The 72,089-nt window shown below is 44.4% G+C and overlaps 2 protein-coding genes and 1 long non-coding RNA gene across 3 annotated transcripts; 2 read left to right on the top strand and 1 right to left on the bottom strand.

The window, feature by feature from the left end:
* Positions 1-45,385: 45,385 nt before the first annotated feature.
* Positions 45,386-50,895, bottom strand: LOC135376782 (uncharacterized). The gene is made up of 10 exons (XM_064609261.1): positions 50,813-50,895; positions 50,546-50,746; positions 50,293-50,472; positions 49,826-49,945; positions 49,546-49,644; positions 49,369-49,467; positions 48,684-48,749; positions 48,403-48,614; positions 47,613-47,772; positions 45,386-47,222 (listed from the first exon to the last, which is right to left on the bottom strand). Exons 2-10 carry the CDS (start codon positions 50,652-50,654, stop codon positions 47,083-47,085), a joined length of 1,185 nt encoding a protein of 394 aa, XP_064465331.1. The 5' UTR covers positions 50,655-50,746; positions 50,813-50,895; the 3' UTR covers positions 45,386-47,082.
* Positions 50,896-57,745: 6,850 nt separating this feature from the next.
* On the top strand, positions 57,746-58,610 carry LOC135376784 (uncharacterized). The gene is made up of 4 exons (XR_010417845.1): positions 57,746-57,773; positions 58,125-58,237; positions 58,305-58,390; positions 58,541-58,610. It is a non-coding gene; the product is annotated as an uncharacterized LOC135376784 (long non-coding RNA).
* An 8,944-nt stretch (positions 58,611-67,554) lies between these two features.
* Positions 67,555-69,747, top strand: LOC135376783 (uncharacterized protein K02A2.6-like; the record flags this gene model as incomplete). Its single annotated transcript, XM_064609262.1, has 4 exons — positions 67,555-68,026; positions 68,242-69,113; positions 69,160-69,393; positions 69,439-69,747. Coding segments are annotated over exons 1-4 (1,887 nt in total), but the record flags the coding sequence as incomplete, so codon positions are not given.
* Positions 69,748-72,089: the final 2,342 nt, after the last annotated feature.

The raw sequence follows: 72,089 nt of genomic DNA, 5'->3' as shown, positions 1-72,089 counted from the left end.
GTTGCACCACTGTGCTCCTGCAACTGTTTTGAGACACAGAAAGAAAATGAACTGAAATTGCGCAAAGCTTTTAGAACCACATACACCACGTGCAGGAAGTGCCTATGATAGCTGCTGTCACTGCATGCACACCGTTGCTCCCATTATAGGAAGGACAAAAATATTACTGTGTTTGTGACCGCAAGCAAAGAAGTCCCTGGTAGCAGTGGCAGGACGTTCACAGGTGCCTGTAAAAGTGGAGTGCACTATATTGTCTGCAGAGAGCAATGTCTTGAAAAGGCAAATGCAGTTTTATTTATCCTCAACTCAAATTTCAAAACTGCAGGTTTTCCTGCCCATTTTAGTCCATCGCCATCAGATTTAATTCAGACGTCATTCAATTTAACCTGTGCATCATTTGAAGAAATCCAAAGGCTATTGAATATAATCCGGGTGCCATCCGAATTGATCCATGGTGCTTTTAAGCACTATAACTGTGTACTCAACACAAGGGGTATCCCCGCAGAATATTCTACAGACATATAGTGGAAGGAAAAGTAAAAAGCTGCTGACAGGACTTAAGTTCTGTTGAGTCTTATGTTGAGGATTCGCACAGCACCGAGATATCGAGAGTTGGAGCGGAAGTATAGCAGACAATACCACTGGTCATGTAGTCTGCTCAGGAATATCTTGTGACTGATCTCCAGGATATTCCACGTAGTTAGCAGAGCACGAAAAAGCATGCTTCTCATAGCAGACAACACGAGTGGTCCTGTCGTATATGAAGGAATATCTTGTGACTCAGCCGCAGGATATACCCTGGAGTTTGAAGAGCACCGAAAGACATCACGCATATCTTGCAGCTTAGTCACAAGATATATCATGGCACACGACAGGACCTAAGGTGTCACTGTGAGTCATGCCTTTTCGTGCTGTTCTAACCATGCAGAATATCCTGCAGCCCAGTCAGAAGATATTCTTTAGCACAGGACACGGTGTCGTCTGCTATACTACTGCTCGAACTCCAATTATCTCAGCGTCGCGTGAATGTTTGACATAAGACACGGCGGAACTCCAGTCCCATCAGCCGTTCATTTTTGTTTTTTTAACTTTTCCTTGAACTAGAATACTCTACGAGGATGTCCTTCATGTGAGGACACTGTTGTAGTGCTTAAAACCACCACGGATTAATTCAGATGGCACCCGGATTAAATTGAATAGCACCTGGATTATTCAGGTGGCACCTGGATTAAAATGGGTGGGAAAACCTGTTGATCTCAAAGCCATCTAGTTCCCAATGACGCCCGTGTAATAAAAATGTGACACGCGAGATATATTAGGCGGCTGTGGGTCTGCTCTTTCTCTCTCGTTCTCTGCTATGCCAATTTTATAGGGCAACAGATGAAACTACGTAGGGCAGCAGAGGTGCACCAGTACTTAATTGACAGCACAACAGCAAAGGCATCCAACTACTTCCTTCCTGTGGAAAATGTGTACGGGGTTCATTTATGTATACCTCACTGTCCTGAGCAGGACCTGGAGCTGCACTAAGCAGCAAACTTGGGCTTGCAGATTTGGGGCTTGCAGGCGGCGGAGGGGTAACGGTGCCAGCAGTCACTTCTTGACTTTCTGTTCCTTCATGATCACTATCAAACTGTGTCTGTGACATGCAGTTGGAAGGCTGAAGGAGCAAAGAACAGCCAGGTTATGAATAGTTGCCCAACAATAGTTGAGATGGCAAAGGCTAGTACAGAACAATCCTGTTAATTGGAACTCGACGGCAACAGATGATTTGACCTCTCACAGGAGTACTGGTTTATGAGAAATGGAACGAGGAAGCTCAACACTATTGTACGGGCGTTCTTCACACGCAAAATGCAAAATGCAGGAAAATGCAGGTCGGCGCTTCCGTTTTAGTGCATAGTTCGGAGTCAGCTGCGGCTGGGAAATCGTTTGAATAAACAGTTGCACACTTGTGCTACCCTCCTCCCCCACTGAAATATACATGGCTTTGCCAGGATCCGAGCTTTTGTCAGAATTGTTTATCAGTTCCAAACAAGATATTTAGAAATGACATGATTGTACTGTCTCAGCAGCAATTCGTCAAAATCAGTGTATGGGGAAATTGCCACGGAAAATAGTCATCAGATAAGCCGCAAAGCGCCCATGAGAAAAAGTCCCACAGTAGCCGCGGCTAATATTTGTGAAATTCCGGTAACCATGTCTTCATTACGTCCAGGCTCACTATGCAAAGTTGATGCCGTAGTGATAACATGCAGCTATTTGTCACCTCCTGACATTAGATAGTGCTGCCGAAGCCTTATTGCTCTGAAATTCGATATTTCTGTGTCATTAGTATGCTCACACCCGAAGCACACACAAACCAACGAAACAAAATTTTCCTACATTTGCACTGAGTCATTTCTGCATGCAGAGTGCATACGTACTTCCTGGAGATGAGAGTTGCACCTTCCCTGTGACATGAACCAGACCTCTAAAAGTGAAACACAACACAAGAACATGTGAAAAAATTTGACTTTCACACATACTGTATGTTATCACCACATGGTGTTCTCAACCACGATACGCAGGGTGATTTCACGCCAAATCAGGCAGGGTGATCCGGTCAACCTCTCCATTTTTCTTTCAATCATATGTTAGAGTCTTGTCCATAGGAGACATATTATTGCTGAAAGTTGTTGACAATAATTGGTGGCCATTTCTTAATGAATTATCATTCAGATGTGGGCATTTCGACCATTGCGCATCCTACGAAGTTTGACGCCACATATCTTCATAAGTATTTTAACATATTCAGCTGATTTTTTTTTTTCACATGTTATCAGGGGTGGATAGCATTGCATCCTAAGTTCCGAAGATTCTATGGTTTGCCTTATAGGAGATAAAAAATCGCAAGTTTGCCTCATTTGTAAATTTTTTTTTTGTTTTGAGAACCTCATTAGTCGTCTCAGATTTGTGGCACCCGCAAGTAATCTACATCATAGGTTTCATAGCGTTAGTCTCGAAATGCCCTGCAACTAAAATAGTCATTCAAATCAGAAGTTTGGGCTCCTCTAGATAACTTACACTAAGTGGCTTCTTTGCCAGGTATTTCAGGAAGGCCCTGCAATACTTCGTACACACGTGGCACTACCGAATAACTTTTTTCGGTTAAGACCTTTTAGGCATTGGCCGGGAACTGAGCCGTGAGCTGCTCATTTGAAAATCCCTATTAATTAAATTAAAGCTCTAGTCGATTGGGTCGCACAATTCTAGTGTGCTATGATGAGAATACATGCACCGCTTTTTTAGAACACCATCCTTTACTCCTGTTTTTTTTTTTTTTTTCTCTGGAGTTTATAGGAGCAACACTGAACCCAATTTTGGGGGCTGTGGATGACAATGATGCTGGTTGTTGCTTTATTGCCCGCTGTGCTGTTTAGACTTGCCGTCCCGCTCCCCCTTGCGGAAGGCGTCCAGGGTGGCTCCCCGTCTCACACCCCCTCAGAACGGCTCTGGTGACATTTTTACAAATTGTTCAGCTGGGGGACCTCCGTGGAATACCCAGTATGTATGAGCAGTCGGATCGAGATGCGATAAGATGAAATCACAGAATGCTACAAAATAAAAGAAAACTACAAATCATGGAAGATATGGTTAATCAAAAGAAACCTATCTAAAGAGAATTACAAAACGTTGTGCCCGTGGTACTGTTGGAACTACTTGTAAACATGTGGTAGAGCACATTAATCAAAAAATTGTTTCCTGCAGTCAAGTGCTTGGCTACACTGTCTTCGGGCTGAGGCACTGTTGATGCAATTGCCAGCGAACATTTTAAAAGCGAATACTGACCAAGCTTGTTGTAGAGCACGTCCTCGAGACGACCATGGCGCATTTGAAGTTCCTTGTGCTTCTCCCGAAGTCCATTAAGATTCTGTCGAAGCACCGAAACTTTCTTTTCCTCTTCCAAGAGAAGCTTTTTTGGAACCATGTCATCTTCCGAACTGCATCTGTCCTCCTCTTGTGAAAGTATTTCTGCGAACTTCCTCTTCCTGGCAGTAAGAGTATTTCTGGTTGCAGTTTTGGCCGAAACGGTCTGTAGGAGACAGCAGTGGAGTAATACTGATCAATAGAATTGGGTGTGGTTGAAGTAGAATCCTATTGTGTCTTCAAAGCAGTTTGCACATGGTTAGAATTTTTTTCTTTTTTTAAGTAACGCCAATGCACTATGACAACAGAGCGAAACACTCCTTTCTCCGTGAAAGACAGTTGAGCTCATCCGCAGGTACTATTGTGCTTCTATGAGGACCTTTATAGTGGATGGTGTCAACTTCATTTGCAAAACAAGTACAAATGAGGAGAGCAACAATTTCCATATGCCCAAAACGCAAGCTGATTGAGCGTAAATTTTGAACAAAAGAAAGCAACCTAACAGCTAGCCTGCACAAAGACTACATGCCTTTCCCGTTTTGCCCCGTATCGGGTGCTCAGTATCTTCGAAAATGTTGTCAAAAGTTCAATGTTGCCAATGTTGTCAAAATCGAAAAAGCGATTTTTCGCTTACTGAGCCTCTGAACCAAGTCACTCTGTGTAACTGCAAAAAAGAGAAATAGAGAAAACTTTTCATTGGTTGTAGAAAAACAGGGGGTATCCTAATATCCCACAGTTCAGCATTCACATGTTCAAAACCGCAAACCGGCACTGTCCACTGATGGCACAGTCTACAACACGCAGGAGAATTGTAGTCAACAAATATGAACTAAGCTTTGTCTTGCTACAGCACTAAATAGGCCTCTAGTGACCGTAAACTAACCAACCTGGTTTCCTTTTGTGTTGCTACAGCGCGTCCGCCGTACAACCCGGGCCGAGCCTAACCCTAGCCAACGTGTACATACAAATTGCTATAACCATTCGGACTGTCTTGGAAAACACGTACGCGAAGATGACACACCGATCATTGATATCCTCGTTGAAACGTAAATCACTTACGTCCAAGCTCGACGACATCGGCGTCGTAGAATCCTTCGTCCACCGCTGCATACTTCCCTTTGCTGCGCCAGTAGACGCTCTTGTTCTTTGAAACATCGTTGACCGTCGAAGGAGCATAATCCTTACTTAAGGAAACAGCGACAATTGCTCTCGCGCCGTCCTTGTATATTACATAAGCAAATGTTGGCGCTGCCGAAGACAGAGTAAGGCGCGTTTTCCGTTTTCACAATGTCGTGTTCCAGACCGCATGCACCATGACATGCACAAAACGAGAGCTGACTAAAAACAGGGCTACGGTACGGATCGGATCCTCTCAACCACTGATCTCTATGTATAGAGGCTGGATAGCGGATGGGTGAGGGTATCGCGGCAAAGGGTACGCCAACCGGCCGCCAAATTGCGGTGCTCAAAAGAGCCATTACAGCCCAATGGAATGCATGTAAGCTGTGAGAAGTTTTCCTGTTTGTGAGCGCTTCCCTTGCTGCTTCGCTAAAATTTTGCCACGCATCGCTGCAGAAATCCCTCGTGATTGGATTCCTTACGTTTTTTGTGTGTGAAATCCTGTAACATACACGTTATTTCCTGTCTATTTTGTACTCGTGTGAGGTCGTGTCGTTCCAATTTTGTACTTTGAACGTCGATTATGTGATTAGCTGGTTTTGGGTGGTGTTGTATTTGTTGTGTTACGCTTCCTTTGTCGTCTGTCAGCGTGTGCAGAGTGTTGCTTCTCGTGTTTCTCTCATTTCGTTTCTGCTCGGGGGTGTGGAATGCCAGGGAATGCTTGGCACGTTTGTTTATGTAACCACCTTAATATGCTTGGGTATAAACATTATGCTTTGCACAGGAACTTTAGATATGACTAGTTATGACACAAAATGCCGAACGGCACTAAACCACTTCCAAAGGACTAGAATGATATTATGTGATATAAAGGCTATATGACGGTAAAAACATATCGACTAGGAATATGTGCACTGGGGAAGTAAATGCCGGTAAAGACAGTTCAAAATGAGTAGAGGTAGGGTGAATAAGCCATAAAAAGGCTAAGTAGCAAGGTCTTGTGGTGAAAGCTCCAACATCAAAGTAATCACAAGTCCAGTTGCAACAGCAAGTTTGAAGCAGTCAACCAGGTAACTGGGCAGAGTGCATTACTGGTTGTTGAATATGATCAACATTGAAATTTCTTTCGCAGATGAGGCCTGGCTGTCACCTTCTCTGTATATTCCTTGGCAAGGTGGTACAGTCCGATACTGCTGTAGCACTGGGAAACTTCTTTGATCAGACGGATCACATTGTTTTCATTTGGGCTACATTCAAACATATATTGTCGCAAACTTAAGCAGGGAGAATAAAGAGTAGACATTCGAGGTTGAAAAATCATTTATTGTCTCTAAGTAAAGTACACGTGCTGGAACGCACCAAAGAGACATGTGGCTGGTGTGTTTGTATGTCCCACTAATACGAGTTTGCACGTTAGGCAAAATTTTCATGCAGTACTTTCTTTATATGCTTTTGCTATCTTAGTACTGTCCTATCCAATATGGAGTGCCTTTTAACTGCATATGAATGCATAATTCAGGAGTGTTTTCATATATTGGACTAGTTGCAGCTTTAAGGTGTCCTTCATGCAGTACTGATTCCAATCATCAACCATCGCTTGAAACTCTTAACTAGGGAACATGATTCATAGAGGTTAGACTTTCATGCAAATACAGGGAACATGAGTTCGAGGCAACTCATTACTGTAACTAAGTTCCTTTTTTTTTGGTAACTTATAACTTAACTCTCTACTTTTGCGCCGTGGTAACTTTCAGAGGAACTCATTTCTTTTTCAGGTAACTTTGCCAAAGCAACTTAAGCTAAGTTCCAAGTTACTTTTAATTCCCTTTTCACTCACGTCCACTTGTTTTCTTGCTTTCTCTCCGGTTCTTCGATGGCATTTTATGTCATAAAACGTGATGTTCAGTCAATGACAGTATTCTGTTCAGGAAGTAAGAACCGCTGCTATTGAAATGAAGCTGAACCATTGTGTGCCCACAGGGAATAAGATGCAAAGCGTTCGCATTGTTGGACATAAACGAAAACTCAACGCAGGTAACTCAGGGTCGATCTCAACTGCTCACACGCGCTGCACCTGTGTAGTGCTATTTTGTGTCCGAAGTAACTTGAGAGTAACTCGTTGTTATTTTTAAGCAACTCCGTAACTGCGAGTTACGTTTCGGGCTGAATAACTTCGTTATTAACTTAGTTAGATTTTTCACACGGTAGCTTCGTAGGGAGTTCCCTTTGACTGGTAACTTCTCGATCTATGTTTTCAACTCTGCGTGCTTTCGTACACTGCATAAAGTAAGATACTTTTGCCCCAGTGAATTTGTTGCGTGTTTTAAATGCATGCAAATGAATTTCTAGAGGTGCATATTTTGAGCAAGTTTAATGAATTTTTCATACATGTGTGTTCAACCCGCTTTTAGTGCATATAAATCCGACCTCTACATATGACGTATGCATTATTACTTTCTTTTGGGCGTTCTAGGAAGTCGAACTTGTTGAGCACAGCGTCAAGCCTCAGTCGAACGGTTTGCCCTGTTTTGTCGAAGCACCTGTCTTTAAAATGTTTGCTGCATACCAGTGATGTCCTCGACGGCGTCCAGTCCTTTCGCCTGACATTCACCACACACTTATTTAAATGTTGTGGGTGGCTGTGAAGGAACCTGCATTGAACAATTTATGCCATCAGTTACGGCAGGGATGACAAGGCTGATCCAAGCAAGCAATTATCGATACGGTGGCCAACAAACTAAGCCGTAGATCCCACACCTGACAAACGCACTTCAACGCCTGATACGTGCCGAGACCGTACCCGTGAACTGCAGGAAGTCTGGACTATCACAATGACTCTATCCAGAGAACGTACTGCTTAAAGTTTAACGTTTAGATCTTGAGATACGAGTCACAAAGTGCCACGCATATGGTTCAACAGCAACGTTTTGTCGCCCCGCTCGTGGACTAATAAATCACATTTATTAGTAAAACTAACTCACTTACTTGTGAAATGTCGTCCTCGTTATCTTGCTAGTACGGGCAGTACACCCATAACCACAGCAGGCAGGCATGACACCACAAAAATGCTACGCAAAGGCGCATGCAGAATATGTAGCTGAGTCGTGGACGGCAATGTTTTGAACTTCGCAAGATGGCGGCCGGTGACCGTATGGTTGCACCCTCAATCCGCTATCCAGCCTATTACTATAGAGATCAGTGGTCTCAACGCAGCTTCAAATCGGACGGCTACCAGAGGCCCCCTAGGCGGTTTTTCGAGTTCCCATTTGCGGGCTCTACGCTCTGCACGGCCCCATTTAGATTGCCCTGATTAAATAGAACAGCCTATCCTCAAAATGGCTTCTACGTTAGAAACTCTCCAGAAGTGAAAAAAAAAAAATTACAAGCTCTGACTGTTTCTCAGTGCTTGGAGGGTTCGTGTTTGTTGTTAGCGCCATCTGCATGGTCTGCACCTCGCTCGGTCACCCAAGGCATGCATCGCTTGCATTTTGAGAGGAAGCATGTTTACGTTTGTTTAAGGCGCTCGTGATTGCATTTTTTGGCTTTTGTAGCGCGATTTTTGCAGTCAACAACGAACAGTATATACCATGAGTGTAGAGGACACCGGCAAGAAGCGGCGTAAAGTGTATCTTGATGTGAACCAGCCATTTGTTGTGCCCCGCTCTACGTTGTGGTACAACAGCTAAGAGACAGGAGAAAGCAGCGTGCATGCAGAGAAACCGCCGCCTGCTGACTTCCTTGAGGATGACTCACAGCTGACATCATCCGATCACTCAAACCAACAGCCGGCTGCTGACTTTGTGGAATACGGCATAGACGAAGGGCCCAGCGTAGCAGCCGAAGACTGCTACAGCAGTGATGACAGTGACATTGCAGTCGACACCCATGCCGACAACCGCGAATCTGTACTCCACGATGATGCTGTACCAGTGTTTGACTACGCTGAGTTACTAGCGCAGTGTGTTAGGGCCAGTTCTCACTTGGCGACGCCCGACGCGGTGTCGTGAGCGGGCAGCGGAAGTAGAGGCGCATTTCCGCCGCCGCGTCAGCGCGCACGATTTTCATGTTCCCACCACAGTGGCATTCCGTCGTCCAAAGCAGACGAAAAATCAGGAGGCGTGGCCTTTGTGTGTCACCTAATTGGTCGCCAGCTGTCGTTCTCGGCAGCTCTCGCCGACGTCGTGAAAGAAGGTCGGCATGGCAGTTTTTTTGGCTTGACGTCTCTCCTCTCCCGACTCCGGAAATGCGCGTCTATTTCCGCCGCCCGCTCACGACGCCGCGTCGGGCGTTGCCCAGTGAGAACTGGCCCTAAGAGACTTTGGAGACAAAACGTTGGCTGGGTCATCAACCCCGGTTGCGTCAGCGGTTGTTCTGATAATGTCGTTCATAGTTGCACACGCGCTGACATGGTCGGCAGCCAAGGACCTGCTCAAACTTGACAGCTTATTCGGGTGGAATGCATCCGGTCTACCGCAGTCAAAGTATCTGCTCAGAAAGCTATGGGCCCCCAAATGTGCAAGCATCATAAAAAAACTTTTACTATTGTGATATTTGCTTCTCCCTAATTAATGAAAAATGCAGGTAGGCTTGCATGTGAAATATGCCAAACATCAGAGGACACCGCCGACGTCAAAAGAAAAGGATCCTTCTTTTCTATCATGAATCTGAAGGAGCAATTTCGCCATATCATTGCAAAAACAAAGGATGTGCTTTTCCAGAACCTTACTGCACTGAAGAACCACTATGAAGACTGGGCAGTCATCCTTAACAGGTGTTACAACTGGTGGGGTTTGCCGAACACTCCGTGAGAAGGGGCTGCAAAAGTGGAGTGACCTCACATTGACCATTAATACAGATGGAAGCCCCCTGTTCAAATCTTCAAATGCATCTGTCTGGCCCATCCAGCTTTCTATCAATGAATTGCCTATAGCTGTCCGCAATGAAAACTGCATGCTTACTGGTCTGTGGTTTGCTCGAAAGCACTCAGATATGTTGCTGTTCTTGGGGAAATTCATTGAAGATGTTCAAGGCATTGGGGAACTTGTGTGGCGACATGACTCATTAGTTGTGTACTCAAGGGTGTATCCTGTTTGTGTTTGTGTGGATGCACTTGCCAGGGCTGCTGTTGGAAACCACACACAGTTCAATGGCCTCTTTGGTTGCCCTTGGTGCCTCACATCAGCAGAACTTGAAGACGGTAAGGACACCATATTAGTCGTAAAGTCTTACAAAGAAAAATTATTTATTGCCCTCGGTCAGCTACCACAATGGGCCTGTGTTTCAAGCCTGCATTTTCTTTAAACAGAGCTTGCTTGTCATGAGAGAGCACTTTGTTGTTCTTTACAAGCAATTCATGTGAGAGTTACTTTTATTAAATGCACTTCCCCAGAACGGCGCCTCTATCTTGACACAGAGGGAGCAGTGCAGAGGACATCAGAAGGCGTTCGGAGGGACATGAAGCTCGCCCTGAGACTGGGGACACCTGTTAATGGTTTGAAAGGTCCATCACCCCTTATGAAGCTGCCGCACCTTGACCTCGTGTGGTGCTATAGAGTAGAGTATATGCACTGTGTTCTACTTGGGGTGACAAGGCAATTCACGGACTACTGGCTGGATTCATCCAACCACCATGAGGGGTATTACATAGGTGAGCATGACTTGCCTTTACATGGACATGATTATTAGTGACTTTCTGAATTCATCCAATGTTATCCATGTGCGTATACAGAGTGTTTCTGGGCATATTCTTCACAATAATGTCCGCCTTGCCGGAGAGCTCATCTGAAAAAGGGAAATCTATTCTGCTTTCACGGATTTTATAAAAATTCTGTCCAGGAAGAAGACACAATGTGTACAAACTTCTTCCACAGGACGACCGAGTACACCGGAAATTGTGAACAAGCGCCTGTTGTCCATATGCCCACCACACCACTGCACTCGCTTGCCTCGCTCACTTCAAGAGAGGTGCTTCTGGAAGGCTCACGAGTGGAAAAACTGGCTACTATTTTATTGCCTGCGATGCTGCAAAAACATTCTTCCTTTGAAGTATTGGAAGCACTTTGCTCTTCTTTGTGAGGCTTTTTTCATCCTTCTGCAGGAAGAGCTTTCTCGGGCCTCTATCAATCACGCAGGTGAAGCTAGTGTATATTTCCTTGTGACCCATCTGTCCAGAGATTAAGCCATTGCGACGGGTGTTGCTGTAGTTTCTTATAGGACGTTGTTAACATCTATGACATTCCACAGTCCATATAGGAAACTCAATGATACCAAATACTTTCAGATCGACTTCTGCAGAGGTTCACCAGCCGGGCTGCAAAACTGTATGATCGGCTTTGTATGACATTCAACGTCCATCAGCTTACACATTTAGCAGAAGCAGCTCACAATTTTGGCCCACCATGGGGACACTCATCATTCACGTTTGAAAGTGGAAATGGACATATAATCAGATTGGTTACAGCAGTAACAGGCGTGTCAGAGCAAATTCTTGAACGCGTCATGATGTCCCAGGAGGTGCAGCTGCTGTGCTCATTTGCATCGGTTCCTTCTCGCATAAAGCAGTTGTGCATTACTTATTTGGGGTACCCAAGGGTGGGGAAGGCATGTGAGATCGATGGTGCTACTTTCTTTGGCACACCAAAACATGTAAGTGCCCTTTCTGCTTCTGAAACAGCCTGTCTTGAATATGCACTCAACACTGTTCCTAATGTGAAAGAACATTTTAGGTTTGCGTATCATGGGACAGTGTTTCACAGTGTGCACTACAAAAGGAGTAGAAAAAGCAACAGCACGGCTTTTGAGTCTTTGAATGGTCAGTGTTTTTTTTATAAAGCGTATTTTTGAAGTGACCGACACCACGTCTTTTCATAATGGGCAAGTAATTTTGCTATGTGGTCGCATGTCAGGAATATGTGTGTCAGGAATATGATATCGAACTTCCTCCTCATATAATCGAATGCTTCCTTTCACTGCACAACCCACTAGTGGCCGTAAGACTGAATGAGATCGCAAAGCCTTGCATCCTTGTATCTTTTAGTGGCGATGAAAAATTTATTTGTAAGATTCCAAACTTGTTTGAACGTGATTAGTGCATGAAATGTATATTGTTCGTTTATTATCCTTGACAGGCATCCATAGTCTTTCAAATCAAAGGGGTCATCACGAGATCTTGTTAAATTTTGTGTTAGAACCGCAAAACAACTGTGGCTATGAATGACATTATGCATGAAAAAGTGGGGGATAGGGGTTAGGGGCTGTCTTCAGAGGGAACTGTACCAACGTTCGTCTGGAAAGTTTCTGTAACAGCCCTGGTCAAACCTCAGACAGCATACCCAACAGCAAACCTGCGGTAAACGTTATGGTCTCTCCACGGTCTGCTTAAACGTGATTATTCACCTTCAGGTCATTTTGGGACATGAACAGAAGATTTCACCCCGTATTCCAGTCATGTATCAAACGACACCTTATGTGGGTGCGTACTGCTCAGTCGAATTCTCTGCGTCTGATGCAAATGCGTTCAGTATTGTAGTGTGCGAAATGTATGTTTGTCGTTATATTTTGCTAGGAATGCACACGACATTGTGTGTTTGATGTTTCGTGATGTTTCATTTTACTGTTTGTTCATTCCTCATCTAATTGTTTTCTGATTGCCCATAGTGATCTCATAATTGCATGTCTCCTTTTTGGAGTAATATATGGGCCAATATATGTGGTTTGCATGGGGGCATTGGACCCATACAAACTCATAACGAACCCATGTGGATATGGAGCCATTCCATATGGGTCTGGATAAAGTCATATGGCCCCATATGCATACGGGATGCGTCCGGATCCATATGAATCTATATGAAATCCATATAAATTCATATGAAGTCCATACGATTTCATATGAAGTCCATACGATTTCATATGAAGTCCATATAATTTCATATGAATCCATATGAAGTCCATACAGATTCATACGGGTTTTTTTGGTAGGGAACATTTTCGAACGAAATTTACTTAAACTCGAGGAAATGGTCACCCGCATCGTCGAATGCGTTTCGGCAACACGCTGGGCAACGCGTCCCGGACACCGTTCCGAAACCGAACGCGATTCGGCGCCCGACGCGTTAACGCGCGACATAGAGAATTCGCATTTCGTTAGAGTGTATATAGAAAATATCAATCCATTCGAATAAATTATCTGTAATTATGAAATAATTCTTAAAACCTTCGCGTGTCAAAGTGAACCACCTAAGGCTTCCGTATTGTGAAATTACACTTTCTACAACTCAGTTCGTACATTGCGTAACCCGTTCAAATTTTAATTAAGCACTTATTGATGCGTGATAGTCTCCACTGCTCTGGAATGTGATCTGACAAATTTTAGCAATTAATGCGCAAACAAATATATTTTATACAATGTGTGACTATATAGGCAGCTTTTTAAACTATCTCTTTAAAAAAATTGTAAGAGAGAGTGTACAGTTTTGACTTTGAAAATTTAAACAAGAAAATGATCTTTGGTGTGGAGTTTCCGTTTTGTCTCATTATGAGCTAGAAACTTCTAAAATTAAAATATGCCCTTTCCATTTGTACTGCCTCATATGCTACGGCATTATGAATAAGCTGGTAGTTTTTCAGTATGGTCTAATGAAAACCTCAGGTACATTTTCTGAATTGGATCTATGTTTATGTGTGATCTGTGCTGCTTTGATTAAGTTTGCAAAATGAATATTTACTTTTTATAATTAAGATTACATATCTTCCATTGTGTTTATGCATAGTGCTCATCCTCAATGTATAGTTGTTAAACATGTCTGATGACATTTGTGTGATTCGATTCTCCCAAAATATGATTGCAATTGTGTGCCGCGTGTTACGATGATTAGAATTGTAGACTCCGCCTGCGCGTCATGCTTTCAAAATCCTTCATTTGCATTGCGTCATTTGATAATAGATTCTTTTCAACATATATGTCAACTGTCCAACTGTTTGAGAAATATATACACTGTGCAATTTAATTCATAAAACAAGCTTTCGCAAAATATTAGTAATCCTCTGTTGTAAACAATGATTGATGTAACATGCCTCTAAATTCCAATTATCGATTCTTCTTCTACAATTCTATCCTTCGGATGTCGGTGTTGTATAGAGTGTAGTCGTGGTAAATCTCTTTGATTGTCAGCGCTGATTCCATGCAAGGATCCTTGTACGTAGTGTGGAATAAATATCTATTTTGAAAACTTCAATCTAGCCATACTAATAAGCTGTTTTCGATGTGTAGAATTCATTACATTGATGACGAATATTACATTTATTATTTCAGTTATACACTTCTTTATTTCGATAAATTACAGTTCCATTCCTAACTCTGAAGTTTTCGTTTGTTGTCTTGATTGATGAATTACGAAGGCATCAAATAGTTTAGTTTTATTATTGGACGCTTGAATACAGCGTTGATTAACGCAGGCGATACGTTGTCGCCGTGTTTGTATTGCTTCAGCTATTTGCACTTTGTTGTGACGAACTTGCACAGTCTCTTATTGATGTTTCATTTCTTTGTATGAAGATTCTTGAATGGCGCACAAGAGAGTATTAGATGAAAATCGTCCAGTGGTCCACCGCAATTAATATGTTTGTTGAGTTTCAATAAGTAATGATACATCAGACTTTGTACGACAATATTGAACTTCTGTCCATTCGACATCATTGCAAGAACTGGTAGAAGAAAATAATTGTGTGGATGCTCTAGTGGAACATATCACGTGATAATATTTTTTATGTGCTTTCCATTTCAACCGTTAGGTGCAATTTCAACGAATCCGTAATGAATCGCGCGATATAGACTGCTTGTATATGATAATTTGATATGATATATTTTCACTTGTACTTTTGTGTATGGCTATCCTTTGCATGTCTATGCTTGCATCTAAACCGCCTACTGCGCACCTATTGTATCGGGAAAAATTTTGCGATTGAAGTCGGCACAGATGGAAAAATGGTGAAAGAAGTAGGCCCATGCTGAAAAATGTGAGAGGGTAAACGCGCACGCAGCCGTTCCCCCGCCGATAAGCCCGCTGACAACCCTCTATCCTCGCGCCGCCCGCCGGGCGCAGGAAAAAATACGCGAGTGAAGTCGGCCCAGGGGTCAATAAACGGCCTTACTACTGGCCTGCTTTTGCTACGACCAGACCATTTACTACTAACAGCATGATCAATAACAACGGGTCTGTGTTCTACATATATTTCACAGTGCTGGTAATTGTGTTACTGATTCTCTTTGCACCGGCTCAGATGCACCCTACATGTCCATTCGTCACAGTTCCTCTTTTTCGTGATCTCTATTTGCTCTCTATGTTTAACATATAGCATTTCCTGTCTTAAGTCACACTCCATGCCCAATGTACATCAGTTATTTCAACCTTTCAGTGTTGGTACTTCCTGTGCCGGTAAGAATGTCAGCGAGTGGTACTGCTCTTCATGCTAAACTGCCCAATAGAATTCCTCTCTGTTGTGCTATGAATACATTAGAGTTGTGTCTCCGTGCACAACGTAGTAAATATTTCTTCTTTTTTCATAGCGTGTGGCATGGGACACCACATGTGTCCTTTACAACTAATAGAGCAGAGTACCCTATAAGTGATTTATGCTACTTCTCTGACAAAGGTCATCCTTGTGGAAAAGCGTAACAAGCTTCATTGATTTAATGCAAAGAAACAACTCAAAAGCATGAGGTACAGGCACAGCTGTGCCAGTAACAGATAATTTGGAAGAAAAGAAAGGAGGTGTTGGACATACACAGTGCTGCTCACACAATGAAGGAGAACACAGTGTGAATCATGGTCATGGGCTCGTATTGGGAGCAATCACATCCCAGAAGAATGTTTCTCTGATGAAGTCTGCAGCTAGGTTTCTTGTATTTTGTCGCTTGCAGAGCCAGCTTACAAAGCCATGTCTAGTCTTAGCAAATGATAAATAGGCGTAAAAGTAAGTAGCTGTCACCTTGAATATTTTCCAATATTACAGTGTATCATCATTGCAGAAATTTTAGTTGTTGGCATATTTGCGCTCCCCTTCTGGTGTATTGTGCTGGAAGCAGTAGAGCACATATTCTAGCTATACATGTACTTACATATGCGTCCTTATAACATTTTTAGACCTTCACTTCACCGTGAATTTTCTCCTGAACCGGCAAGCTGAAACCTGCAGCATCTGCTCACTGCTGACGGTGGTGTCAGCATCATCGCTACATGGGCTGCTTGACGCTCTGCTTTTGTGTTTATATGCCCCTGTGGAAGCTCTATTTGTCCGCACCAATTTGTCGACCCAAAATACTGCTCGCAATCATTTCTTGTATGCCTCTGAGGGATATTTCTTCCTGTACTTTTATCGAATAACCAAGTCTGCACTAAAGGCACGCTATTTTGTCGAAATTACTCCCAGTCAACATACAGGGTGTCCCAGAAAATGTGTCATTGAATTTTAATAAAAAAAAACTACACCACATAGAATCATGCGGTCAACGGCATTTGTTCATTCTAGGTTTTTGCCACCTCCTGATGTGCATGTCATGTAACCTAAGTTTAATTATGTAAATTTTTGCGAACTGAACTCGGAAATTTGCCAAGTAAAGGTCACTTTTTTACCACACCAATATGAGGAGCGTGCCGAATTTACTAAAATTAATGATAATCGACAGGAATATTGAGGAGCTATCGTATCGCAAAAAAAATAGTCAAAAATCATGCTGTATGGAGCTTGCAGAGGATAGCGCGTGACGAATTTTTCAGCGGAATCATTGCCAGTCCGACGAAAGGAGTGTGTCCTTATTGTGAAGGGACTCATTATTTCATTCCCCACATCACCACCAGCAATGGGGTAGATTATTTCCCCTTGCGGTGAAACTCCATATTCATCATATCACTATAAAGCTCTTGTTGTTATTGCACTGTTGCAATTACAACAGATGGGGGTCTACCACCTCTCTCTAGCTATTTAGCCATTCGCTCCAGAACCACTAACCACTCAGCGTATGCTCTGAATAAACTTGCACTTTTATTTGTGTGCGTGGACACCGCAACAAACTAACAACATAAGCAAATACCCTATAAGGCTTCACTTTCGGTTATTCCTCATGGCCAACGTTACGGTTTTCATGACATCACCGACATGTGGCAAAGTGATCTGTCCAGATAAACTATTTGTCGCTCTCTTTGATGTAAGTTTTTGTTTTCTCTACTCCAAAAGACATCAAGGCCAGCTTCATGCAACAGATCCTCTCAGAGAAAACGACAACGAATAGCATTGTCATATTTGACTTTTCCACAGAAGGACAGCCAATGACGATAAGGGTTCTTGACTAGAGTATTCACTGAAAAGCGCATATAGTCGCCCGCTAGAAAGATCTTAATGCGTTCGGCGAACGCGATTAAACCGTCACCAAGGGCACTCTCTGGAATGTCCAGCTAGCAAGCATAATCATTGCTTCCAGCTTTCAAAATACCTGCATTCCTTCCTACAGAATTTAAGAAAATATAATCGCTGAAAACCAGGAACCCAAACGATGGCCATTACTGGCGCTCTCCACCCGCACCGACCGCTGCTGGGCCACTGGTAGGCCGAGTACTCTGAACCCATCGTTTAATATACATTTCCGCAACTTTCAAATAACGTCTGATAGAGCTTCTGTGAGATATGTCGTTGGTGCCTACTACATTCGTATAAGATTCAGTAGAGTAAGATTCGTGGACCCAGAAGTGATGTATTTCGAGGGTAGAACAGGAGTTAGACAGCATTTTTCTAAATGTAGCTTTAACGGCCCGGTGATGCATATTCCATTACGGAGCCGCAGAGGGTTAGCGCATATTAACTCAACCGCATATGTAACTTGCAGGTGTGCGCAGAACATATTCATGTATAATTCTGCAGTTGTTAGTCCAATTTTCTTCCCAGTCTGCATGTGAGGTGTGCTATAATGTGATGTCCCTATTCAAATTTTGAAGTGTTCCCAGAAGTATGCTTTTCATTATCGGGCCCTACACCGCCACGCATTGCGAGGCAAGTGAAAATTTGCGTATGTATACAGAGTGTCCCAGAAAACGTGTCACTGAATTATAATGAAAAAACTACGCCACCTAGAATCATGCGGTCAACAGCATTTGTTCTTACTAGGTATTTGCCACCTCCTGATGTGAATGTCATGTAACCTAAGTTTAATTATGTAAATTTTTGCGAACTGAACTCGGAAATTTGCCAAGTAAAGTTCACTTTTTTACCACACCAATGTGAGGCGGAGCGTGCCGAATTTACTCAAATTAATGATAATTGACAGGAATATTGAGGAGCTACCGTATCGGAAAAAATAGTCAAAAATCATGCTGTACGGAGCTTGCACAGGATAGCGCGCGACGGATTTTTCAGCGGAATCATTGTCAGTCCGACGAAAGGAGGTTGGAAACCCAGCCCACACCGGCATGGTAGAAAGAGATAACACAGACATGGCTTATCGCGTCCGGCCTCGGCTGGGACCATACCTTCCCTTTCCCAATTTCGGGAACTGTCACGTTTTCTACTGCTCAAAAAGTCCTCGCGCGTTATACTCAGGTCCACCGAGAAGCATGATGTTCGGCTATTTTTCCCGACACGGTAGATCCTGAATATCACTTTCAACTATCATGAATTTTAGTAAATTCAGCATGCTCTTCATGTTGCTGGGGTAAAAAAGTGACCTTTACTTGGCAAATGTCCGAGATGACTTCAAAAAAATTTACATAATTAAACTTAGGTTACATGACATTCACATCAGGAGGTGGCAAAAACCTAGTAAGAACAAATGCCGTTGACCGCATGATTCTAGGTGGCGTAGTTTTTTTTATTAAAATTCAATGATACGTTTTCTGGGACACCCTGTATACAGCAGTACTCGGCATTGAATCTTATAAGCTGGTAAGCATAAGCAGATCTCATCAGCACAAAATTGCGGTAAGGAACACGGTCGTTGCAATTTTAAAAACATTAGTGCTTTCATAATGACACAGAACACAATAGTGCTTTCCTAAGGGAATTGCATCTCTCTTGGCAAGCAAATCAAGCCTTCATGGAGGTCTAGAGATCTCGATCTCCATATGGTGCCTTTTACACAGTCAGACCTGAAATATTGTTCTTTGTTAGTGCACTGGGACATCCAACATGTAATGCCAGGTACCCTCTAAATACTACTATTTTGGAATGTCACACTTCACATCTAAAAGGCGGGTTACGTGCTTGATATCCGTGCCTTCACATCGTGGGCAACATGTACAGTGTTGGGCAAAAGTTTACGGAGCGCGCGAGCGGCCTATTTTCTCTGGGCTGAGACACCCTAGCGGCGAGCGGAAGCGGGCGAGTTCACCCTTTCAGAGGGATGAAGGTGTGCGCTTGTGGCGACCCACCGTGGTAGTAGCGGTAAGTTTGCTATTGAAATCGTTTTTTTGTCGCTCTATTGCACCGAGCTCGAGTTGCTCTCGCGGGAAGGGAGTCTCTCCGCTATCGTAGTGATAACGCGGCGCTAAGATGATTTAAGACGACAACGGGCTGCAGTGGTCTAGCTTTTTTCATGTCTTTTTCATTAGACAAAAACAGAAGAGAAAAGCGTGTACCCTTGAGCACAAACAGAAAGAAAAAGGGGAATACTATATTTTTTAATACTTTCTGGGCCCCCTTTCGCAGCAATACCGGACGCCATGCGCACAGGCAGGGATACGTATACCCGACGGAGAACGTCCACGTCTTCACGTAGTAAGGACCACTCTGCTTCTATATATTCCCAGAGTGCATCTTTGCACCTTGTTGACGTCCGTCTCTTGCGCATCCTATTATTCAGGATTCCCCAGACGTTTTCGATAACGTTTAAGCCCGTGCTCCGCGCAGGTGATGTCAGCTGCATTACGCCGAGGTCGTCGAGAAGGCGTTAGACAGTTTTCCTCCGAGCGGCGGAGCATTGCGTCCTGAGCATTGGGGAGCAGCGCCCTCACGATGACCTCTGCGTAATGCAGTTGGCATGGCCCGAGCTGAGCCCGGACTTACACATTATCGAAAATGTCTGGGGAATCCTGAAGAATGGGATGAGCAAGAGTCAGATGCCTACAAGGAGGAGAGATGCACTACGGGACTTTATAGAAGTAGAGTGGTCCTTACTACGTGACGACGCGGAACTTGTTCGTCGGCTATACGCATCCCTGCCCGTGCGCATGATCTCCGTTATTGCTGCGAAAGGGGGTCCGACGAAGGATGTCGTATCCCCCTTTCTCTTTCTGTTTGTGCTCAAGGGTACACGCTGTTTTCTTGTGTTTTTGTCGAATAGAAAAGACGTGAAGAAAAGCTAGGCCACTGCAGCCCATTGCCGTCTCAGTTCATCTTAGCACCCCGTTATCTCTACGATAGCGGAGAGGCTCCCTTCCCACGATAGCAACTCGCGCTCGGTGCAGTAGAGCGACCATGGAACCATTTCAAAAGCCAACTTACACTACTACCACGGTGGGTAACCACACACGCACTCTTCCATCCCTGTGAACGAGTGAATGCATCAGACCCATACGTCAAACGCAACAACATCACACTTTGATGCACTACAAAACCAACACGACAGATGCGTTTTTAACAGTTACACATGAAACAGTATACAAGGAACACAAAGCTGATTCACAAGTACCGGCGATCACTGTAGTGTGCAGCAAGCCGTTAAATGTATCAATCGGAACCAGGAACGGCAGCACGGCAAAAACTATTGTTAGTGCTGTATAAGAGAGGCACTTAGGGGCTGTATTAAAAGTACCTCGCATAAGCAGCGTCATTTTTGTTGCTGGAGGTCACAGTTATTTGTGCACGACCTCCTGTTTGGATCGGAAAAAGTGACATGTGTCTAGCTGCCAATGTTGACATCACTAACTTTGACGATGTTTGTTTTAAATTTCTAGAGCGGATTTAAAAATACCGATCGTTAAAGGTCAGCTATGCCGATATCCCAAATAGTCGAAACGGTTGTGATATTCTGAAAGCCCACATCCATCTCTCCCCAAAATACACCTTCATTCTCTCAGTTCGGTGCAGTACCATGTCAAAAAAATAGGTAATTCATTCCGAAACACACATTGGCGCAGCCATTTTTATGACGTAGATGCACCCGAACGGGCATTGTGACGTGTACGCGCCTTCGTACTTGTCAGTGGATTTCAGCTACGGCTTCTCGCGGCTTCACGTATCTGTCCTTGAAGATGGCGGACAGCCGGGTTCCACCGTTCCGCGATAAGTAAACAGTGCAGCAGCTGCGAACCCTTTCGCGAACCAACCTCTGTGCGATGTTGTGACTGGAATTCGTCGTTTGTGTTTTGTGAGCGCGTACAATTTGTATCAAGTCGCGTCTGCGTTAGCCCCTTTACAGCACTTGCCCATTGTAGAGACTGACGTTTCGACAGCCGTCTTAGCAAGAAAATGCCCACAGCGTTTTATTCCTGCAGGAAAATTGTGCTATGTATTTGAGAAACCGCATACTGCTATGGGACAAGTTTTACGTACGATTTATCAGTGTGCAACAGCGTCGACGATGGTATGTAACGACGAGAGACGTACAACGAAATACAAATCACATTTTAAACTTTTTGTGGGATTCTGTGCATTTTCCAGAAGCTTTCTTTGAATCACACACTCCCATGTCAAGCTGCGTTGTGTGGCATGCTACAAACTACTGCATTTTATGTCTAACATCTGGATATTGTTTGTAATGAACACCGTCGCACAAAAACATGCACACGAAAGCTCCAGTAGCCATGTGGTTGCACACTATGCAGACGCAAAAGAAGTACCAGAGCACATATTGCCACTTAGAAATGTGGTGTCTGAAGAGTTAGGGCATAGCATAGATCCTACAAATCAGGTGCACCTTATCCTTCTGTAGATTGCTCCTTCAATTCACAACTCAGCCCATGGGGTGTAAAAGTGTTAAAGGCAATTATGTGACTTGTCGTCCTGGGTGACATCACTGGCCAGCCTCGGAATTAATTCCGTGCTCAGGAATTATTGTACAAATCACTTTGTATGTAGGACATGATAAGCAATATGTATGTTGCAACCTTGTCTGCAGCATTCTCGATTGCCTCTTAGCTTTACAGTTCGAGACACGTTACCAAACCATTTGCAAAGAGCACTCTTACAGGGGCCGTGTAACTTGAGTTTTTAGTTTATAAAATTTATAAAAATATAAGTATACAATATGTAATATGAAATTTATATAAAATAAAAAATAACATTTATAAAAAGAATTTATAAAAAATAAATAAGAAGGCTTCATGGAAGCAATCCGTTAGCATTCCCATTGCACATGCAGCCCAATTATATATGCTTGGAAATCATCTAATTAATCTTCTGAACCATATGTGTGGCGGCATACAAATTTTTTTATGCGCATGCTCTACCTTCCTATTCCTACATGTGCACACGAATAACAGTGCATATATGTGAAGTGGCAAAAAGCAATGCTAGACTCTACCATCATTGTGCCCCTTTAACTTTTCCACATTTATGTCTGGTGAACAGGGAATATCTCACTAGAAAAGAAGACATTTGTGCATTGTTTAGAAAGCAAATAAAAATATATATATTTAGATTTTTCATAAATCAACAATGTTGTGACCTGGTGCAAATATTAATGTCAACAAGTAAAGTACTTACAAATTATTCCTATGTGCTCAAGTGCAGATATGACAATTCTGGTTTTGTACCTCAGCCCAGTACAGTTTCAAAATTAACAAACTGCACAGCATCAGCAATCTTAAAGTATCTCAAGAGGGGAATCACATAAAGCTCCAATAATAGACTGTGCAAACAAAGCTAAAAGAACGAAGTACTTCAAGTAAAATCTGAATAATCGGTTGCCGTTGTGATATGTACTACTATGCACAGTTCATGAATGGAACATGTTACCTCATTGCATTGCCTCCATGTGAGCACTAGAACAGGCAGCTTTTTAGGTCGCTCTTTTCGCGTTTTTCTATTGTCTTTTTTTGTTTTCTGTTTTTGCAATAGCAAAAATGGCCATAGTGAATCACAAGCAGCCAAGGACAGGATGAGACATTTACAATGCGACTGCTAGCTCTAAACTGATATATTTATTAGCAGACTCTGGAATATACACACATATGCTGCTAAGAAAATGACAATTTAACCAATAGAATAACAGACAAGAAAAAAGGGTTATATATATCATCCCCTCTCCTCATTCTGTTTCACAGGCAGCCCTAGTATCATTCTGAGTGTGTCCGTGCGTTCCCTTTGAGATAATGTATCTCAGACAGAAGCAAATCCAAAAGCGGACTGCTTACGCATGCAACTATCTTGGATTTCGCTAACCACTTGTTATTTAACCGCTGCCTTGAGCTGTGTGTTCTGGAAATTTAGGCAGCATCCAGAGTCCCTGCAATGTGTTGCCATGTTTCTCGAGGGCATCAAAAGTCTGTCATTGGCTGCCTGTGTTTCACTATGGCTCTCAGATACAAACTACCCCATTTCAACACAGTAGAAAACACAGATTTGTAAATAGCATCTATTGATTGCACTGTACATACCCCCACATAAAGGAACATAGTGGATACTACATCTCGTGCGATAATGTCAGGAACACAAAAAAGCTAGGTTTGAAACCACTCTTACGTCGTAGTAGTAGTATTTGTGTGAAGCTACGCAATTCCTGTCCTGCAAATAATTTAAACCATATGTTTCATCTGCCAGCGTGATGATCCCCTGAAAAGCAATTCACACTTGGCGGGAACTACCGGTTCTGAAACCTATCCCTGACATGTGTAGCCATCAGGGAGGAAACCCAAGGGCTGCGGTGGAAAAGACAAACACACACGGGCTATGTTCTCACTGTGTATCAGCTGCTCTGGTTACTAAGAAGAACATGTTCCAAATTAATATAACATGGCTTGACATGATGCGCCAGTGAAAGCTAACCAATAAAATTAGTAGTTAAATGTACAATACGTAAACACTCGCCATAACACGACAGTTTCCTTCCTGCATTCATGTGCTACCATTCAACCCACATAAACAGTGTACTGAATTTTTTTATAGCATTACACGTTGTTTGACAGGACTGGAACAATATTATATAGCACACGATAAAAGTAGAGTGAACATAATGTGCAGAAAAAATGGCTAGGAAGCAAGCGAGCTGGTGAACATGATGCATATGTAAAACCCCGAGACTGGGGAACACAAACGGACATGTTTGTGTCTGTCCCTTCCTGTTCCCTAATCTTGGGATTTTACATCATGCATAATGTGTAGGTTTCCATTCACGCTTAATGGCCGTAGCAGTAATGCGTGAAGGTCACTGCTAAGTTGTGTTGAGAAACACCCCTTTATGTTTGCCATGTCTATATGAAACGTACCTGACCTGATCCAAATTAACCGTTCTGAGTCTGGAACACACAAAGATAAAAACTCAACACACGCCACAACATTAACAGATAGGCAAATGAGCTGCGGCGAGCTCCACCTTGGGACAAAGTCAACAAGTGATTCACCAAAAGTCAATGAGCGCCTGAAATGTAACATCTCTGACTGGTAGCAGGACGGTCCACGTTCAATTCCTGGTGCTAGCACTGACTGGCTTTTTCATGAATTATTTCTTGGAAGTTTCGATGTGCTTGAGGGCCATTCGTCAATCATTGTATCCTCATGAGGTGATGAGGGTTTGTCATCCCAAAGAGACTCCCTTTCTGGCATGTGTCCTTATGTATGCTCATCACTGCTGAAAAAAAGAAGAAAGAAAGGAAAAGCATTTAATGACAAGAAATGGATAGTCGTATTTACTGTATAATGATTGTGCACAACAGAAAGAAGACTTTCGCACAGAAGGCTGTACTTCTTGAGGTCTAACATCAAGTTACAAAATTCCAGAATATATGACATGTTGTAAGGTAGAGAATAAGTAGAGTTATTGAGTTGTCGAGTTGAGTTGAGGGGGGAGTTGTACCCCCTTTTTATTTTATTAGATTATATAATTATCTTTATGTCTGTACCAACCCTCGCTCTCTACATTACAACATGTTTTATATATTCTGGGATTTTGTAACTTCATGTTAGACATTAGCAAGAGCAGCCTTGTGCACGAAAGTCTCGTCTCATTAAAATTTAGATGCTCTCAACAGTCTTCTTTCTGTTGTGAATCTCTAACGCAGCATACCTGCACATTGCTGTTACGTACTGTGACTTTGCAGTAAGAGTATGGACTTTGGGTAAAAAGACTACACATCACTGCTCAGGTATTTTTGCCTATCGAACAGTATGTATGTATGCAGTATGCACACAGTATTTGATCACCAGACCCACTAAAAATGTAGTGAATGTCGCATTAACCACAGTGATGCACCAAGTTGAGCACAATTATTGTAGAATCCAAGTATTTTAGCTTACATGTCAAGCCAGTACCACACCAGTATCCAGTGTGAAGTTGTGACAAATAAATAGTCTCAATTTTTCTTAGCTCTCAGAAAACAAACAGTGAACTAATAAGAGTAGACAATGTGAACATGAATTCTGGGCTATTCTTCAATTAAAGATTCACAGATAGTAAAGGCACCTTCCTCAATGGACGCTAATGACACTGAAAATTCTAAAACGTTATCAGAGGCGACATCAGCTTCGGTGTGTCAAAGGATTGTATGTCCAACAGTAATCCAGCTAACAGTAACAAAAATGTGCAAAAGACAAATTAACTGAACTAATGTAACGTACCTTCTATATCAGATAGTGAAGCATGTAACACCCCATCCACAGGAACCAGTGTCCAGACACACACACACACACACAGAGAGATACGATGATGAGATGGGGCTGATGCCGGCCAGCAGGCTGGGCGCTGCCCCAGTGCCACTTGTACGTGATGAGAGATGATGATGGATATGATAAGGGGTCCGGTAATCAAAGCAGGGTGGAGAGGCCTGTTGATGACAAGAAGTCCCAGAGGTGACGCAGACCTTGGCGTGTATGAGCTGGACTGGACCATGGGCCCAGCACCTTGCCTATGGTAAAGGGGCGATGATCGATCCCATGAAGTTCGTGCTGCAATATCGCACGCTCCCGCTGGTAGTCCGGGCAGTCCATAAGTAGGTGGTGCAGGTCTGCACGCACACTGCATGCTGCACAAAGGTCCGAGGGCGCACGGCCAAGACGCTGCCTCATAACTGGTGTAAATGCAACATTCAGCCGCATGTGGTGAAGCAGGGATGCGTAGTGTCGCGGAAGGCGATGAGGAAGCGACAGTGAAAGAGAAGGATCCACTGCGTGGAGCAGAGCGTAGGGTGTAATGTCATGCAGCCACTGTCCAGACACAAAAGTGCTTGAACTGAGAGGTAGCAGCTAATCGGAATGGCGACCTTTGATTTCCAACCTGAAAGCACAGGTTGTAACTTTGAGGGCAGATTTACAAGTGGTGTCAAGATGTCTCCATGCGAGTGCACATGAAAAGTTGAACATAGATGAATACTCAAATTATAACATCACATTGTCATACCTGTTGGTGAAGGTAGACTGCAACTAACGTGTCAGCAATTTTTCATGCAGCAGATGCAAGCCAGATCATGCTTCATTTCCGCCTTGAGCGTGCACCTGTGATAATTCAGAAGTTAGATTATCAATACTATTGTGTTGTTAATCGTAGTTATATCAGAGTAAGCGCAGTAGGACACAATCGATTCATTAAGCTTGCTATTTTTTATATCTGAACCTCGGCTTACCTTTTTTTGCTCTCGTTTTTTGCCTTGATCCTCCGTGGCACGTTCAAAATGTTATGCGTCGGGCACCTCAGATTTTCATCAGACAATTTCGTGCCGAGATTCCAAATTGCCTCTGTAATCGCGCGTAACCTATGATAACATTCGTGGACGAAATCCTTGCAGTGGAAATTAGCAGGCACCACTATCAGCCAAGAGCTTTGCACTGCTTGGTCTTTTGGCAGCATATAATAGGTAACACTTGAATGCTCAGATGAATTGTTCTAACAGCGTAGCACCGTCGCATCTTCGACGACTTCGCCGTGGCATATCACATATCATATCGCTCCAGCCCATAAAAGGCAAGGTCAGAACAAGGAAGTGCGCTTTCAAAACGACGCTGTGCCAAAAAAAAAAAAATAACATTCACATGCTTTGTTTCCGGCTTAGCAACAACATAACAGCTGTTCGCTTATGTACGATACACAGAGGAGGAAACGAAAGAAGCCAAGCGGCCAAGCCAAGAGTCCATGCCAAGCCAAAGACAGATAAAGCGAGAGCAGTGACGTCGGTGCGCCCGTGCGCAGGGTTGACCGACGGTCTGACGGCCGGGCGTGGGAACTAAAAAAACTGTTTTCTAAAAAACTACGAACAGTTGGAGCAAGATATTTCGCATACATATTCAGTGTTCGGTAATGAACACACAGCGCGAGTATCGTTCAGTTCTGCGTCACTTCAAAATCGGCATATCTGACCTTTAACTTTTTATCATCCGCGGGTTTATTGCTTCAATTACTTCGCCCACGGGTTCCTCACAACATTATTTTTGCTTAATTTGTGCAATTTGGACTTCAAAACTAGGCAAATGCATCTAGGAAAAACTATTTTTGCGGTTGTTTCTCGAAAGGATCATTCACAACTGTTCCGCGCTAGAGCTGCTTTAAACTACCTCACCGCTTAAACCAGACATCACTAAACCAGTGGTTAAGTGGGACTGGTGAATACGGGCAGTCATGGTTTATACTAAAACAGGCTTTGCTAAGAGGATGGTTAACTTGGGGCATCGAAGATACTTTTTTTTGGCACTGAAAAATGCACATGCCGAACGGGAAAATTTATTTAGAAATTAGAATAAGGCAAGCAAGCTGGTTTGATGTATAAAAAAGCTTCATACTTGAGTCTGAGGAAACTAATACAGACAATCACACACAGGCGACTCAAAACCACCAAAGATTGATGTAACAGAGGCGGAACAATTATAAATTGAGGATATGGACATGGGAAAGTGGGAGATGAATAAGCGGCCCACACCTCGCCAGTTTGGCCCACACAACACAAGATACGTATATCATATTCTTCTTTTAAGAAACATTCCTCTCTCTGTGTTCAATATTGTGCCGTGAATTACTGTGATTCGTGATGAAGGGTGTAAGGGAATTGATGTTATTTTTTACTTGACAGCTCACTTTGACACCCATGTCAACTGTGATATTAAGGCGACCCAAACACAGAAGAAACAAACTGGTCACAAGCAGATCGGGGGGCGGGGGGGGATTAACTTAATCTTGAACCGCATGGCCCGAAAAGCGGCCGAATTCTTTCCGAACCGAATTCGAGACCGAACTTTTTTCGAAGACGAGAATTCCAGATTTCTCCTCCGAAATGGGAAGTGACGCCTACCGAAAAAGTAGCAAGCATCCAATGTATATTCAGCCGGAAGAAGAACCATAGCAACGATGACGTAGCAATCGGGTCGACTGTTGCCGTGTGTGCGACTTCTACCCCTATGAATACAGGGATTATCTGATTGAGGTGGATGGTTGAAAGGCGATATGGCCACATGGTTAGAAGTCTTCGGCTGAAATTCGGTTTACATTTCGGTAGCATGCGGTAATTCACAGAAAAAAGTTCGGTCGCGATTTCTGTTCAGGCAGTTTTCGGACAGTTTTTTCGTGCCATACGGTTGAGGGTATGATGTTCGGGGTATGATGTACACATCTCAAAACACACTCTATCCATCTCCATAGAACACGAGTAAAGTTGGCTTCACCTGATTGCACACACGCGTTAGGTCAGGGATCTCCAACACGCTGTCCGCGGGGATCCCGCAACGAAAGAGAGAGGGAGAAAAAGAAAGAAAGTGAAAAACTAGAAAACTTAATCGCAGGAGAGCCTTCCGAAGAAGGAGGAGCTTCCTCTGAAACGTCGATCATCGGCATTTTTGTAACTTTTTAAATCTAAGAGCTAATTATTTACGTTAACTTATGTATTAAACTACCAACTGTTTTACTTCCTTTCATGTAACTTCCGTCTCCGGCTCACTCAGTCATTATTTATAAATATATATATATGTACTCATGGAACGATGCGACAGCACCAGGGGACACGTGTTTCGCCGTGTTTGCGGCTCGTCAGCTCTGGGTAGCTGCGCATCGTTCGGGATTGGCAAACCAGGGGTCACTCAGCGAGCGATATACACCTGGGAGGGTGACTGAGCACTCCTGAATGCCACAGTGCAAGCCAGTGAATTAATTATTCCATCGTTCCATGAGTATCTGTTTCTCTGCGTGCAGCCATAGAAACCATCTTAATCTGCAATTTTGAATTTCAATCACGTCTAGTGTCATTTACTTGTCTCTTTAATGGCTTTTTTTCCTGCTGATTATATATATATTATAGATACTCATGGAACGATGCGACAGCACCAGAGGACACGTGTTTCGCCGTGTTTGCGGCTCGTCAGCTCTGGGTAGCTGCGCATCGTCTGGGATTGGCAAACCAGGGGTCGCTCAGCGAGCGATATACACCTGGGAGGGTGACTGAGCACTCCTCAATGCCACAGTGCAAGCCAGTGAATTATAATGCAGAAAAAAAAATCATTAAAGACACAAGTAGATGACACTAGATATATATAGAAGCTGCAGAAAAAGACGCGGAAACAGATTTTACGGAAGCTACAAACACTAGTTTATTACATAGGGAGACGTTAGAAAGTAAAATGGGCAAGGGGTCGACGTTTCGACCGTGGCACTGTCTTCGTCATGACAAAAGGAGTACAGGGGGTTACACATTGCTTAGATATCCCAAGCAGCACAATGTACTGAAAGTCGAGTGCAATAGGGGTCGACGGGTATGTGGAAGGCCTTGAACAGAATCATGAAGCTAAAGAAGGTTGATAAGCACATACCGTCCACCCCTATTGCACTCGACTTTCAGTACATTGTGCTGCGTGGGTAGGTTCCGTAGGTGACGTCACAATCCGTGCAAGTACGCCACGTGTCGGTCGTAGGTGAGTCACATTCTGGAATATTCCACAGGTCAAGTCCGGGTGGTGATGTCATTCTTGGGGGCCATCACACGGTGAGCCCTGCCTAGGCCTCGGCTGAAAATGAAAAGAAAAAACGGAGAATGAGAAGAAAAAAGGAAAGTATACCCATCTAGGCCACCAGATTCCTTACTGTTGAAAGTGCTCCGAGATCTGCGTTAATAGTTGATTGGAATTTTTAAATGAGATAAGATTCGCCTTGTTTCCTGCACCTATCTGGGCTAAAATGTGTATGAGGATGCTATGGTGACGGTTTAGTATACTGTTAACGCTTGGAATATTGCTGCTAAATGTTAAGATGAGATTTACGGAACCATTATCTCACATGCGTTTGTGGTTTTGGAACAGGGCTTTGCGCTCTGCTTTGCGGGTTTTGTTTAGTGCGTCGCCAACTAAATTAGGCTGAAATTGACGACTGATGAATGTTTTCTCAAGTTTAGCTAGATTTCGGTCCAGGGCGTCGTCACTGGAACAGATGCGCCTGTATCGAAGTGCCTGGCTGTAAGGGATGGCAAGTTTAGTATGGCGCGGGTGAGAACTGTTAAATGCTAGATACTGTTGAGAATCCATGGTTTACGGAACAGGTTTGTGGACAAGACCTCGTTGGTTAACTTTACCTGGGCATCTAAGAAGTTAACAGTTAAAGGGGAATAAGAATGGGTGAACTTGATCGCCGGATGTGCTTGGTTAAAGTCGTTGATAAATGTGATTAGGTCATCTTCTGAGTGTGGCCACACCTTGAAGATGTCGTCGAGGAACCGCTTGTATAGCGTCGGCTTCTTTACGCGCTTGGACAGAAATTCCTCCTCTAGAGCTCCCATAAAAATATTTGCATAGTTAGGTGCCATTTTTGTACCAATAGCCGTACCATTGACTTGCAAGTAATGCTTACCGTCGAATTACCGTCGGAGCGCATGGGACAATTGTCCCCCAGCCACCGCGGGTCACCTACAGGCACACGCGCAACCTGCACGATAAACTAGTTAGCTCTAAGGTTGGCCAACCAGCGCATCCAGGAACCAGCTGCCACCCTTGCGATGGTCGCAAGTGTCAAATATGCAGATTAATGCAAAGCACCCAATTACTTAAAAGTACTAATTCTAATTTTTCCGTCAAAATTAATGTTCACTTTGATTGTAATTCATCTAACGCCATTTATGTCATGCAGTGCAACATGTGCCAAGCACAATACGTAGGTCAGACCAAAACATAATATCGGATCAGATTCAAAAACCACCGGTTTGATGTTACGAAAAAGCCAAACCTCCCGGTCTCTCGCCATTTCAAACAGCCAGGGCATTCCATAAGTGATGTGTCACTTTTCATTCTCTCGTCAAATTTTAGCTCAGATAGGTGCAGGGAACAAGGCGAATCTTATCTAATTTACAAATTCCAATCAACTATTAACGGAGATGTCGGAGCACTTTCAACAGTAAGGAATCTGGTGGCCTAGATGGGTATAGTTTCCTGTTTTCTTCTTCATTTTTCGTTCTTCTTTTTTTTTCAGCTGAGGCCTAGGCAGGGCTCACCCTGTGCTGACCCCCCAAGAATGACATCACCACCCGGACTTGACCTGCGGAATATTCCAGAATGTGACTCACCTACGACAGACACGTGACGCACTTGTACAGATTGTGACGTCACCTACCGAACCCATTTAAGCAACGTTGAACCCCCTGTACTCCTTTTGTCCTGACCGAGACAGCGCGCGCCACTGTCGAAACGTCGACCCTTTGCCCATTTTACTTTTTAACGTCTCCCTACGTAATCAACTAGTGTTTGTAACTTCCGTAAAATCGGATTCCGCGTCTTTTTCTGAGTTCTGCAAAACTTCGTGGCCGTTTGATTCCTCAACCTATATATACAGGGTGTTTCACAAAACGTGTCATTCGGACTCCATAAAAAACGGGGCGACGGAAAAATACGGTGCAAAAGGCATTTGTGTGGCAACTAAATTTGCCACCTTCCAAAAATATTTTCATTTGGTTTTAATTAAAAGGAATTGAATTTCTTTAATTGAACTCCAAAATTGCCCAAGTCAACCTAACGTTTTCTTTTTCTTCTTTTTTTTTTACAGAATAAGAGAGCCCATAGCGAACCTAGTCAGATCCACCATGAAATTCGCTTGATATTGCAAATGGAACTGCCCAAAAAAGTCCCGAAACTGAGGCTTCAAAGTTTCGGGTATTCAACGGCGCACCAAATCAGTCACAAAGGTGCGCGGAGATGAGGACATGCTCCTGCCTCCATGAAGCTAGAACAATTTATCGCCGGACCGGCGTGCAGCACAAGACGCGCCAATAACAAGGCGGGTGACATATTCCACCATACGTTGATAAGCGGCAAAAAAAAAAAAAAATGATTCCGCGTCTTTTTTTCCGCCCTGTTTTTTTTAGACCTCATATCTTTCATGGGGGCAAGAGTATGTCCTCCTCTCCTCGCATCTTTGCCACTGATTTGGTGTGCCGTTGAATACCCGAGAATTTGAAGCCTCAATTTCGGTACTTTTTTTGGGGAGTTCCATTTGCAATATCGAGCGGATTTCTTGGTGGATCTGACTAAGTTCGCTACGGGCTCTTTAATTCTGTAAAAAAAAAAAAAAACAAGAAAAAAACGTTAGCTTGACTTGGGCAATTTTGGAGTTCAATTAAATAAATTCAACTTCTTTTAATTAAAATAAAATGAAAGTATTTTTGCAAGGTGGCAAATTTAGTTTACAACACACAAATGCCGTTTCCCCGTATTTTTCCGTCACCCCGTTTTTTTATCAAGTCCGAATGACATGTTTTGTCAAACACCCTGTATATTCAGGGTGTTTCACCTAAGGTCATAAAAAATTATAACTGGCGACATACACGCCAGAGGATTGTCGGATTTTCGGCATTTACCTTCTGGAAACTTTTGCCATAATTGAGGAAGGCTTTGGACTGTTTTTAATTGCGGTAAATTTACTTTTTTAAATTGAACTTTGAAAATTGCCAAGCGAGCGATTTCGCGGGCGCTTCTCTGCGAAAATCAAGCAGGCGGGACTAAAGCGTATTCTTTTATATTTTTTTTTACTGTTCCTGTTGCGATGTTGTGGATAGTTTCTGTTAGGTCTGAGGTTATCCGTGGAGGACATGATATTTCTGTAAAAAAAAGTGAGGTTCGCTTGGCAATTTTCAAAGTTCAATTGAAAAAAAATCAATTTCCCGCAATTAAACATTGTCCAAAGCCTTCCTCAATGATGGTAAAAGTTTCCAGAAGCGGAAAGTCCGACAATCCTCCGGCAAGTACGTCGCCAGTTAGAATTATTTATCACCTTAGGTGAAACACCCTGTATATCATATTATTCAACTGAAACCTGGCACTCCTATTGAATAATGGCAGTTGAAGGAAAGGCAGAAACAACTGTTGGCATACTGTGGCTGGTGTCAAGTTCACTAGGTGTTGAAAAATAATGTGCGCTAAATATGCCACAGTATCAAAAGTACGATGATATACACACTCATATGTGCTGGAGACATCTGAAACCAATATAGCACATACTTACATTTCAAACTTTTATGGAAAAGGCAGTCCAGGCCTCTCGGATTTGTCAGACTCGATACAAAACCAGTAATCACAGTGTGGAATGACTGTCACATCTTTCGAATGCGGAGGTGCAGCCACCACAAGCCTCCGGTATCTCAATGATCCACAACGGAATAGCATAGTAAGAAGCCATCAGAAGGGTTACATAAGGTATAACTGGGCTTATGAAGTGGAGGGTTCTGCGGGATGCATTAGAAAGCATGCGTGTTACGAAAGTGATCGGATGCAGTTGTATGGTTTTCAGTGCGTAGACTTGGAACTGAAAAATAAACGTACTAACCTTGTCGAACTACTTTCCCGTCATAGATGGGTAGAAATCCAGCGAACCGGTAGAGATGTAGGAAGGGAGTTGCCTCAGGACAGAAGCCGCCGATATTTCGAACAGAGACTGTTCTTCTTCTGGGCACCGTCCTCATCATTGGCATGGTATTTAAAGGGTTAGGTGTGACGTGTTTAAAGGTTCATGCGAATTGTGGGTCAACAGCCCCGAGGGAACAAAGGGTCCGTACGGGCTTCTACGGCTGGAGTTAATGGCCGCTTTGTTAGAGTGTGGACTGTGGAGGGGATTATGTGAACGTAGTGATCTAGGCTCCAGACCGGTTACAGAAAAATGGGAGGTTCACGGACACGTGGACGAAACGGGACAACAGACGAGACCCACCCCGTTAACCATGCATTCACATGCACAAGCTCCAATGCCATATACTGCATTGAATGCGGTGACTGCTCTATGCAATACATCGGTAAAACCGGCCAACAAATGAACAACCGCCTTACCGGACACAGAACCGACACGTCCAACAAACTCCCCAAAGCAGTCGCCGAACACTTTAATGTTCCTGGTCACAATTTTGACAACATTAAACTATATATTCTAGAAACCGGGTTTAGATCCACACGTGACAAACGTGATAGGGAGTCTGATCTCATATACAAGTTCAACGCTCTTCACCCGTCCAGTATCAACAAATCACAAGGCACCCTAGAAACACTTCACAAATAAAATATGATTTTCCCTTCTATCTCCATTATCATCTGTTATGTTCTGCATGGCCACTGCTTTCTGCTTTCTTTATTGCATGCCACAACTTTGTATTACTAATGTATATATTTAAAAAAACACATTTGCTCGTTCTGGAATTTTCCCCACGTAACCACTGACCTCCTTATCTTTCGCTATGCTTGCAAATTCTTGCCTGTTGTCCCGTTTCGTCCACGTGTCCGTGAACCTCCCATTTTTCTGTAACCGGTCTAGAGCCTGGATTACTACGTTCACATAATCCCCTCCACAGTCCACACTCTAACAAAGCGGCCATTCACTCCGGCCGCAGAAGCCTGTACGGACGCTTTCTTCCCTTGGGGCTGTTGACCCACAATTCGCATGAACTTTTAAACACGTCACAACTAACCCTTTAAATACCGTGCCAATGATGAGGACGGTGCCCAGAAGAAGAACAGTCTCTGTTCGAAATATCGGCGGCTTCTGTCCTGAGGCAACTGCCTTCCTACTTTCCCGTTAGGGCCGCATGAGATCACAATTGATTTCTTTACATGAAGGTTCAAGGAATTTAACCTCAGCATTTACAGTACATCATCATCTGCCGATGTTCCTTTGAGATGCAGCAGACAGAATTTCGCTGAGGCGAGTGACCGCCGTTTCGGTTTGTTGCTTCGCAGCAGATCAAGGGCAGTACGCCGCAATGACAAGCGAAACGTTCAGAATATGGCGAACAACAAACTCGAAGGTCCCTGCGGTAACTCCAACACCAACCCAATTACCCGAAAAATAGAGGATGAACCAGGAATAACAAAAGCTTGCGAGCTCGTCATATGACAGCCATTAAGCTGATGGCATGCGGAACCATACGGGACGCCGTGCACAGATTGAAAAGATTGAAAGGCAATCGTAAAACCTGCTGCAGGTGTTAAATGCAGGGCGTATTGTTCTTGTTGAGACTCTGTAACAAAAACACGTTATCATATGAATGTCATTTCATGAAGGGAATTGACAGGGTATTGCGTAACCACGTGACGCGTTTGAGCCAATTGTGGGTGTTGTCAGGGACCCTTATGTTGACGTCTTTTTGTTGACGGGCCCGGATGGATATTCTTGATAAACCTCCTGATGGAATTTTCTACTCAATGCTCTAACTACGAGGGCTGCTCAAGTCAAACCAGTACTTTCTGTCCCCTGAGCGTACAACTGGCCCGCGCTACTTCTTTTTCGTCATTTTCACACGCGACAGGCCTCCGCGTTCACCACGTGGTGGTCCAAAGTTTGTGCAAAACAGAAGACACGACTGAATGTACAGTGATGCGTCTGGACATTGAGATTGTTTTTTGGGGGTATTTTTGGTAACGGTGTGTGGGGCAAATAAAGGGGAGGAAAATGTATGTTTAGAAGAAGAGGTTTATGCCCGTGACGTTGGCTGGACGACACACGCACATCGGATTCCGGGGCCATTCTACGCAGGTCACGATCGGGCTCAGTTGCACGAACCTGCATTGGCAAATAAAGGTTACTACCACGTAACAACGTGCTGGACAAGATGGCCGACAACGAGGTGAGCGCGCACATTGAACAGCGAATTGTCATGAAGTTTCTCGTGAATTAAAGCGTAAAGCCATCTGAAACTCACAGAGGACTTCAGGCTCAATATGGTCACGATACACTTAGCCGCAGCAAAGCGTTTGAGTGGTGCAAACCGTTCCGAGACGGCCGTACATCAGTGCAGGACGATCCCGGCCGGAGCGGCTCAGAGCCCAGTGTCAGAGTTCCTGAGAACATCCAACTTGTGGAGCGCCTGATCCTCAAGGACCGACGGATAACATGTCTCGAACTGGCTCGAAAGACGAACCTTTCTGTGGGAACGTTGAACACTATCATTCATGAACACCTCCAGTTTCGGAAAGTTAATGCCCTTTGGGTCCCGAGGCAGCTCTCCGTGTTTGACTGGCAGAGAAGACTGGAAATCTCGCAAGCGCTAAGTTACCGTTTCGACACTGAAGGACAGCCGTTGTTTGATCGGATCATCACGTGCGATGAAACGTGGGTGCACCATTTCACTCCTGAGTGTAAACGCGCATCAAAACAGTGGAAGCATGTGAGCTCGCCAGCTCCCAAGAAGTTCCGAAGCACCCTGTCTGCGGGTAAGGTCATGACCACGGTTTTCTGGGACAAGGCTGGCGTTGTTCATGTTGAGTTTCTGCCCAGTGGTACCACCATCAATACTGCATATTACGGCCAGGCTCTCAGGGATGTGCATAAGGCGCTGAAGCAAAAACGGCCGGGCGTCATCACCAAAGGAGTCCTCCTCCTACAGGACAATGCATGCCCGCATACCGCGCATCTCACGACACGCACCTTACAGGAGCTTGGCTAGGAGCTGCTGCCACATCCCTCTACAGTCCAGACCTCGCCCCCAGCGACTTCCATCTTTTCGGGCCACTGAAGGCGTTCCTTGGGGGCCGCCACTTCAGTTGCGACGACGAGGTGAAGAATGCGGTCCGATCATGGCTGCTACGCGCCGGTAAGGATTTATACGCTGCTGGCATCCAAGCCCTTGTGAAGCGCTGGGACAAGTGCATTAGTGCAGCTGGAGATTACGTTGAAAAATAAAACTAATTTCGCGCCTGTAAGTTCATTTTACTTTTGCGAAAAATGAAAAGTCCCGGTTTGACTGCAACACCCCTCATACTTTTGTATCGCCTCTCACTTTTCCATTACCTCATTCATTTCATTCGCATGCTTGCTCTTCAGGAATTTTGATTTCCCTACGTTGACCTTTCTGGAAAATCCGAATTTAAGGACAATGGTTTTATGATATGTGCCCTGCAGATGCAACGGAGTTCTGACATAAATATGTCCTCTCGCTCTGTTCTAACCTTCTAGCACTAGGACACCCGTACTTGGGAATCTTCTGCTCTTTCTCTTTGTAATGCATGACAGATCGGTTAGGGACCACCAGAGGCAGTTCGTGATTTTATATTCAGGGACATAAAGAAGTCATTCTGCAGGAGTTGGCTGTTCCCAGATAGGAGCCGAGGAAAGACAGGCGTTCACTCACATGGCCAAAGCTTCTGACGTTTTTATAATATGTTTCGGAAATGAGTAATAATATTTCAGTCAAATCCAAGCTTTGCTTACCCGAGATGAGGTCTTCGACCAGGAAGATATCAAACTCACGCGTTTCCAAATCCAACGTGTTTTTCTAACGATGCGTACCGAAATACCTTGAAAGTATCCTAAATACTTTTGGAAGTATTTGTTACCTTAATTTTGAACTTAGTTACCTTAATTTTGAAATATTTATACTGTATCTTAATTACAATTTCGCGGCAGTATTTTTCATTTTTCATTTCCATTTATTTTCCTTTTGCGCTACACCACAATTGGAGGAGGTACGCCAAAAAGCAGCAAACACTGCTTGACTAGAGCAGTACCACCTTGAATTTGGCGTCCGCAGCAGCAAGTTAAAGAATTGCATTAAGTTTCAGTGCTGTATAATGATAAAAAAGAAGACCTGATGCTAACAGAGATACACAACGGTTATAACACGCTGTACAGTGGTATGCAACGCAACATATGACGGAAACACAGAACAAAAACCTCTTTGTAGAACTCAGAACATATCGCGAAGGCTCGCGGGAGAAGCAGAGTAAATGTTAATATTCGCAAGCAAGGAACGGTTGAGAACTCTCGCCATTCTGTAACTCAAAGACTGTATTCCATAATTCGTCCTATGAAACGGAACTTGCCATAAATTGCTCTGCCTGGTAGGTCGCACAGCGGATCTGTGTAAATTACACAATGATAACCATGTACTGTTATTTTCGCGAACAGATCTTAGATACGATCTAACTAATACGTAATCTGACAAGGGATTTATTCTTTTGATATGTAATTCCTTAAATATTGATGTAGTATGGGCAGAGAAGGACACTTTCTCTATGATCCTAACAGCTCTCTTCTGCAGAAGTAGTATTTTGCTGAGCTTATGTGAGCTTGTGGTACTCCACACGAGATTGCAATAGCAAAGAACAGAATGTATGAGGGACTGGTATATTAATAATTTGATCTGCTTAGGCAATATAAATCTGCTTCGCTGGATAATGCCACATACTTTTGATAGTTTATTACATATCTGCTGAATATGAGCATCCCAGGACAAGTCTGCAGAAAAAAACACACCTATATTTTTACAGAATAAAAAAAAAATCAATCTCCTGATCGCCCAGAGCAATGTTTATATGAGGGGGCACAGGCTTGTTTTTTGCCTTGTATAATACTGCTTTGGATTTGTCATTGTTAATTAGAAAACGATTTTTAATAGCCCACTCATTCACAGCAGTCAGTGCATTATTAGCACATTTCACAACATCTACCAAGTTTTTGCCTGCGAAATAAATAGTGGTGTCATCCGCATATATATAAAACTCCCCAAGTTCGGTGGCATTGACAATATCATTTATCTAGGCGTTAAACAAGAGCGGTCCAAGTACACTATACACTACCTTGTGGTACACCAGAGCTTGTTTTCTGTGCGCTAGAGGAGCGATTGCCTATTGAAACATACTGTAATTTGCTTGACAGGTGTGAATCTAGTAAAGAAAGGGTGACACCGCGAACCCCATAACGCTCAAGCTTTTGCAGAAGTAACGAATGATCGATGAAACCAAAGGCCTTGGAGAAGTCAAGATACACTGCAACAGTGTATAGCCCTACCTCAAAATTACGAATGAGCAATTCTTTCTGGGCAAGTAGTGCAAGTTCCGTTGAACGAGATTTCCGAAAACCGAACTGTCGGTCATTCATTACTGAGTGCTTCAAGAAAACTTCGCAAGACGATTATATAATAATATTTCCAATCGTTTAGAAAAAAACAGGTAATATAGATATTGGCCTATAATTTTTAATCATATTTTTGTCTCCCCATTTGCTCAGAACTACAATTTTGGCCATTTGCATTGCACTAGGAAATGTTGCGGTTGTAAGTGCAAGGTTATACAGATATGTCAAGACTGCTGCAATAGCGTCGATGACAACCTTGACAGGTGAAATCTGTATCTCATTAGAGTCACGCGAGTTGCTGTCTTTAATATTAGTATACGCTAACGTCACCTCGTTTTCCGAAATGGGGAAAAGAAATAAAGAGAGCATCAAAATTTTATATAACTACATGCCGTTTGAGCATCGTTCTTTGTTAGTGCTGGACGAGAGGTTAGGTTTATAAAGTAATCATTAAATTCCTTACAAAGTGCATCTCCAGAGAGCCTTACTCCATTATGAACAATTTCATCACAATTTTCGTGAAACGGTTTCATTATTCGATTAATAGCTTTCCACACTGCTGCTGAGCCTCCTTCTAGGTTATTGAACAGACAGTAGTAGTAGGCGTTTCTTCACACGTTTAACCGCTCGTGATACCAGATTTCTATATCTGTTGAAAGTCGCAAGGCTGGAAGGACTACGATCTTCTAAAAACAGTTGGAACAACCTGTTCTTCTTCTTAACTAGCGAAATAATCTCCGTAGTCATCCATGGCTTACGCAATTTGCGGCGCGTTTTTACAGCCTTAAGGGGGAAATGTTCATCATATATTTGTTTAAACATACTAAGGAAAGTGTTGTATGCTTCTTGTACACACATGCAAGCGAAAATGCGTGTCGAGTCAGTTTGTTCTATAGCTGACCTGAAGTTTGTTTGTTTTGTAAGGCAACCTCGTTAATATGTTGCACATTGTGTGTCCTGTCAGTCGTGTGATACCGATAGCAAGGTGCAATGAAAATATATACAGGCAAGTGATCGCTAATATCGCAGGACATTACGCCAGAGCTGACACTGGCCTCATTGTTTGTAATGAAAAGGTCCAACAGCGTGCAACTATTCACTGTTATCCTTGTCGGATCAGAAATAACATTTGAAAGACCATAAGACATAAGCAGCAACAGGAGTGATTGGGAGGAAGAACAACCTTCTAGCATGTTTATATTGAAATCACCTCCAAGATAGAGGTTTTCCAGGTTCCCAATTCCAGGTTTCCAGTGGGTGGGCGATAGAGAACACTAAAGACTTTTTGTTATGAGAGTTAATATTTCACAATCCCTACTTGTGAATGTGAAATCATGTAGTACATCACAAGCAATAGGCCTACAAAATTGCACGGACACGCCTCCTCCTCTTTTGCCATTACGATTTATAAAGAAATGCGTGTAACCTGGCAGAACAACGACATCGCTATCACCTTGATACCATGTTTCCGAAAACATGACAACGTCAAACGCAAACTTAGGGCATCCAAAGAATAGCAAGAGCTCATTGGCTTTATTACCTGCTGAGTGAACATTCATGTGAAGAACAGATGAACATTTCTCAGGCTTAGTAATACTTTGCGGGGGTACTAGCATGTCTGGTTGACACTTTGATTATTCAGGTGCCCGTGTAGTTTCATCCAGATACCTTAGCCACAACGTCTACATGGTAAACAAGGACCACAGGACTGCCCTCTGTCTTTCGAATACACACTTTGCCGTTCCGTACCCAAACGTAAGCAAGTTTAGATTGCTTTTTCATCGCGGTGGCAAATCCTAGAACCTTCTTTAGGCCTGGGCATAACTGTTCATTAATGAAAATGGGCATTTGCGATGGCAACCCAACACGCGATGTGTTTATACGCCTTTCGCGAGCTTTCCTGATAATTGCGTCACGTTTGTTACGAAACTTAAATTGCACTACTATGTTTTAGCAGATGAGTTCGGTACAGGAACGGAATGGCATATGTCGATGTTGTCCGAGGTAATGGGCTCATCCAGTGGTAGTCCGATCTTAGATAGCAGATGCGGTACGTCCTGCATTTCGGTTGAGTGGATACCCTTAATCTCAATATTTCGATTGTGACTACATTGTTCACAGTCGATCAGTTTTCCACAGATCACGCAAACTTCGCGTTTCATGAGCTCATTTTCCGTACGGAGTTCAGCATCTTCAGATCTGAGCTGCTGCTGTTCTGTAATCAGAACGCTGAATTTCTGCGTCATTTCATCAAACTTACTACTCATGTGTTCTATTGACACTTTCATTTCTCTCATTTCTTGACGGTAATTACGTTCCATGATATCTTGCAGTTCCTTAAAACCGTTCTTCATATCACGCTTAAGGTCGGCCGTCAGCTCAGAGAGGTCCTTGCCAGTTACTTTTGCTGGACAGCTACAGCTAGACGGTAGTGTTCCGTTCACTGACTGAGTGGCGAAGTCGAATGTGCTGTCGCGCGCCTCACCACAGTTGGCCGTTTATTCGTCATTTTTTTCCCAATAACCAAACAAACAAAAGTTATCACGAAAATACCCAGTGTTGTAAACAATGCGGTCTCAGCTGGGATAAGCATTTGTCAACATGCTCCCCCCCAAACCAGCTGATACGCTATTGTGGTCGGTGCCCTCAAGAGACGTCGAGTCCGAAACCTCGGGAGCACAGGACGTTCTTCGGGTGAGGTACGGGTTTTGTTAAGGCGTCGGCGATCATGCGTTCTGTCGGCACGAAGGAAACTTTAAATTCCTTGTTCTCGATCTCGTTCCTAGCAAAGAGATATTTCAAGTGGATATATTTTGTCCTTTGATGGTGCACGGGGTTTTCCACCAGTTTGATGGCAGACTGGTTGTCGCAATGGATCAACATTTCTCCTGTGGAGTATTTCTGTAGGACAAGTTCGTTCAAGAACATTTTCAGCCATTTCCCTTCCTTGATGCACTCTGTGAGTGCAACGTACTCGGCCTCGCATGTGGAAAGTGTCACGGTCTGCTGTCTGGCGGATTTCCAGCTAACAGCGACATTGGATATCGTGTAAACGTAGCCGCTTCTCGATTTCCCAGTCTCTTCCTCATTGAGGCTTGCATCCGTGTAGCCCACAGTTGGTAAGCCACAAGATGTGTAGGTTATTCCCGTCGTCTTGGTTACAGACAGGTAGCGAAGTACACGTTTTGCCATCTTCCAGTGTGTCTCGTTGTAACAGTTGTTGAATTGGCTTAAGAAATTCGTTGCGAAGGCAATATCAGGTCGCGTCGCTTGTGCCAGATACATGAGACTTCCGATCAGACTTTGGAAAGGTACTGTTCATGCGTTCGACAACGCCGTTTTGCGCGGGAGAGTATGGTACTGTCTTCTCATGCGAGATTCCTTTTGCCTTGAGAAAGTGCTCTAATTTTCGTCCCACAAATTCACCACCGTTATCCGTCCGGATTCTTTGTACTTTCTCGCCGGTTTGAGTTTCAGCTTGCTCAACGGCGTTCTGTATAACCGACGGTGTCTCATCCTTCCCCCTCATGAAATGAACACCATGTCACCTTCCTGCTGCAGTCATCTACTATGACTAACATGTATCTGCTTCCTCCGAGGGATGGCGGGAAAGGACCGCAGAGATTCAGATGAAGCAGTTCTAGTATTTTTTTGTCGGGGTACATTCTTGGTTGGCTTGAATGGGAGCCTCGTGCACTTCCCTAGCAGACAACAGTCGCAGTTGTCATCATTTGGTGACAGGAAACTCGGGAGTCCTCGTATGATCCCGTCTTTGGCCATTACTTTCAGTGTGTCGTAGTTTAAGTGTCCCATGCGCCTGTGCCATCCTGCTGCTGAGTTGTCGTCTGCCACGTTTGCCTGTTCTTGCGGTACCGCGACTTCGGCTTGCATTTTGTAGACTCCTGCGTCCTTTAGCCCCTCAAAAACGAAGTTGCCATTATGATAAACAGTACACTGTTAGCCTGAGAAGTTAACATCCATTCCTTTGTCTGTCAGTTTTGACACGGATATTAGGTTGTCGTCCATGTTCGGGACATATAGTACATCCTTCGCAGACAACCTGTTGCGCTGGCCATTCCTTGTGACGACGTTGAATACGACGGTCCCTGTACCTACGCAGTCGATTTCGGTGCTATCCACTCGAGCTACCTTCTTGGTAGTATCGTCTCTAAAATTCTGTGGCAAGTCCTTGCAACCGGTCACGTGACTGCTTGCACCTGAGTCTATTGACCACCTGGTGTTTCTGCCTAAAGGGAGCTCATCACTGGAAGTGGTTCGCAAGGCAAAGGCTTTGAAGTTCTCCGCTAGGCGTTCTGCCTCTTCAGTTCTCGCAAACCGTGCCCTTTGCCACTGCCCACCTCTGGTCCATGGGCGGGATCCTCCTCGCCCTCTGAAGTTTCCACGGTAGTTGGACTGCCTCGTTAGTCCGTTGCCGTTGGAGCGACAGTTCCTTGCAACATGGCCGGGTTTTCCACAACTGCAACACTTGAAGTGTTCCCCTCTTGGCCTGTGGTAAGTACGAGCCTTGCAGGCGGCTTCGTCGGCAGTCTCATTTTCGGTCCGTCGTCGTTCTTCCCGTAAAAGGGCGTGCCTAACTTTCTCAGGTGTAAGGTCTGGGATCGAACAAACATCAAACGTTCGCGCTACTCCATGGAACGCCTTCGGTAGACCTTGAATGGCAATTGATGCGATCTCAGCATCCTCAACATTATCGCCGAGAACTCGAAGCTGCTCCCCAAGCGACTCTATGCGCTGCATATACTGGATGGCCGTTTCTTCCTTGCCCCATCTCGCTGAGTTTAACTCACGACGGAGGGCTAACTTCTTTTCAAGGACTCGTCCTCGATTAACTTGCTCCAGACGGTCTCAAACACCTTTGGCGCTCGTCTGGTTAATCACGTTGGTGGTTTGGCTACTTGATAGCGTCTGAACGATCACATTCAGAGCTTCTTCATCCTTCTTGTTCCAAAAGCTTCTGGCTTCCGTGGCTGTCGGCGGATCGTCCTCAATCGCTGTCCACAGACCTTTCGTCTTAAGGTAGACTGTCACCTTGAATCTCCAAGTCGGGTAGTTGTAGCCTTGCAGCTTCTCGACATAGGTGCTCTTCGAAGCCTCGTCCATCTTCAGTCAATCTCTTCCGGCTCTTCTCTTCAATCTCTTGTGAGAAAGCAGCAGCAGTGTTGCGGCTGCTCAAAATCCTTCCTCTTGCTGCAGCTGTGACTGCGCTTCTGGGCCCATAACCTTTGTTGGGCAGCTACAGGTAGACGGTAGTGTTCCGTTCACTGCCCAGACAACACAGTGACGTCCTGTGGATGTCACAGGGCATCCAACATGGGATATTCAGGATGTCCCTGGGAGCCATCTGTGATGTGTTTGGGACGTCCCGAGGAACTCCAGATGAGAAATCCCAGTAAATCCCCAGGACTGCCTCCGGACATCCAGTTTTGATTAATGTGGGGGCTGTTGGGGTCCACCCTTATCTGGTTTAACTGTGCTGCTGTGGTGATACTTTCGTGCAGCTAAACCTTGGAATAAAACCTTTACTACGGGATGATGACTGGGGAGTTTCATTGCCGGGGGCGATACTCTACCTCAATGCTGGTGATGCGGGGAATGAAATAATGAGCCAATATGCAATATGTACAGATATAAAATACCAAAAATATTTATTTGTCTCATACACGTTCCGCCCGACATTCTGTCTGACAATGTTTCGTCTATTGCACATGAATACAGATGAGCTCTGCTATAAAAGCTACCACACATGGCCATGGCTCGCCATTTCAGACCACGAAACCCACAATTACAATAATCTGATAAGGCGTGAGCTCAGCCGTGGACTAAGAATCCACGTGATGTCGATATGGCGTATCGCTGAAGTCGTTCATGCCACATATTTAGCTCACTAGATAACAACACACTTGTGGCCGAGCCTGGGTTATTTTGTGGATCTTGTGTCCCAGGTGCGATGTTATATGCGGCATGATGAAGCTCAACGATACACCATGTTGACCTTTAGTTGTGATCGTAGCATACAGCTGAGCTCATAACTGATCAGATGATTGTGACTGAGTTTCGCAGCCCCAAATGCATAGCTACGCACACAGCAATTGCAGGTTGATATAAAAAAGACAAGACTAAGGCCACCTTTAAAAGTGACACACTGCCGTTGCTTAGAATAAAAAAAAAGAGCTACATATACATAAATACACATGAGGAGGATCTAAAAAGTAGAGTGAGCATGTTTCTTCATGCTAGATATCACAAGTTTCGGAAGCCCGATGACAGGAGCAACAAAGGGCAACCATACAAATGCAAAAAAACACAACTCCTTTTTACAAATACACAAGTCCTTCACACTTTGCAAAAGCTTCTGACTAGAAAGCTGACTCCTGAGTAGACACTCCATGAAAAATGTTGAGTCTGAATATGAGAGAGAATATATATTCACTCAAAAATTACAACCCAAGGCTTCACCGCACTGTATATATTGTGCAGAGTAAAAACAGCAACAAAAAATGAAGCACTGGTGTGCCTCAACCACGGAAGCATACTAATAAACAGTTTCTTTGAAGGGAACTATAGGAATGCGCATGTAGGTGTCTCACTGCCCGAGCTAGCATGAGACTTATCAAATGACTGATCATAACACTGTTGCAACTATATATGTCTGACCAGACAAATGCATAATTTCTCTAAAACACCTTGTGTAGCACCATATGTGAGAGGTAACTGTATCAACCAACTGCAATGCAACTGAAAACGGAACAGAGGTCGAGAGATATCGTCATGAAATCTGCACCGCTACGCACAACAACAGCAAGAGATCATACAAATACGTGATGTTTCAATTGCTCTAAGAACGACGATTCGCTTTCATGATAGCGAATGGGACATTTTGTCGCGAGGGGAGGCTTGGAATGTGGTGCGACAGTTGTCACAGCAGAGCATGGTCTGGGGTATACTTTCAATGTTGGATCACACTCCTGTAGCAATTGGGGAGCGGCCATTTGTTGCTATTGTGGGAAGTAGCTTCAGAATGTACGTGCCTTATCATTAGACTTTTTTTTGTTCGCCACCTGTTTGCAAGAGCTAGTGTTCGAGGAATACCAAAGACAAACACGTTGTTCCCATCCTTTCAGTAATCAACAACCGCATACAACAATTATCCGTCCGAGGCCTCATAATATTCTGCTTATGTTCTTCCAATCTGTCAGAGTTTTTAATGCCCCCTGTAGTACATGTTGTACAGCGGAAACTAGAGCATTACAAATTTAAGCAGAAAGTTACTGATATGACCTTTGTCTTTGATAATGCTAGGACAGTAGCTCTTGAACGCAGGTGGGGAACAGACAAATTCAAGGCACATGCATTCAGAAGCGACTTCCCACACTATCCACAAAGGACGTCTCCCCCAGTGCTACAGCTGTGTAATCCAAGACTGAAGGGGAGGCCTCAGACCCCGCTTTATTATGACAACTATGACAACACTTGAAATGTACTCATACATCACCTTTGCGTTGTCTGTTGCAATAGTTGTGTGAAGCAAGTGCAAACAATTAGATCACAAAATCTGCAAATGGCACAGTCTGCTGCATCTGAACCTTGTCAGGTAAAGCTTATGGTGACGCTTATGATGACATTTTGGCTGCCCGTTCTGTCTTCCGGTCCATCCTTTCCTTTGCGTGACGCAGCCACGATTTTACTGCTTCTTCAACGTCTCTGAAGGTCGCATTCTCCTTGTGCTTTGCTGATGAGGATGTCACAGATTCTGAAAAAAAAAAAAAGTTACTGTTTGCAAAATCAACATTGCTTGTACTTATCCAGTGCTGTATGTGCTGTTTCGTGCACGCACTGCAGGCAACACAGTAGATTACAAGCTTTGTCGAGTTGCCATTTAAAATCTCGCTGCAAGGTATCACAGAATGTGCGCTCAAAGTATGATTCCTGTACTTTCCGCGCTCAAAAGACACACTTTCGCCTTGGCTTCAGGAAATAATTGCAATGACTGGTGCATTTGAAGATCCTTACCTCTCTATTGTCAATCTTTCTCATCAAGCTAGTTTCAAAAAGTTCAATAATAAAGTTATATACTACGTATTTAGGGGTTGTATATCATATGTCAACAAATGCAAACACCCTGCAAATAACCAGAACTTACCGCACAGTATGTCAACAAAGGCAAGGTCCTTGAAGGCTTGTTTGCCCCTTGCTCCGCACCAGCTGAACTCAGTGGCCAAGTTGTCGGTAAGTACACGTGAAAGAATCCGTGCCACTTGGTCCGCAGTGTCACGGCCTCCAAACTTTCCAAGGAAGGTACGCTGCGTGGTGAACGAAGTGAAAAATCTCATCACCAGCACATATGCACATTGTAGGTGACAATGTGATAAGGTGCATGCTGCTCATGCATCAATGAACAGATACAGCGACATTCTATTTTACGAACAATTCGACACACCAGTCAAAGTGTACACGAGTCTAGTCGATAACCTAACTGGAGAAACCTTCTCGCAGTAGAAATTGTACAGCACTATGCTGCACCAGGACAATATTTTGACATTGGTACTTCTGACGACATTTTAGCCAGTTATCCAACTCTAAGGAGGATGTTGAAGCTCACTACAAGTAGCCCAAGGTAGAAGGTCGAGTCTATAATTTGGTGTCAACTAACAAAGTTCAGCACTCGTCACGTACTACATACTATATAGTAAGAGATCAACGATGAAAGATGAAAGTCACTGAAAGGTTAGTTAGTCACTAAAAGTTAGCTAGTAAGAGATTCGAGCATTTATGGAATACTTTTGGAGCAAAGGCTTCCTAGGCATTTAAAATTTATTGGTGACGAAAAATTACCAATGAAACACGGTCTTCTTCATGAAAAACTATCACTACATTTCTTAGCCTAACACAACAGACCAGGACTTGGTAATGAAGGACGACATGGTACCAACCACTTGAGCCTGCTTTTGCTTTCCAACCCGAAGCTCCTTGTCGAACTCCAGAAAGTCGCTTAGGCTGTCGATGGGTTCATCAAATAGTTTTTCCTCTTCCTCCTCACCCTTGTAGCTGTCTAACTTTGACAGAATGCGCGTTAGAAGGCCCGAATGGTCTTGAACTTCATACCTGATGAAGTGGAGCAAGGACAGCACGCGTTTCTGAAAAGCTGAAAACACACACATACACAGTGTTACATGGACATGAGTGAAAACAGTGTTTTATATTGCTGTTTTACCTGTAGCATCAGCACTCCCTGGTAGTGTGTTTGTCTGGCCTTTATCTCGGTGGTGCGCCCCACTTCCTAATTAAAATTAAATTACAAACTTGATGTTACACAATGTTTACAATACAGAGTTGCATTTCAGCTGTATCAAACTCCCCAGAAACTGAACATCTGCTCTAAATCCATAACTTAAAAACCCGAGACTAGGGGACAAAAAAACGACAACATAGACAATATCTCTAACACAGCTGAAAGTTTACTCAACAGCACAAACATTTTAAGTTATGGATCTATACCACCAGCTCGGTTGCTACCTCTCTATCCTCTCGTTATCTGCTCTAAGTTCTTGCTCCTGCGCAAGTGTTCTTGTGACTACAGCAGGCCTTACAGGAGGAAAAAGAAAGAGACCAGTAGCACTATTCATGATATCCTTGTTTGTTTAACGATTCCACAAATTATTTTGCAGCTGTCCAAGCTGCATCTAAATTGTATCAGTGCAAGATGGATTTAATGCCTCAAACTAGAGCTGATAGAAATATGAACCTTAATTACCTACTTATCTGATCAACATACCTTATTCCTGGCATACGGTAAGATCAATAAAGTAATAATAAAATAACCAGTGCTTTAATGCAACTTCACACACAAAAAAGAAATCATCTATGGAAATATTACAATGTCATCAATTCACACTCACTTGAAACAAGCACAGGAGGTGACCTCTGGTCACTTCTGCACTGCTCATTGGACAGCCCAACATTGCTCATTCCGACATCAGATGCCGTGCCAAACCGGTCTGAAATAAAGACACGTCTTACTTTCATACGGTACAACTGTTTCATGTTGCAAGCATAAGCGTGTCCACGGAAAATACCTTGTACAGTGGTTACTGAACACCGCTGACTGCTGGATGAAGAAGCAGTGGCCGCTGATCCACGAATTATTCTGCATGTCATTGTGTCGTCTTCCTCGTCTGACATCCATTGGAAATGGACACAATGAGACAAAACAGAAAAAGGCAGATAGCCATTTAGTTGACTATTCCCCAATGAATTATAATGAAACACTTCAAAAACCGTAATGACATGATATAACGATCCGACATAAGCAGATGCTGTAATTAGTCATAATAAACGCAGCAGACTACAGCTTACCAGCACAGTCTGCATCACTGCCCAAGATGTTGAGTGCTGTGCCTCTGCTGTAGCCCTTCAGAGGTGTTTGTGATACATCACTGCAGCTGGACGTTGTGCTGACTTTTTGTTTTGGCAGGGCTGCAATGACCATTGCTAATTAGAGTCTGTTCATTTCCCCATAGGAGACTTGCAGTATGTAAAAACACTTCTTGGTGACACACACTGTGTCTGATTCTATGGAAGACCTCCTGTAGCCATAATCTTTTCTTCGATTGTAGACAACTCAATTAATTCATGTACTGCAAGTCTCATCTGTTGAGCACATTATCAGATGCGACTTGGAGGCACCTCCCCCCCCCCCTTCTAGTGTCACCCAGTGGAGATTTAATATCCGATTACTTCACAGTTACATAAGATGCACTAAGTACAGATTTTTGTATGTGCATAAATTCCACAAGGTACGAAGGAAAAACAGGTCGCCTTACTTGTCATATACAGTGGTGGAGTAGGAGGATCGGGAAGAAGGCTAGAGTCTTCATCTTCAGAGCTGCTAATGGTTCTGACGACACGCTTCCGCTTTCCGCGTCCGAGGTCTTGGTCTGTTGAAAGACTGTCAGAAGTGACTTCCGCAAGGGGAAGCCTCCGCCTTGCCTGTTCATAGGTGCCTGTAAAAATGTTAGTGTAGAATACATGAGTGAAAGCATTAGACATGTACGTCAAGCTCAGTTCAGTGCTTACAGAAGAGTCCCAATGGTTTGCATTTCTGTCTCGTCCAATTCTCAGTTGGCATTCTCCCTTCTTCAATTAGAGCACGTAGCTTTGTTGCGTTTCTTTCCGGGGGCCACATGCATACGCCACCGCCACAAAGCCAGTTGACATGAATTATTCCAATGCAGTCTTCTTCATCTGGGAATTTCACGATGGCAAAGGACTTTTCATCTACAAAATTCAAGTGAAGAGAAACTGACTTTGATATTGCACATACTGCAAGAAATGACTATTCACCTAAAATGAGGAGAAATTGACCTTGATGCGGAACGTCCTATGTAGTATGGTGCAAAGGAATAATGACATGCACAGTTTCTAAAGGTAGTCTCACGCATTTGAATTGAACACCTGACAGTGGCCACGACTGCAACACCGACATGCGTGACACTTTATAGATCCCAAGCATTGTTGACTTGCAAGGATAGGTGTAGAGGTCGTGCTTCTCGATGAATTTTCTGCCGAGTATGCACGCTTCTTGAGTATTGGCAGGACAGACAATGTTTAGAATTTCAACTATGGTGCCATCACTTAAAACACAAACAGAGTCTCTTCCATTCACTTGCAAGAAAAACTTTCCCTGAATTTGAACTTTCCTGTATTGAGAGCCTCGGCAGGTATCGAGCAGTGGCCCATCGTGGTGTTTTTGCGAAAACGTTGTTTCGTCATCTTTTTTTCTTTTGTCAAATTCTGCTACACTTCTTTGTTCAGTGATCCTATTTACCAGTTGCTCTAATGCTTTTTCAGGTTTCTTTTTCATGCTTTTTAATGTCTTCATGAAGTTCTCGAAAGGGAACGCAGACCAGCGGTCTAAAGGTCCATGCATTCGAGCATCCCCAGCAAGGTGTAGGAGTCCGTGAATGTTATAAGATGCAAGGTGGGAGCCGTATGTTGAGATGAACACCTGAACGAAGTGCTGGAGTAGACGTTCCGCATATTCCAAATAGACTTCACAAAGTGTTGGGCTTATAAGAATTGTTATAGCAACATGTAAAACCAAGTAGTTGGCATACATATCCTTTGGAAGAACCTGATGGAGTACAACAGGTCCCGTGTAGACGAGCATGGTTCTAAGCTCAGTGGCCTTCCATCTGTCGAGGTCATCTACGCTTCGTGGTCTCCTGTTGAAATCTAATGGCATGTGTGGACTCATGGCAATGTTTTTTTGTGACAGCTCTTCACGCTTTGCACTGCTGATCCTGGATGCAGATGTAGCTTTACACCACAGAAGCAGCAGCTTCCGCATGACGCCCAAACACACAAGATGCATGTACTCGAGCGGCACTTTGTGCACAAGATCAATGGCAATTTCCCTCAAAATCGTAGAACCAGTATGATGCTGTTCCTGTGCTGCAGCTCTAAATCCTGTATCATCCCTTAAGGGAGCATTCATTTCGGGAAAGCATACATGCCCATTCCTGTAAGAGCCCTTAGTTGTGCATCTTGTACAGCTAGAATAACCGGAATGAGATTTCACTGACAAGATGAAAGCCCTTGCTGGTGCGTCGCACACGAATGCCTCTATTTTGATAGGAACATGTGAGCCTCCTATTTCAACTCCATTAAGAAGCAACTCCTTTACTTCAGAAACAAAAAGCTTCAGGTAGTCGTTAGCATTGGATGGCTTCGTATGCCCAAAGTAAATACCGACAGGAAATGGCTCACTTTTCTCGCAGTTTACAACGTCACATAAGATTGGCCAAAACTGTTGTGTTGTGCTCTTTGTCAGGGGCAAGCCGTCGATGTTTACATTCAGTAGGAGGATATCTGGCAGGCTTAGTGCATTCTTCAACACATACCTCAGTCCTGATGCAAGTCCGAAATGGTGATACTTCCCAGGATGAATATCTTGAAAATCCGGTGAAGCACGAGGAGTTTTTAGCAGTGTTCTCGCTGATCTTGGGAGGTTGGAGAAACATGGATGTGTGTGCAAAATATGCAACAAGCCAGTTAGCTGGCTGTGTGTTACACCTGTCTCTACACTCCAAATTCTAAGTCTGGTGCAAAAGTCATTCGTGTTACCGGCGTCAGGACCTGCACAAACGGATGCCGAACTTTCAGTTTCATCAATTGGACGGGAACAAAGTTCCCTATCGTCGTGGGCATACACGAAGTCGCAACTCCTGTCATCTGCGTCACATCCTTCTCCTGAATCAATCACAGATAAACTTTCAGCACCGCTCTCTAACCAAGGTGAACCGTCGAACTGCGTGGAACTTTCCCCTGAGAGATTTCGGTGATCTTCTGTGTTATTGGCTATTTCAACATGCTGCGGATGAAAAACTACGTTTTCGGCGCCTCCAGGAATACTTTGTGGCAGTAGACTTGAAACACTTGAACCGGGGTTGGTTTCGGTAAGCGCGTCCACCAGCGCTGTTTTTACCTCGCGCTTGACGCGCCTGTAAACAGAACTCTTTGCCCACTTCGGCATTCTATCCGTCTCTCTCACTGTTCTATTGTATCTTAAAAGGAAAACTTGCCTGGGTTGTCCATCTTCGAGACTAGATTTATTTTGCTTGCGTTGTTCACACGTTTTTCCTGTTCCCGCGTCCAACGGCACAACAAACAAAGCCTATCCAGCCGCATCCACAGTCTCGTAATTTTCATTCCGAAAAAGGTCGAAAAGTTGAATGTGTTTGAATATCACACCAGGAATACGAGATATAAAATTATAATTGCATCTGCAAAATAAAAATTCCGCGCAGCGAATGCAACGGCTGGTGAAAAATTTGTTACATTGCAACGGCTGAGACCGTTCCTCATGGCCGCTATGCACCGCCCTCCGCTCACGCGATCGCCGTGGCGCCGTTATCCCGGCGATATCTCCAGGATATTGGCCGTAGCACATCGCGTGACGGACGACTTCGGGAACCCCGAACTAGTCCTGCACGGGACGTGGACATTGGGATCAAAATGGGACATCCCTGGGATTATATGTGTTGTCTGGGTGACTGAGTGGCGAAGTCGAATGTGCTGTCGCGCGCCTCACCACAGTTGGACGTTTATTCGTCATTTTTTCCCAATAACCAAACAAACAAAAGTTATCACGAAAATACCCAGTGTTGTAAACAATGCGGTCTCAGCTGGGATGAGCATTTGTCAACAACTTTCGCACACATTGCAATGTAACACACAATAGAAAAACCCACAGCAGAACAGGTCTCGGGTCAGCAGCAGCAGAGTTCATGCAAGCGATAAAAGAAATATAATTCTGCTCACCTGTCAAGACAGCCCTTATGGAAATGGACTTTGCCTGTCAATTGACTTTGTTTGGACATCCTTTGGGTTGTTTGGTATTTCTTTTGACTTTGACTTTCTTTGGACCAAGGCCCAAACAAAATCTATAGACCACCTTTTGCTTTTCTTTTGTTTGACTTTCTTTGGCCGGTTGCCCAAACAAAATCTATAGACTACCTTTGGCTGTTTTTTGGTTTGACTTCCTTTGGCCGGCTGCCCAAACAAAATCTATAGACCACCTTTGGCTGTTTTTTGGTTTGACTTTCTTTGGCCGGTTGCCCAAATAAAATCTATAGACCACCTTTGGCTGTTTTTTGGTTTGACTTCCTTTGGCCGGCTGCCCAAACAAAATCTATAGACCACCTTTGGCTGTTTTTTGGTTTGACTTCCTTTGGCCGGCTGCCCAAACAAAATCTATAGACCACCTTTGGCTGTTTTTTTGGTTTGACTTTCTTTGGCCGGTTGCCCAAATAAAATCTGCAGACCATCTTTGGCGTTTTTTGTTTTGTTTGTTTGACTTTCTTTGGCCTGCTGCCCAAAGAAAAGTTGTTGGCTACCTTTGGCTTACTTTGGTGTAATTTTGCCTGTGCCTTTGGATTTGTTCTAAGATAATTTAGTGATACGTTTTAGATTTCCTTTAGTTTAAGTTTGTTCAGCCACTTTGGAAACCCCCAATAATGTCATTGGCTTAACTTCCCTTGAACAGCCAAAATGTTTCCTGTAACAATCTTCTACCTTGAAGTAGACCGTACAAATAAAAGGCAGGAGCTGTACACAAAAACTTGACTGAATGTGAGATAGCCGTCACTACACAAGCTTTTCCAACATGAGAACACAATACGGCATGAACGTCACCACGTAAACTATTCCAACATAAGACACCTTTCGGCATGGATTATACAGAAAAAATCCAACTGAAGAGAAGTTGACCCTCATTACGCAAGCCATTCCAAGCTAACGGTGCCATTTGACACGATTTATGCACAGAAACCTGAACAAATAGAAGCTACAGGTCTGGATAAGAGCCGTTCCAACCTGAAGATACCCCAGCATGAATTGTGCACCGAAACCTGACCGAACATAAGCTATGTCTCACTACTGATGCCGTTCCAACATGAAGATACCCCGGCATGAATTGTGCACCAAAACCTGACCGAACATAAGCTATGCCTCACTACTGATGCCGTTCCAACATGAAGATACCCCGGCATGAATTGTGCACCGAAAGCTGACCGAACATAAGCTAGGTATCACTACTGATGCCGTTCCAACATGAAGATACCCCGGCATGAATTGTGCACCAAAACCTGACCGAACATAAGTTGGTATCACTACTGATGCTGTTCCAACATGAAGATACCCCGGCATGAATTGTGCACCGAAAGCTGACCGAACATAAGCTAGGTATCACTACTGATGCCGTTCCAACATGAAGATACCCCGGCATGAATTGTGCACCGAAACCTGACCGAACATAAGCTAGGTATCACTACTGATGCCGTTCCAACATGAAGATACCCCGGCATGAATTGTGCATCGAAAGCTGACCGAACATAAGCTAGGTATCACTACTGATGCCGTTCCAACATGAAGATACCCCGGCATGAATTGTGCACCGAAAGCTGACCGAACATAAGCTAGGTATCACTACTGATGCCGTTCCAACATGAAGATACCCCGGCATGAATTGTGCACCGAAAGCTGACCGAACATAAGCTAGGTATCACTACTGATGCCATTCCAACATGAAGATACCCCGGCATGAATTGTGCACCGAAAGCTGACCGAACATAAGCTAGGTATCACTACTGATGCCGTTCCAACATGAAGATACCCCGGCATGAATTGTGCACCGAAAGCTGACCGAACATAAGCTAGGTATCACTACTGATGCCGTTCCAACATGAAGATACCCCGGCATGAATTGTGCACCGAAAGCTGACCGAACATAAGCTAGGTATCACTACTGATGCCGTTCCAACATGAAGATACCCCGGCATGAATTGTGCACCGAAAGCTGACCGAACATAAGCTAGGTATCACTACTGATGCCGTTCCAACATGAAGATACCCCGGCATGAATTGTGCACCGAAAGCTGACCGAACATAAGCTAGGTATCACTACTGATGCCGTTCCAACATGAAGATACCCCGGTATGAATTGTGCACCGAAAGCTGACCGAACATAAGCTAGGTATCACTACTGATGCCGTTCCAACATGAAGATACCCCGGCATGAATTGTGCACCGAAACCTGACCGAACATAAGCTAGGTATCACTACTGATGCCGTTCCAACATGAAGATACCCCGGTATGAATTGTGCACCGAAAGCTGACCGAACATAAGCTAGGTATCACTACTGATGCTGTTCCAACATGAAGATACCCCGGCATGAATTGTGCACCGAAAGCTGACCGAACATAAGCTAGGTATCACTACTGATGCCGTTCCAACATGAAGATACCCCGGTATGAATTGTGCACCGAAAGCTGACCGAACATAAGCTAGGTATCACTACTGATGCCGTTCCAACATGAAGATACCCCGGCATGAATTGTGCACTGAAACCTGACCGAACATAAGCTAGGTATCACTACTGATGCCGTTCCAACATGAAGATACCCCGGCATGAATTGTGCACCAAAACCTGACCGAACATAAGCTATGCCTCACTACTGATGCCGTTCCAACATGAAGATACCCCGGCATGAATTGTGCACCGAAAGCTGACCGAACATAAGCTAGGTATCACTACTGATGCCGTTCCAACATGAAGATACCCCGGCATGAATTGTGCACCAAAACCTGACCGAACATAAGCTATGCCTCACTACTGATGCCGTTCCAACATGAAGATACCCCGGCATGAATTGTGCACCGAAAGCTGACCGAACATAAGCTAGGTATCACTACTGATGCCGTTCCAACATGAAGATACCCCGGCATGAATTGTGCACCGAAACCTGACCGAACATAAGCTAGGTATCACTACTGATGCCGTTCCAACATGAAGATAGATACATATCGTCGAAATGTTCGTCATGATGATACACTCTATAGGCGCGTTCCCAAGCACGCGATTTGCGGGGCGTCGCGACAGCGACTATTTTTTTTCTGTTCCGCGCAGGAAGAAGCAACAACAGGTTTCTCACAACCGTACGGTTTGGTTGTCAACATCGCTTCAGGTTCCTCTCGCATATGAATCGTTGAACGAAAGCCGAGACATGGAAAAATTGTCGCTCTCGCAAATCACGCGCTTGGGAACACGCCTTTAGAGTGTATCATCATGACGAACGTTATTGCGCTGCACGGCTACGCTACGCAGCATTCAACAAATGTTGCACAAATCAAAAATTAACAAAACATTTCATTAGCTGCCCGCTGCCCAACCCGACACCGCAAGTTGCCCGAAATATCGAAGTGTCTTCTTTGTTTGAATCTATTCACTGTGTTATTATCCGCTGTTTAGGCATGTGTATTATTAATAATATGATTAAACAACAGAACTGGAGTGTGCAATTTTATTCGGCGTTGTTTGCATATTTATAGTTACAGGTTCAGGTTGCGCCGTTCCTCTCCTTTAGTCGAGGCAAACTGCTAGTGCTATCGAAGCCAATCCAAGCCGCAAGCGAAGTGTAGGGTATTGTTTGCTTTGGTCGCCGCACGTGGTTTTGAATTGAGTGTTCATGTTGTGTGGTGTCCTGTACTTCACACGTTTCATTCACACAATTTTCTATATGCGTAACTACGTGCAACATGCACATTTTGGTGAAGTGGCCAGGCGTGAATATGCTGGACGTTTATCCCGTCGACAACCTGCAAGATATCGAATTAGGTTTAAGGTTTAAGTATTTCGTATGGCCCGGCCGTCCCGGCAAACGTGGACATCGCTAATCGGAAGACATTCCTCATACGGTGCAGCAAGAATGCAGACCCCTCTGAAGCCTTCTTCGTTGCTGCGGGTAAGTCCAGCGTGTACAGGGAAATATGCTTTGGTTTTCCAAAGCGCGAGAGGCCACACGTTTCCGCAACCAATTACACGTACGCCTCGAAGGGCGTATGGCAATTGCAGTCTCCCTGTTTCTGCCCAGTATTTCTTACGCTGTCTAAATCAACCGCAGACGTGGAATGGCGTGTCATTTAGCGCTACCAATTTAGACTTACCTACGGTTACCTATAGTAAAAAGACATTAATCGGTTCTGCATTATTGGTCCTGTTGTAGAACCAGACTCAGAACATCAATTTCTCATGTTTGATTGCTTCTTCATTGATTTGCTGCTGCCACAAGCCTAACTACTTGATATTCCACTAGGCCTCAGGGTGCACACTGTACACATTGTGCAGAGCACAACCGGAAAATAGAGGAGCTTGAGCATGCAAATGCCCGCCTGACAAAGAAGCTTCGCAAAGCCAAAGAGAAGTGTGGTAAGCTGATATATATATATTTTTTTACATATGTTGTGACAAACATGTAGCAGGTAATTATTTTCAGTCATGACCAACATGGTGGATCAAATGGAAAATCTAATCCGGACTGCCTCCAGCCAGAACGCTGCTGCTGTTACAGCAGCTCCAATGGTAATGTTTGTCTCACCTGTGGAACTCAGATTTTGATATTTTATTTGTGTTTGGTTAGTGCGGATGAGCCGTAAGAGTGTGCTTGGAAGATATATCATTTGAAGTTAACAGTTTGCAGGACAATACGTGTAATACCTCTTTTCTATGCAGCTGGACATCGGCTTAGGTGTTTGCGTGGACGCTGGTGTTTTGCACAGAATAGAGAGAAGCAGCAAAGGGGATAGGACAAGGTACGACTGCATAAGCATAGCTATCTCTCTTGCCCAATTCGCCCATTTTTCTCTTTTGCAAGCTTCATTGTTCCATTTTTTAACACGCTCTTTAATTTGCAGGCTGGCCCGTGCCCTCATTTAGGCAGTATTTTCTCCTGAGGAGATGATTGGGCGAACTTCATATGGGATACCATGCAACGCCCACTAAGGTGCTGCTCTGAAACCTGCAGTGGATGAGACACGGCGTGAAGCAGTTCTGGGTAAGGACCTCTTTCTGTCTTCATTACTGCAGGTCCATTGGCTTTTGATTTAGCCAAACTCTGGCTTTGTCTACATGAAGTAGCTGGTTACTTCTTAATCAGTTAATTTTACTCCTGCAGTGTCAACCTCGTGATTTGGCTTGCTGGAACCATCACATTCATGTGGCACACTTTTGCAATGCCATTGGCAGCAACAATCATGTTCTAAGAGTTGGAGCTGGACTGCCAGAAGTAGACCAAGATGGTAATCTGCACTTCTTTTGCACCATACAGATGCAAGAAAACAACAAGTCTGCGAGAGATCAAGGAGAGCGTTGTGTCCATGCTTTCGAAAATGAAATAATCACCCGTAATAAATTATGTGTATTATCAGTAACAGATGGCTTATTTGTCGTGAATACCAGGGGTACTGGGTGCTATTTGGGGAGCCAACGAGGTAAATTTGGGCATTATGTCAAAAGAAAATCAAATTAATGGCAAATAGGTGTCAAAAGAAAGACCAATTGAAGTCATAAAAGTGTCAATTGAATGGCAATTGCAAAAGTTCAAAAGAGATTCTTTTGACAAAAGTCAAAAGGAAGTCTGTCCCAAATAACCAAATGAAGTCAAAAGAAGTTCCAAACGTTTTTCCAAATAAATTCAAAAGCAATTCTATTGAATTTCAATTGCCTCTTTTGACTTTTTTCAATTGGAATTCTAAAGCATGTCCAAAAAATTTTTTGCAAGGGAGATAGCTTTGGTGAGACAAGTAGGGCGGATCCTGCAAGGACCAACACTCTGCTGCTGCAGACACCAAAAGAGTGAGGCACCAGAAGAAGGACGCGTTTTATGCACGAAGCACGGAAACTGGAATATCCCCTGACGATAGTCACTTGCACGAAGGTGGGCTGATAAGAAGATCCGTGGGGGGTCGATATGAAGTTCACACGCGTTTTGTTCAGGCGTTCAGACGCAACCACACGATCGATCTGGCGTTGAATGGAAGTTCACATGTGCTAGCGTAGTCTCCAGATAACCACCTGTAAAGACAGATAGCTTTGGTGAGACAAGTAGGGCGGATCCTGCAAGAACCAACACTGCTGCTGCTGCAGACACCAAAAGAGTTTTATTTGTTATTTGTTAAAGTTAGTATATATTATTGATATTATATTGTTATTATTACAAAAGTTATTTGTTATCGTATTTTGAATACTTTTTTGGGTATCTTGTACATCTCGGCGCATGTGTAACCAGGCTCCCCTCGGCTGCGCCGCTTTTTGAAACGCATGTGTGAATAAGGCCTTCAGAGCGTCTGGGTAAAGACGGACACCCATGCAACATGATTGAACACAGTGTAAACGCTCTTTCCCCTTTATTTCTTCTAAGAGCCGCAGTGCCAGACTGTGTTTTAAATTAACTCTGCAGCAAGCAGTACGTAACAGTCATCCCCAAACCTCATCTCCATCACTTCACAGCTGTGTCACACAAAATAGGGGCATCTCGGACCCAACAGATGGAGGAGAGGACTCCTACGGGACGAACAAGTAAAGGAGCCGTTGCACATGTCCCAGGCAGTCCGGATTCAGGGCACCGTCATAGTCAGTTCTCTACCATTCTGCTTCTATCAGTTGTAAATAAACGGTAGTACGTTCCTCATCCTGTCACTCGTAATCTCGCACCATTACACACCCAGCTTCCTCCACGTGAAATTTACACGCAAAAGACATACAGGGTGTCCTCAGTTAAATCCCAGGGCTAATAATTCGCGTACGGGTGCTCCAATTGCATAACTTTTTTTTTTACAAGATTATCTGTCCGGATACCATCTACAACCTGCGCACCGTGTTAATGAGTGGGAGGCGCTCATTATTGAAATAAAAATTGAAATGGTTTTGTGAAAAACATAACTTCTAAAGCAGGGCGCCGTCGCGCAGAAAGATGGTGCAGCCCATTTTGGGACAGTGGACACGTGGGACAGTGGACACGTGGGACTGTGGACACGTTTTCGATAAAAATCTGCCACCGAAGCGGGTCATTGTTGCCCTAATTAATTGGTTTCGGTTTACATATTTTTTTCGCGGCTGGTCGCGGTGGAACGCAAAAGCATGCTCTTCCACTCCCTTATCCACCAATGAATTACGTCTCTTGAGCTTACTTCGCAACGGGGAGTGCAGAAGAAAAAGTAACAGCGTCATACAGGCTTCGCCAGACTCCCACCCCGCGTGTCTGCCTGATATGCGCCCTTTCTGTGTTATGACTCGCACGCACAAAACACAGCCTGCGTTCCAATACCTCGCGCACGCGAAGCCGCCTGACTAGGCAGCTAAGTAGACCCATTTAGCTTGTCACTATTGGAACAGGCTTGCCTAGCCGAGGGCGCCTGTGGAGCCATCTCGTTGCTCACGCAAGATATGCGTACGGCGCAAGTGCAGCAGGACTCTAATGCGCTAAGTTTGTAGGACATCGTGCATAAACTGTCACCTTCACAACTAACATGTGTTGCAACTCTCTAACGCAGTTTTAAAAAACATACCACTATGTGCAACCTTTGCATTTAAAGCCAGCAGAAACAGCGGGCACGCTGGTACCGTCAACGCGCGTCTCCACCCCGGCTGTCAGATGGTGAGGCGTATAACTAGACTGCATCGATGCGCACTAGGCGGTAACCGACTGAATAGCGGGACTTGGCGAGATTTGGAACGAGACTTAACATGGCGGCACTTCCGGTTAGACTGGGTTAGATCGCTAGGCAGTCGATTAACCGGGTATTGGAACGCAGCCACAGTTATCGCACAGACGTTGATATCACATGCTTTTCCACTAGCACAGCACTGGCCAAACGTTTTCTTCAGCACTACCCGTTGCGAAGTAAGCTCAAGAACAGGGAATTCATTGGTGGATAAGGAGCGGAAGGAGCGTCTTTGCCGTTGAGGGCGACCAGCAGCGACAAAAATATGTAAACCGAAGCCAATTCATTACTGCAACAAATGACCCGCTTGGGTGGCACATTTTATCGAAAAGGTGTTCACTGAAGGTTTTTCATGAAACGCATTTGAATTTTTATTTGAATAATGAGCGCCTCCCACTCATTCACACGGTGCGCAGCTTGTAGGCAGTATGGGACAGATACTTGTAAAAAAGAAAGTTCTTGGATTGGTGCACACCGTTCACGAATTATTTAGCCCGGGGATTTAACTGAGACACAAGGTATGTCATTACGCATAATATTGTCCGTAGAAGACACCAGGATGTATTCTGTGTATGTATCTCACGGTGTAAATGAATTTTCTAATTTATTTTCGCTTAACGAACAAGCTGAATAACTTTGATTCCGCTGTGGCGCTGGCCAGCCTGCTTCCGGTAATGTCTACTCCTGCCCAAGTCGCGTCATTTGTCTGGCTTGCTTTCCGTTTCACGAGATTGCCACATCATTAAGACAAATCTCGGCACAGTTCCCTCTGAAGTCGGCGGGACGCATGGTCCCCCCCCCCCCCCCCCCCCCCCCCCCTCCCTGCGATAGTCGTGACGTAGCCCACCTAAGCGTTGCCAACTACGGCAAGCAGTTCCACAGTCACCACCACGTCGGATTGTGTTTACAGAGAAATACACCGGTGTGTACGCGAAGGCTTTGTTCGTCCTGCATGTGAGTTTTTGTGTTCTTTGAAACTGGCGTTCACGGGTACAGGTACAGCTATTTAGGCTTCGTTCAAACCCTGAACAGTTGTACTATGAAAGACCAGACGAAGTATGCTACCGGCACTGGAAAGAAACATTCTATTGTTCACTTCAAGCACTGTTGTTGTTCACTGTTCAAGCAGTGATTTGTGTTCACTCTCATTCAATATCAGTCGATAAGGAAATATGGTGCGAGTGCATTTCTTTCAATTGCGCACGTGTTGGACGTGATATTATAAATATGTAACCTACCTTACCTCTTCAGTCTTTGGATTCGTAAGTCTTAAGATCAGAACGTGTATGACTCTATTGCGATATTTTACGTTTTTCGGGCTTTCTTTCGATGTATAAACGTTCACTAATAAATACATACAAACCATGATTTCATGATTAGCTGCTCATAGTCTTAGCATTAAGGCATAACACCGCAACCATGAAGCACATGACACCACAAACCTCATAGCACACTCAGATTTGATTGCAAATTTCACACCTCTGTCCGTGTCTTATTGGCGTGGTCTCGTCGGGGAACGGGAAGGTAGGAACCTACTTGGGCCGTTGAATCTACCGAAAAATTCGGCGTCTCCCCCGTCACTCTTTGCACGTTTGTTAGCCTTTTGCTGATGTCTTGAGTGGCCGTGAAAGCATTGTTTACAGGAGGCGTGCAACCTGTATATGGTCCGGATGATACGCATGCCTTTATCTGATAACGCGTACATTCTATGTCTTCTATATCTATCTATAAGTTTTCTTGTGACAGGTTTATTTTTCTCTCTTGTGAGGCCACGGAATACTGGAAACGTCACCAAGCGTCATCAAGCGTCACCAAACGTCACCAAGAAAGCAAAGGCACAAGATATACCGTGGGAAGAGCTTCAGGCGGAGTTACTTTAACCCCCCCCCCCCCCCCCCCCCGCTCCCACACACACTGCACAGGTTAACTACGATCATTGGTTTCGCGCAGAAACTGCTTGTTTCAACTACCACACGCTCTAGGCAAATATGAAGCGCTTACGGAGAGTTTTTGCACTGCTTTTAACCTCACCCTTTCGATACAGCGACATATGAAGACGTGACACATTAGCGGGAACACATTATGATGGGGGAGAAAATAGGTGCTGAGGACCCGGTCAGTGTTCCTGTGTCTTTTGGCTCATTCTACTCGCGCATGTTTGCCTGTGTATCTCTCGAACGTTTTCTGGGTCGTCTATACGGCTTCCAGGACATCGATACATATCGGTTACATACATATACATGTTGCCGGAGGTTTTTGAATATATAGAGCTCTGGTAAATAAAATTTTTTGCTGTGTTCGAGAATTCTTGTTGTGTCGTCTCTCTCCCTCCCCGTCCCGGGTACCGCCTCTCTCATCATGCACCAGCTTGTCAGCGCCCTGTCACTTCTTTCGACAGACGGTGTATTGTAGAGGAGCAAGTAGATTCATTCTAAGCCTCCTTTCACTGGTCCAATTATTGCGGAAAACTATTGCTTCAACGAAGACTGTACCATAAAGGAGAAGAACGACGGCAAGGACACCTATTTTACACTGGTTGCTCATATCGATCCGACAGAGATGTTGAAGTCTCAGTTGCGTGGCATGGGGTACATGCAGTTAGATGGAATTGTCCACCCGTATAGTGTTGGGCCGCAGCAGATAGCCACTTCACCCATTGTAAAAGCCGTTGAAAAGTTGGTCACCCAACGTATCGAGTCTGGCCTGTACGTCCGTGGGAGGAGAGTGGCGAAGTTCAGAGCGAACCTTCAATGCGGTGATGGTCCTTGTTGAAACGTGTTGACAATTGCCGTGTCGACTCTCTTGCTGTCAAGTTCCTGCTCAAGGATCACAAAACTGACATGCCCCTCCGCGTTGTTGTTAGCGAGCGTGGCGCATGGCAGAGGTGTGTATCCGATTTCCTCCAACGTGTTCTCAAAACTTTGCCACTTCCCGGTTCCCTGTCTTTACGTAACTCCATGGAATTGATTGATTCCCTTAGACAATTCCATGGCACGCGCCTCAGCATGTTTTCCCTTGATATCAAGGATCTTTATTACTCTATGAATATCCCACTTCTTCTCAAGCGTATTTCAGATGTAATTGACAACAACTTGATTATGTTTGCAGTTTTGTTTGAACTCTGCAGGTATGCCTGTTGTTGATTTTTTGACTATTCTTCGGTCCTATTTAACATCCACCGTCATCAGTTGGGATAATCAGTCTTTCATTCAGGCTGAAGGTGTATGTATTGGGTCATCGGTAGCGCCGGTTTTGGCTGAAATCTATTTGAACGTTCTCGACAACACGATTCGGTCTTTCATCTCCCGTTTTGATGATGGTGTGTTATTTGTCCGAAGATACGTAGATGACATCATTGTTCTTTTTGATCCCAGTGTCTATTCAACGGAGAGTTTGGTCACCACCCTTACTTCCTTTGCCCCCGAGCTTAAATTCTCTGTTGAGTACCCCTCAGACAGTAAGCTGAAGTTTCTTGATTTAACAATTTTTTCTCTGTCAGACATTTGTTGGTGTTACGGTAAGGATGGTGCCAAGCCTCTTCTGCCTCGTTCTAGCTCACACTCTAAGATTGTCAAATCCGGTATTATATCATCATTGTTGAACGCTTCTGTGACAAAAAGTTGCTTCCATCATGTCAATTTCAGTTTGTTGCGCCAATGCTCCAGATTATGTTCTGCTGGGTATGGTTATGATGTCATTTCTGCTAGGGCTCTTATGTTGTTTCGAAAGCTATTTTATCACAACACTTGTTCTTCAGATGTCCCCCAATCTCACTCTGGTCAAATTGCTGTCATCCCGTACCATCACTCTGTGTCGCACAACATTTATGCAGTCGCCAAGGATTTCGGCATAAAGATCGTTTTTTCAAATGCTTTGAAGCTAAGCAAGTTAACACCATTTTCTTCTGTTTTCAGGGATGCAATGTCAAGCACCGTGACCCGCTAGTGCCCTGTAACCGCTCTGTTGTCTATTCTATCCCCCTTGAATGCGGCTTTTGCTATGTAGGGCAAACGGGACGCTGCCTCAATGACCGTTTACGGGAACACTCGCGCAACAATGAACGGAGCTTTGTGTCGAGCGAACTCGTGCAGCATCTCCGTGAATGCAGAGGCTGTAAGCCGGTTTTCCCCGAGACCCAAGTTTTGTGCAAAGAAAAGAACACTTTGCGTAGGTTGCTCAGGGAGACCTGTGAGATTAGTACACGTGGCAACTGCGTAAGCAAGCCTTCCCTCCTTCCTCTTCCTCCTCTCCGGAGGTTTTTGAATATATAGAGCTCTGGTAAATAAAAATTTTTGCTGTGTTCGAGAATTCTTGTTGTGTCGTCTCTCTCCCTCCCCGTCTCGGGTACCGCCTCTCACACCGTCTGTAGCCACTCTTTTGGAAAAGCTCGTCGGAATATGCATCAACACCTTTCTCCAAGGGCATATTTCTCAATAAGGAGGTCACACAGCCTTGAAATCCTATACATAAAAAGAGAAGCGCCAGGATACATCCAGCTAATATCTGTCTGAAAGCAGCGTATCTGAGATGCACTGTCGAGTCTAGGACGCTTTGCTGTAGGATACTTCCAATGAAAACGCCAGCGGTGGTCTGAAAGCTCCTTTCTTTTCTACGTTGTATTTTCCAAAGACTGTATGATACAAGTACACACGTGAGAAGCGAGCCGAATATCGCTGACCACACATGCCAATCAAACGGCAGCACCAGGGCAAGTTCTTTTGGCATCGGGTCGGCCTCTTGACGAAAAACGAAAACCCACCGGTGTCGAAACGCCCGAGAGTAATCGCATTTGCGTACCAAACCGACATGTTGCGGTGCACACGTAGGACCGTAGCCTCGTATCGTGATGATATGTAGTGGTAATAAGATACTGAATCGAACTTTGTAGTGGTCTTGATCATGGACCACTTGATGTTCTTCACCCGAAAGGTGCTCAAGAATGTCTTCACATCTGGGTGATCTACCTAAGCACCTTCCGGGTATAAAACGTACCTATGAGTTCCTCAGATAAGTGTGGATCGGAAAATTGGACTTCGACAATGGGTGATAGGCTTGATCGACCATACATCCACCACGTATGTGTTTCCCTTGCTTAGAAACACGTGAAACCAGCCAATTCGTGAGACAAACTTCCGTAGGTGTTTCATTTTCCATCCTGATACTCTTCCAGACGACGACGTAAAGAGATTGTAGGGCGGGTGCAGAACCAATTTACGTGCTAAAAACCCTTTGTGGAATGCTCCATGAGAACTCGCCCAGTCCTTATCACATACGAAATGAATAACACGGCCGGTCAGGCGAATTAAATATTCGTTGTGGTTGGTGTGACGAAAGTAATACCGGGCCGCACTTGTGCTTGTCCACACACTTAGTGGTTCACTTTCGGCAATGTCTAGTCATACCTGCCCAAGTCGTGGTGTCCGGCTTGCTTTCCGTTTCACGAGAATGTCACATCATTAAGACAAATCCCGGCACAGTTCCCTGTGAAGTTGGCAGGACGCATGGTCCCCCCCTCCCTGCGATAGCGTGACGTAGCCCACCTAAGCGTTGCGAACTACGGCAAGCAGTTCCACAGTCACCACCAAGTCGGATGGTGTTTACAGGGAAAGACACCGGTGTGTATGCGAAGGCTTTGTTCGTCACTGCATGTGAGTTTTTGTGTTCTTTGAAACTGGCGTTCACGGGTACAGGATCAGCTATTTAGGCTTCGTTCAAACCCTGGACAGTTTTGCTACGAAAGACCAGGCGAAGTATGCTACCAGCACTGGAAAGAAACATAGTCGATTGTTCACTCTCATTCAATAATCTGTGGATAAAGAAATATGGTGCGAGTGCATTTCTTTCAGTTGCACACGTGTTGGACGTGACATAACAAATATGTAAAAGATACATGTGACATGGTGGCAGCGGTGTTGCGTCGATGACGTGGCCAGCGTTCGAAGCGAAAGGATTAGCCCTAGCTGGCAGAAGTTCGCAATGGAAACGACTACTACGCCGATGACTTCAACGTTGGTAGCAGCAACGATGACAAGTATCCTGCCTCCACCCAAGCCACTCGATGTTACCGGCGATCTTTCGAAAGCTTGGAAGTTGTGGAAAGGCGATTTTAGACTCTTCTCTACAGCGACAAATCTAAAGGCGCAGCCAAAGGAAGTTCAGGCCGCGACCTTCTTGGTTACACTGGGTGAAGAAGGAAGGAAGATATGCAATACGCTACAGTTTGAAACCGAAGCGGACCGTGACGATGTCGACAAGCTTATCGAAAAACTGGAAGAGCACTGCAAACCGACGCTCAATTTAACGTACCAGGAATTTCTGTTCGGATCGCGAAACCAGAAAGAAGGGGAGCGATTTGACGAGTGGCTGACAGAGCTTCGGATACTCGCTGCTAGCTGCGAGTTCGAGACCTTGGAAAAACGCATGCTGCGAAGCCGCATAATCCTTGGAGTTCGCGACAAGAAACTTCAGCAAAGGCTGATCTCGGAAAATCCGTCATGTGAGAAGGTTATAGAATATATATATATAGAATATATATACATATATATAGAATATATATATATAGAAGTCGGATGAGAGAGCTCAGCAAGCAGCAGTTTGACGATATCCAGAAGGAAAAAGATGAAGTGAAGGACGTTCACGCGATCACGAAGCGAACAAGAACTTGTTCGAAGTGTGGATATATGCACGATAAAGATGCATGTCCGGCGCAAGGCAAAGAATGCAAGAGTTGCGGTAAACTTAACCACTTCGTCAGTGTGTGCAGAAGCAAAGGACAACGAAAGAAATATAGAGGGAAGCCGAAGGCAAAACAAGTCCTTGAAGTGGAACGTGAAGAAGACACTTACTTCTTCCAAATGCTGTCCGTAAATAACGTCGCATCGAGCGATCTCTGGTCTGCTGAGGTTACGATCGAGGACGTAAAGCTAAACCGCAGAGTAGACACTGGTGCCAACTGTTCCGTCATATCAGCTGGACAGTTGAGTAAAGTCACTGACAAGAAGACTTCAAAATGCAACGTTACCTTGAACACCTTCTTTGGCTTCAAGCAAAAGGCCGCAAGCAGGGTTCCTCTGCAAGCATCATGTAACGGCCAAAGCAGAAAGGTGCTGTTCTTCGTCGTACCACAAGAGGTACTGCTTACCCTGAGTGGGAAAGCGTCGGAAGAACTAGGTCTGGTCCAGCGCACACTGCATTCGGCAGTTGCTACAAAAGCAAGCGACGAACATCACTTATACGGACCAGCACAACCTTATCGCGACGTCTTTGAAGGCCTTGGAAAGCTAAAAAGGGTACAGTACCACGTGAAGTTAACACCCCATGCAAAAGGAGCTGCAAAACCAGCATGGCGGATTGCCGTTGCACTGAAAGACAAAGTCAAGCGCGAACTCGACCACATGGAAGCCGACGAAGTAATCGCCAAGGTGACGGAACCTGCCGAGTGGGCGAGCAACACGGTGGTCGTGGTCAAGAAAGATAAGGTCAGGATCTGTCTTGATCCCGCAGATCTCAACAAGACGCTCCTTCGGGAACACTACCCCATGGCCACACTCGGAAGATATCGCGCCGCGTCTGGTAAAGGCAAAGTACTTTTTGACACTTGACGCATCGTCTGGCTTTTGGCAAATTCAGCTCGACAAGGACTCCTCATACATCTGTACTATGAGCACACCGTTTGGGCGATACCGTTTCCTAAGGATGCCGTTTGGGATTTCAACAGCTCCTGAAGTCTTCCAGCGAGCTATGCACAGGGTCCTACAGGATCTCGACGGTGTCGATGTCGTAATGGACGATATCCTTGTCTGGGGAGGGACCAAGGCTGAGCATGATCAACGCCTTATGAGGCTGCTGGAGCGATGCAGGGATGTAAACCTCAAACTAAACATAAGGAAATGTTGTTTCCTTCAACAGCAAGTACGGTACTTGGGACAAATGATCACGTCAGAAGGACTTCCTGTGGATCCAAGGCGAGTCGAGGATATTCTCGCCGTTACTGAGCCAACAAATGTCAAGGAACTTCGTACCTTCCTGGGCATGATCAACTTCGTGTCAAGATTCATCCCCAATGCATCACAGGTGTCGGCACCGCTACGTGAACTGCTCAAAACAGATACAATTTGGGAATGGTCAACCGCTACCATGGCTACCATCCAGTACGACAAGTCTGCAGCTTCACTCTGGTTTTGTGCACATTTGGACGTGTTGAATGCCGCAGCATGGGTATTGCTGTGTTCTAGGCTGCACCAGTCGATCTTAAACAAAAGCTGAAAAGAAAGACAAAAGGAAATATTTTATTTTATTCCGTGCTAGCGCCGCGAAATAAATGTGGGTATGAGCGGCATGAGCGGCTTACAGATATGGACAGTTGGATAGAGAACAGCAGAAAGGAGTGGGGAAAGGGGTTTCCTGTGCGTCCTGGGTCGATATCAGGGGGAACTGTTCCGACATTCGTTTGGAAAGTCATCGGAAAACCAGAGAAAATCTCAGGCAGCAGACTCGAACCCACCACCTCCCAGTCTTCAGTACGACCATGGCTACCACCAACAAGCGGGACACCTTAACCCCTAGTCCATGCCACTGGTCGATCCCTAGAATCTGCGGGGCGTGATTTCACACCCTGGTTCGGTGCGTCTCCGCGGTTAGTACCAAAGGAGCATCGCAATTCATAAAACGAGTTGTGCGACTGCAATGGGTCGAACGTAAGCTTTAAGAATTGGACTAGGATTCAATCGCCTTTGGCGCTGACTGTCTCGGCCCTTACTTAAGAAATTAGAACATCACGCGCGCATACAACCGCAACCACATCATACAATGAAAACCACACACAAGATGAAAGGCAAGGTTATATGTACCTCCGAAACAGGGAATAGCAAGCCGTTTCTGTCTGACTTTCCTTGGCAAGAAACACTGCAGAATTAACGCGAATCTTTCGCGCTATTTCACCAACAGCGATGGCTGTCAGTCCACGTCAGACATTACAATTGCGTCTGCGGAGGGGAAAGAATCCGCAGATCTGCGCATGCACTGTGAGTGGGTGGATAAATAGTCACTTTTCTGGATTGTAGCGCTATGGATAGCGCTGAGGTTACGGAAGCGCCATGAGATGCGGCTACTTTCGCCGCGCACCTTATGCGAAGATTCTTTTATGCCATGCGGTTGTTTTTTGTTGTTCTTTTTTATTTCAGCTTGAGGACCATTGTTTTTGCGAATGCAATTCCTAAATTTGCTTAGTTACGGTCACTTTTGTCTCTTGTCCCCTTAAGAATTGTGTGCAAAGGAACGGAGTTACAGGTGGTTGGACAATACAGCCAAGGGGCGAACTTCCGTAACGTAGTTTACGCATAGGAGAATGCGCGCACGCCTATTGGTTGCCACCGCGGCAGCATGAAAACCTGCGGCTGCCAGTACTTCTTTACACACTGCAATAGGAACTGAAGTATTGAGAAGGGAAGGTGCAAGCAGCAAAGGAAGCGAGAGATGAATAGTGAAAAGTGTGATATCCTTGCACAGTGTTGAATTGTGGAAGTTTTGTGGTCAGCCCTCGTTCTGTGCGGCGTTCCGTGTTGTTTGGCTGTATTTTCTTTTTTTAGTATTTAGTTTGGCTGTGTTTAGTATTTTCTGGCTACCATCACGTCAGCAAACTACAATCTATTCGGGAAGGAAGTGGTACCCCATGGTCATGGGCGTACCGAGAGGGGGGCCATGGCCCCCCTGGAACGCAAAGATCGCTTGTAAAAATGGTGCACTCTTTAGTCATAAGTTGTAATATTTATTCTCAGATGCCATGATAGGAACCTCTGAACGCCCAATGTCCGTCTCTAGAAAAAGGGATGTTTGGGGGGTTGCACTCTTGCTCCACCTGGAAAAAAACCCTAGTAATGTCAATCCCATGGTTAATGCCTAACACCAAAGCGGTCACACCCTATGGACTAATTTGTAGACCACTGGATGTGCTAGAAGCTAAATTTATATTTCTACTTGCTTGACACATGTGCCTGTAAAAATTGGCAAGACTCAGTGTGCCGTGCGTGCCTTTGATTGGCAAGTCTCAGTCTATACAGTAACAGACTCTGCTGGCACTTAATACAGGCATTTTAATTTCGTTCTGGTGCTTGGAAGTCCTGAGCACTTTATTTTATATTATTATTTTTAAATAATTGGTGATTATATGGCAAAATAACTTGAAAGTTTTGGAGTATTATTATGAAAGGGTTACATAAGGTATAACTGGGCTTATGAAGTGGAGGGTTCTGTGGGGTGCATTAGAAAGCATGAGTGTTACACATCAGCTACGGAAATGATCGGATGCAGTTGTATGGTTTTCAGTGCGTAGACTTGAGACTGAAAAATAAACGTACTAACCTTGTCGAAACTACTTTCCCGTCAGGACCGCACGAGATCACACTTGGTTTCTTTACATGAAGGTTCAAGGAATTTAACCTCAGCATTTGCAGTACATCAGCATTTACAGTCCTTTGAGATGCAGCAGACAGAATTTCACTGAGGCGAGTGACCGCCGTTGCGGTTCGTTGCTTCGCAGCACATCAAGGGCAGTACGCCGC

This window comes from Ornithodoros turicata, unplaced genomic scaffold (assembly GCF_037126465.1).
Source record: "Ornithodoros turicata isolate Travis unplaced genomic scaffold, ASM3712646v1 ctg00001296.1, whole genome shotgun sequence".
In the NCBI taxonomy this organism is placed as follows: Eukaryota; Metazoa; Arthropoda; class Arachnida; order Ixodida; family Argasidae; genus Ornithodoros; species Ornithodoros turicata.
This window is presented reverse-complemented; position numbering and strand designations above follow the sequence as displayed.

Excerpts from the sequence above, each read along its gene's own strand:
- LOC135376782 (XM_064609261.1), bottom strand. The coding sequence starts at position 50,654 with ATGTGGCCCCCGGAAAGAAACGCAACAAAGCTACGTGCTCTAATTGAA. Across the intron at positions 50,473-50,545 it reads CAAACCATTGGGACTCTTCT|GCACCTATGAACAGGCAAGG; the intron begins GTAAGCACTGAA and ends ACATTTTTACAG. Across the intron at positions 48,750-49,368 it reads ACCTCCTGTGCTTGTTTCAA|GAAGTGGGGCGCACCACCGA; the intron begins GTGAGTGTGAAT and ends AATTTTAATTAG.